The sequence below is a fragment of the Coptis chinensis genome, chromosome 5 (genome assembly GCF_015680905.1).
Source record: "Coptis chinensis isolate HL-2020 chromosome 5, ASM1568090v1, whole genome shotgun sequence".
NCBI classification, from domain to species: Eukaryota; Viridiplantae; Streptophyta; class Magnoliopsida; order Ranunculales; family Ranunculaceae; genus Coptis; species Coptis chinensis.
In genome coordinates, this window is record NC_141460.1 from 7,728,134 (window position 1) to 7,793,014 (window position 64,881).

At 38.9% G+C, this 64,881-nt stretch overlaps 2 protein-coding genes and 1 long non-coding RNA gene across 3 annotated transcripts; 2 read left to right on the forward strand and 1 right to left on the reverse strand.

The window, feature by feature from the left end:
• The first annotated feature begins 19,406 nt into the window (after positions 1-19,406).
• On the forward strand, positions 19,407-35,112 carry LOC147496485 (cytochrome b5 domain-containing protein RLF-like). The gene is made up of 4 exons (XM_086562464.1): positions 19,407-19,558; positions 32,363-32,497; positions 34,215-34,265; positions 34,840-35,112. The coding sequence occupies exons 1-4, from the start codon at positions 19,513-19,515 to the stop codon at positions 34,911-34,913; spliced, it is 306 nt and encodes a 101-aa protein (XP_086418590.1). The 5' UTR covers positions 19,407-19,512; the 3' UTR covers positions 34,914-35,112.
• A 1,886-nt stretch (positions 35,113-36,998) lies between these two features.
• LOC147496486 (uncharacterized) lies at positions 36,999-37,979 on the reverse strand. The gene is made up of 2 exons (XR_015196594.1): positions 37,633-37,979; positions 36,999-37,450 (listed from the first exon to the last, which is right to left on the reverse strand). It is a non-coding gene; the product is annotated as an uncharacterized LOC147496486 (long non-coding RNA).
• A 25,206-nt stretch (positions 37,980-63,185) lies between these two features.
• Positions 63,186-63,863, forward strand: LOC147496487 (uncharacterized). Its single transcript, XM_086562588.1, has one exon. The coding sequence runs from the start codon at positions 63,186-63,188 to the stop codon at positions 63,861-63,863; it is 678 nt and encodes a 225-aa protein (XP_086418714.1).
• Positions 63,864-64,881: the final 1,018 nt, after the last annotated feature.

Consider the following 64,881-nt stretch of genomic DNA (forward strand, 5'->3'; position numbering starts at 1 on the left):
GGCAAACTTACAAGCTTCTATGCCTTTTTCCACCGTACCGCAGCTCGGGGTATTTTAATGGCCGGCTTATCTCCTTTGCGTGTTGGATGTGGGAGACTTGAGATGTCCACTGTTTGTTTCATCCTACCACGAGCTTTATCAGCATACAAGTCTCTGTTAGACGAAACACTATTTCTGAGCTCTCCCTGTCTTGATGTTTCCACTCCATCCGCTTCTGTAGACCTTGTGAACCTTACTTGATGTCGGTCACTATTGAGCCCAAATGGAACCGAAGCCATCAAACTCAAGGTAGCTGCCTTCAAAAGGGGAACTTGATTTATCCAACTACGAACTCCCACTATAACCAGAGGAGGATTTTACCAGTAGATGAAAGAAAAGATGTGAAAGATATATTCTTCCACCGTTGAACTCTCACTGTAGGCAGTGGAGGATTTTACCAAAAGTGGAAAAAAAGGGCGCTAGAACAAGATAAGAAAACTTGGAGAAGGATTTTGTTTACTAAACTTAGTAAGAAAACAGGGTACAGGATCATGATGCTACTTACGTTATCTCACTGCCTGTATCTCCTAAAGCTGTCCCCATTTTTGTACCTGTAAAACTAAATACTTGTTTACGCTAAATCTTGTCTCCTAAATCTTAATCTTATGCTTAATCTTATATTAATGACCAATCAAGTTCATCTCAAATTTCACATATACTACGGTATATATGGTTCCAAAATACCAAGATTTTATGTCCCCCTAAATTTAGCAAATTTTGAAATCCCCCGCCCTAATCCATTTTCTAATCTAGTGATCGGAGCGAACTGGGACTTGGGGGGTATGTTTCAAGGCCTAGAACATACCACCCAAGTTCTCCTCCATTTCTCCTCACTCGGTCTCTCATTTATGCGCAAGAAACTCTTTTCCAAACTCTACCAACTTTCAAAAGGTAACAAGTATTCTCTTTAGTCTCTTAATTATTTTTCACTACTCTTCTTGTTTCTAAACATATATATTTGGAATTAGGGATTTAGAGATATCACCTATGACCATTTCAAACTCCTTTTTTCTTTTCGGTTTTTTTCTTTTGTTGCATTGTTTTTATTAACATATGAGGGCATTAACTTATTAACTTATTTGGTTGATTATTTTTCCTCTTATTTTTGTTTGCCCCTGTTAATGTGTTTTTTGTGTTACATACTTACATATAAGCATCCAAACTGATCGTTCATTTTAAGATAGTTTCATTGGAGTATACTCAATCTTTTAATTATTATTTATTTGAGGTGGTTGCACAGTTTAAACTATGTTTTTATATAAACAGTAAACACCTACATATACGATTATGCATCACAAAATTATTTTAAACATTATAGTGGTCGGAGATGATCCTCACTTGCTTACAACTGACATCTAAATGATTACGTTGCAGCGCTTCTACTAGAACCAAAAGAAGTGGTTTGCACGAAATGGGAACGGTCATACCGACATGGACCAGCAGTCACTTGTATATGCACGATGACCATATATCGTCGTTACTTGTGGAGGGAGTGGTAATTTATTTCGATTTCTACTCTGTTTTAATTTTATTGCACATATCGATTCACAACCAATAACTCGTGTAAATGATAAACAAGATCGTCCAGTGGTTCTTACCCATGAGCACACTAAAAATTTACATGAGTGGAAGTTATCTGGAGACCAAAAGAAGATGGTTTCAGAAATGGGGTTTCAATACCTTAGAAAAATTCAACATTTCCGAGGGGACAGAGAGTTGATATCTGCTTTGATTGACCGATGGAAACCTGAAACCAATTCTTTCCACTTCCCGTCGTTTGAGCTTACAATTACTCTTCAGGATGTAGGTCGTCTATTAGGCTTGAACATCTTTGGGAATGCCATTGTTGACAACTTGGACTGGAGTGTAGAAAAGGTTTGCTCAAAATTTTTGTGCATTTCACCCCTTAAAGACAAAGTAAGAGGGAAAAGCATCAATATCTGATTGTTGATAGATACCTTTTCCAATGTTGGATCTGAACATCAGACAAGAGCCACAATTGCATATGTCCCTGTACCTCATTGGAAGCACCATATTTTCTGAAGGAGGGGGCAACTGTGTCCATACCAAGTACCTATAGTTTCTGAACAATATTGAATCTTGTGCCATGTATGCTTGGGCTAGTGCTGCTTTTGCGAATTTATTTAAGGCCCTAAAGGGAGCATCAATCCGCCGTACACCAAATGAGTACGGGAGAGGAACAAATTCAAATTTTTGACTCAACTTGTATGGTTCTTCTACATTGTTGTTGGTACGTATTGTTGGGTATAGTTGAACTTTTTTGGATTAATTGTATATTGTGGAATTGATGTAACTTTTAAAATTTTGACTGTAAACTTGGTTTTATGAGAGGTGCCGCTTTGTATCCATTGACTCGTGAACCAAAAGTTGTATTCCCTGTGGCTTGCAGATGGAAATATACCAAGGATCGACCTTGCAGAAAACAATCGTATCAAGTTATCAGAGATGAGTTGAACACACTCCGCGAGGATCAGGTTAATGTCTTATCAGTTCAACAATTTATAAAACACATTATGTCTAGCATACTATTACTAATATTAATTTGTTTCTTAGGTTGTCTGGTAGCCATGGGATAAGTGGCTGAATACTCCTGATTTTGCCTTTTTGTCTTCACTCTTGGTCCCGACACCGACATGGCTGATCCACTTCAATTATGTATAGAAGTATATGCCTGATCGTTGTATTAGGCAATTTGGGTTTCAATAACATATACCAGCCCCGCCAGATAGATGGGACCGTGAAGCGAAATTGGAATTCATGGAAAGATGTATTAGGGAGTGGAATGATTGGTGGATGGGTCATTGCAAACACATAGTAGACTACCCTCAAGATACGAGTGAAGTGTATCTGGATTGGTACCTGGATCACTGTTTGACTCGAGTTACACCACTGGCTTCTAGCGAGTTGTTGTTCATGTATAGATGGAATCGAGAGGTGATTTTTTGTGAATCTATTAGTTTGCTCTATACCCCAACTTCTACTATGATGTGACGAATAACTTGAAAAAAAATTAAAATTGGTGTTCAAATAAATAGTGTGATGGTGACCTACCCATGCCCTATTGTTGTCAGTCTATGATGGACTTGTCATTACAATAGTCTCGCTATTTTTGTTTACTTATGGTTAATTCTATAATTGATGTAATCATTAATAGGTTATTATAAGTTTCGTCTTTCTTGCAAAGGGAACGCTCTGTTCAGTTTGCAAAGTTAGTTGAACCAATACTGCTAAATACTCATGATCAAGAAATCCCTCCACAGTTGCGTTTGATGCTTGCGAAGATATTAAAAGATTCCTCAATACAGCAAAACCCACGTACGAGTAGTGAGCAATGTGACCTGACTACAACTGATCCTGGATTGGTATCAACTTATACAAGCTCCGGTAGTGGCAGTGACATGAACGGAGAGGCTGAAGATGACAGTGATGATGATGCTCCAACTGGTGACACTTTAGCCACTCATCTTGATAACAAATCCATTAGGGCCCATTATGGAGGGATTTGGGTTAGTAAAAAGATGAGAGGGATGAAAGTGTGGGCGTACAATGGTGGTAAAGTTGTTGATTCTCCAGAGATGCAGTTTAATGAAATGACAAGAGTGAAGTTATTTAATTGGATTCGAGAAGTTGTTGAATGTCCCTCTGATGAAAATGTTACTGTTTGTTGGCTGGTTAATGGCATGAAAATTACACTAGAGACTGACGACGCGGTGATAGAGTTCTTTGCCAATTCGGCTCCTCACGAAGATGGGCTCGTTCATATTTATGTGGACTTTGTGCAAGATCTGATAGAGATGGTCTTACCAAGAATTCAACCAACCAACCAAGATGGTGTGTATTGCTTTTCCATATTCACTTGTCATTGTCACATGATTTCCCTAAGTTCAGTGGGTGAAACTGAGAAGGACTAAAAGACACTAGGGTACAGACTAGAGAGACAAAGGAAAGGAAGGAAAGAGAAGAAATGGGACCCATGATTGTCCTTAACTCATTACTAATTTTGGTTATTGAGTTCTCGACTCAAGCTCAAAGCCATATTTCTTCTGAACAAAGTACATGGCTGTCCACCTAAGCAAAAAACTGGCCATTAGATTAATTGATCCGACACGTTATTTAGAGTACAAAAGTGAGTAAACTATGGTGAGTAAATCGATTCCTTCCCTATTTTTATATTTCTTCGGCCGTTTGAGAGTCAGTTGATTGTGAATTTGTTCTTTACTTAAATAGTTCAATTTGTTATTTTAGTATATTAGAGAACATCTGATATTATAGTGTTCTTAATTGTATTTTATTTATTTTTTCTATATTGATGTTCTAAGGCATCCAACTCCATTGCCTAATTCCAAAATTGTCAAGGAAACACAAGCAGGTGCACCGACAGTACAAGGGGCATCAGATTTTCGGCAAGAAGGACCTTCGATGCAGCAACTACAAAGAGATGTAGTTGACGTTGGCAAACAAAAGAAAGAGAATAAGTGGAAGCTTGGTGTTGAAGAGTCAAATTCCACTCCTAAAGTTGCCAGGATTACAAGATCGATGAAGCTGGAAGGCTAACATTGGTGGAGTTTTACGCCAAAGCAATGTTACATTGGCATAGTGTTTCTCTTCATAAACTGACTAGTGTTTCTCTTCATCAAGTATTTGGCAATGCAAATAATCAGGTGACAAAGTTACAATATGAGTTTAAAGTGTGTTAGTTGGCAGCCGATGCAAATCCAGAAGATTGAAAGCTTCTTCAAGACTTGGAAACTAAAGAAAGATGTTTAATCAATACAGAATCAAATAGATTCCATGGCAGCTTAAGGCTAGGATAGAATCAAATAGATTCCATGGTAGCTTAAGGATAGAATCAAATAGATTCCATGGCAACTATGTCTCAATCGAAATTTAATTCTGTTACTATTTAGACATCTGCACAGCCTAATCCATGAAAATCCATGAAAACATATAATCAATCAATCAATTAGTATATGACATTTACTTTAACTTAATGCGAAATCCACGACAATCAATCCTCCCTACATCAATTATACCAGTCATTTACCAAAAAACGAAACCCAACAGAGACTCAACTGTATAGAAATGAAAAGAAGCCTTGATTGCATTCATCCATTGAGGGAATCAAGCCATCATCCGCACATTTTTGTTTAACTACGTACAAGGGATTACAAGCCTGCCTAATACATCAGACCTAGTCAATTAAAAGAACACCCTCCCAGCCACCACTACCATCACATCAAAGCCATAAAATTCACTTTAATCTTCTTAGCTTACATGAACCCATACTTCCACCAAATCTTAGTCTCATGTCTATCAAAGACTCATTTTAACACCACAATGATTCATTACATTTCAAAATCTTCATAGCCATCTTTGCACGATGTTTCAACATTTTCTATGGAGTAAAGCTACTCTTATTTAGCTCTTTACAATTGCCAATTTTTTGCATAATCCTGCACACAAATATGCCACAGTCCACCCTGTTACATGGAAAATATTATTAGTATTCTAACTTTATTTGTTGCAATGAAATGAACTAGTTCTTAAACATCTCTAACAACAACAATATAATATATCCATATAAAGCTAAGATGAATATCACCATCCATTCCTTCTAGCTTTCTTGACCAAACCACCATGAATTATACGTACGCATGTATTAAATTGCTTTTCAAATCGAACATGTGTACATTATACTATACGGTCATACATACACCATATATATCATAGCGTCTTCTGATAATTTATTCTGAGAAATACTGAGTATCTTCCGAGAAATACTAAGTATCTTCTAGTAAAAAATTCTCAGAAATCCTTAGAAATTCTCAGAAGATACCAGAAAGAAACCAAAAAAAAGCTTTCTAGTAAAGGATATTTTACTCATGATGGTTATATTATGAGGAAGTTACCCATTCCCCCAAATTGCCTATCGATATCTGAAATTTCTGATGGAATTAGCATTATGCCATCTGTATGTTCATACTTAATGTCACTACCTATAATTTCTCAAGTTATACAACGGTGCGTTCAAGTCTTGGTGGTTCTTAATTCTTGTCGACCAACTCATGTAGGTGAACCTTATTTCGTTCAATTACCTTATCTTCAAGTGTAATCCGTTCGGCAATTTCGAGTGGCAGACCAATTTTATTCTCTTCAACCTTATGAGACTTGAAATTTGGATGGGGCCCAATCTTGAGCTATTTATAATTTCCACTTGTTTAAGAAATTTCTTGAGTATTGATAAAGATCCTGGAAATTGGTTTGCCACTCGAAATTACCCAAATGATTACATTTGAAGAGAAGGTAACCGAACGAAATAAGGTTCACCTATAAGAGTTGGTCGACAACAAGTAAGAACCACCAAGACCTGAAAGCACCGTTCCATAACTTGTGAAATTATAGTCATTGACATTAAGTAAGAACTTACAGATGACATCATGCTAATTCCATCAGAAATTTAGGGTATCGACATGCAATTTGGGGGAACGGGTAACTTCTGAAGAATATAGCCATCCTTAGTAAAATATTCTTGACTAGAAAGCTTCTTTCTGATATCTTCTGAGAATTTTTGAGTAGAAGATACTCAGTATTATTTCTCGGAATAAATTCTCAGAAGATACTTTGTGATACTATAACATATTTCTCAGAATAAAATTTTGATACTATGACGTATACTCTGTGATACTCAGTATTTCTCAGAATAAATTTCTTAGAATTTTTTAGTAGAAGATACTCAGTATTTCTCAGAATATCAAAGATACTCAGTACTTCTCAGAATAAATGCTTAGAAGATACTCTCAGAATATATGACGTGTGTATGTACATACACACATTTGATTTGAAATGCAAGTTAATACATGCGTACGTATAATATAAAGGATATAAGAATTCCCATCTTAAGCATATAAGAATTCCCACCTAAAGCCAATTGAAACACGAAGAATATATATATAAAGACTATCACCATTCATGTTTTCTTCTATCTTGCATGACCAAGCCACCATGGATGAAGCCAAAGTTTCAATAGTCCAAATCGATAACCAAAGAAACTAATATATACCCATAGTGACTCATCAAATGATATATTCTTCTAAAATATGAAAAGAGTTCTTACTTTAGACTCAGAAGAATAATCAAAATCATCTTAACCAATTCGGGTCCCTAAACTGTCGCGCATCTCAAAAGCAATGAATTCAACTCTACCATGTCAACTTTTGATCTACAACTTTGGTGAGCCCATGACATGCCATTCAGGCCCCTAAACTTCAATGGTTTGATCATAAAGTTACCTAGTTGCCCGTTTTCGTGAGAAACTCCACCAACCCTTGAGCAATGGTGTCATTTCACATAGCAGAAGTGAAGAACACTTCAACTAAGTTAAATAAGGTAATTGAATGGGAGAGGGGCACAAAAAATACTATTAATGATCAACAAATTGTGTACATTTTCAAAGCTTAGTCTCCTTTTAATGTGTTGTCTAAGACTTGAATTCAACTAGGTAAACTGGTAGAAAACAATTTCCTACCAACAGTAGAACTCAAAATAACCATTAATTTTCTTTTCTAAATAATTAAATATAAACGATTGAGGGCATAAACTATTAACTACATGACAACTTTAATTAGTAAGAAATTAAAATAAACTAATACTAGAAAAACTAAGGGCGTTGTCATATTTTGACCGTGTTAGTGACACTTAGTTACAGGATCCTTGTATACCACACGTGTTGCACCCACTCCGGAGCCTCAATTCTGCGCTCCCCAATAAGATCCTCCTTCAAACCTCGCTCCCAACTAGGTTACAAAATAGGTTCAATAACTTGCATGATATAACTCGTTATTGAATATTCGCTTATTTACCTTTTTCATTTATGTAGTAATAAGTTAATGAATTCAAACTGTTGTATGTCATACTTTATAGCAGTATAAATTTGGTTTTCTCTATTATAATTGTGATCAGGCTAAGAAATTTAAGAATGGAAAACAATATATGATACGATATATGATTTGATAACTATGAATCTTAATACCTTGTAAGTCCTTACCACAGTATTGTCAGAGTATGCCACTGTTGGCGACATATGTTTGAAATGTTTCTATTTGGCATTACAGAGCTGAACATATCCAAATGAAAAATATGACATCGTTGGCAACATACATGCAGAATTATGTCTATTCGGTGTTTCAATTCCGAATGAGAAAAGTGACCTGCTGAAGTGACATAACATTGAAGTATGGCTTTTATAATGTCATGGTTGACAAAACTTAGACCTACACATGTACCCACACTATATAAGGGAACATTGTTTTTAGTACAACAAGTACCACTAAACTTCCGTTGCATAACAAGTACCACTATACTAAAACATAAACTTTTGTTGCACAACAAGTACCACTAGACTAAAACACAAACAAACCAAATACTAGTAGTATTCAGCACAAAACTTTATATCTTGGGATGAAATGAAATAGTTCTTAGTACTTACGAATCCGAAGGTTGTTGTGGGCAATCAACAATCAATATGGCTTTTCATGGATTCTGATCATAATGTGGAGGTTCCAACTGAGTGTTTGCAAGTTCTTCATGAACCTTTGCCTTTTGTTGAATGAGAAAATACAAGTCTAAATATTAAGCTTAATATTAGATTGAAGGAGATAACTAATAAATTTGGTTATCGAAGACATATTACACGTGTTATTCTATTTTCATTGTTTACCATTTGCAGTGCAGCTTTGTAGTGTGGGCAATTATTTGGATTTTCTCTTGCTTTAATGGAGTTGTAGAATTTCCAATTCATTGCTAGACACAAATCTAGCTCCAATATTGTGAAGTGGCTGTCCACAACGATAGGGAAGAGCACATGCTGCACCTCGTTATTGTCTTTGGTCATCATTTCCAACCTTCTCGTCACCAAGTGCTTAAAACACTTTTCTCTTAACTTCTAATCTGTCATCTCAGGTGATATGTATCTCTATGGGGAAAAAAAACAAAAAAAAAACAAAAAACTGTAATATTAGATGTTAGGTGTTATAGACTATATATTGCCCTCATAAACTATAAGTATGTGGAATTGAGTTTGATGTTCTTAAGTATGCCCAAGAACTAAACACGAGCGATTTGATTTCGGTTATTGGGATATTTCCAACATAACTTCCGAACCAGTCGAAAACAAACAAAAAAAAAAAAAAAAAATAGAAAAAGCTGTGTAGTTAGTAAAATGTTGAATTACAGTAGTGTATGATTGAGAATTTAGGTAATAACTTATGTCGCCTAAGAGCATATTATTATGCAGCAGCCGTTCAAGCTCCACTCCTGCCAAACATCTTTCTCCTTCTTTGTCCTCCCATAATATTATGCTCTTGAAAATGTTTTTATAGCATTGCGTTAATCTTTATCTGTCATCGTCCCTGATATATCTCAAGCATTTTGATCGTTTTAGCTCTTTCAACCTCACTTCTTGTCGACTAACAGAAGTGAAATCATCGAGATCAATAACATTGACCTCTTTCTTATTCTTCTCAGTAGAAATCTTTTTCTTCTTGTTTTTCTCCCTACCATTTCGTTGCCTCCTGTTTCACCTGGATACATGAAGAAACCCTTCTTTGATTTGGTTATTCTGCCAACAGTTGGTGAAGAAGTAGATTGTGTTTCTTCTAAAGCAATAGTACAACGCCGCTTTTTACAACTACTTACTCCGGCTACTGGTGGCTTCAATGTGGGTCCAATTTCAATCTGTAGGTCTGATGGTTGTTGCTATTGCACTACTTCTTGTGAGGATCCTGCAATAGATGAACTTCCGTGAGAAAGACTAATAAAATAAGCTATGAAACGACATACAAAAAAAAACCACAATGACACAATTCTTTATGAGTGAGACTTATAAGAAATTTAACTAACTACATTCTTACTGCATTCAAAGTAAATAGTTCGCCATTTGCTCAATGAGTTGGATCGCCATGCCAAAGAATGGATTGAAGTCATCACACACAACCAACAATAACAAAGAAGAGTATGACAGTTTTCCCAAGTATATACATTGCAAAACTGCAAGAAATAAAACCTCAGGAGTCAGGAGTCGAAACAAAATTGTCGCCATCAAAACAATCTTTTAAGACATTATCTATATATATGATAAGACTATCTATATGACAATCACTCCTTGAAACAGTTTCAGACGATCAGACCTCATCGTGTATGACTCCCTATACCAATAACCAAAACCGACACTCGTACCCGTACGCATACAACAAAAGAGTAAACAATATGTAATTGACAAAGTAAGAATTAGGTAAAAAAAACTTACCTTTAGTACAAGCAGCCGAACTTTGTTTACCAAGCCTTTCATTTCCCTCGACGGTGGCAATCTTTCTTGCATCACCTCTACTTTGGGTTTTTGTAGTTCCTTTCTTTAATGGAACATCTATATAAGAAAAGGGATTGTTATAGACAGACATGTACTATATACACAAGTATTGACAACTGAAAAGGGATACTGACCATTTCCAGCTTCATCAGTGTCTTCTTCTGAGTCTCTCCCACTATATGACCTTCTAGCACCATGCTCACTCAACAAACCCATTCCATTATCCCCTTGAACTGCTTCTCTTGCAATCAATTTGCCTTTATTATTGCTATCTACACAAAAATATCAGATACATTAGAAATGGACAGAATATGTTTAATGCACAACTGCATTTACCTTGCTGAAGATGGTCATGCTCAAATGGTGACCGCATGGAAGTTTTTAGGTGACGGATGGTTTCAGCCTGTCTATCAGTGTCACTACCACTAGTTGGGGAGGAATAAGTGGGTGCCGCATAAGGATCCACTTCCAAATGGTTTGTTTGCAAACCACTTTCTCTAGCCGTCGCGACTTTTGCCGCATCTCTTAATATTTCATTGTGCAAGTCTCGCAACTTTTGAGGGATAATGACACCAGGGATTTGCTGAAAAACAGGTTCAAGCATTCTCGCTAGGCGAAAACAACGATTACTTTATTAGAAAGCATAAGCAGTGTTAGTTACAAAGATATTGGGACTTGACACATATGCAAAGTACAAACCATAGGACAAGAAAAACTCACATAAGTAGTTAAGGTTAACTATAAAAGTGCCAAAGTTCAAGCTTTATAAAGATACAAAATCCAATTTTTTTTTATAAAATCACAAAAGCATGGCATTATGCATTCACATTTACTACATATATAACCTGATTTATGCCATATTATATGGCCTACTGCCTAGGCCCATTGCCTATAATGTGTATGCATGATCAAGTTAATACCATAAGTAAAAATTAAAAATTTAAAAAAAAAATTAAAAATATAAATTAACCCCTCATGACTTAAACCCTGAAGTCATGAATGATCAAGTTTGATTAACTGGTGGTCAGGTCTAAAAGAAATCATGGCATTCAATCAATACAAAATCAATAGACTATGGCAATAAGGCAAATGAATAAATCATGAGGCATTCAATTTGACGATGACCACAAAGTGTAGAGGTTTTAAGAGATTATTTACTATTGCTCACAAAGGCATATATTTCCATAACTTGTACTACTTCTCCAAATTTGAACTCAGCAGAACATGTTATGGATATTTTGCACTAACCACAACATTAAGTACTATTAAGCGCCGATTTTGCATAAGTAATTAGTTATTGAATAAATTAGTAAAGAAGTACCGGAAGCAAACAAACTCGCAAATTTATAAAAGAATTACCTATTTGTTTAGTTTATCATTTAGCAATGACTCACGACTAGACAATGGTCTGATGTGAGTGACACTATGAATCACATACCATTCTAGATACGCTGCCTGTGTTGTCGCGAAATCTTATTTCCGCCTTGACACAGTCCCACAACCGCCACTGATCCCACTCTGTTCATGCAGCTGTCATATAAGCTCTTTTTGCTTTCCGGTTCCATCTAAATGGGGGATGGCATATGTGTTGTTGTAACCCATACTGCCTCAAACATCTCTCAGGCATAGACCTCTCGAGGATGTCAAATTGGATCAACCATGTAGACAAGGGTTGAATACAAGAAGAATCCAGTGCTAAATTAGGAGCATCCCCCCATGAATCGCACGACAGCCAAATTACCTAATGAAATACACGTTAGTTTATATTTAACGTATACATTTATTTCAAATTCAAGAATACCCGACTCATAATCATAAAGGATGGCTTCATGTTAGATATATATAATATGACTGGTATTATTAACTACTTTTTCACATGACCGCTAAAAAGTCGAATTGAGAATCAAACACACAACTAACCTGATCTTCCTGAAGTTTGTCCAACTCCTCACTCAAAAATTTGTATATGTGCTTGCAAGGTCGGTTTAAGGAGTTGTTCCATTGGCAAGCAGCAGGGAATACAATCGCTGGTTGACGCCTCTGTTGCCATTTTTTAAATCTCTTGTAAAACCACGACTACAACCAAATTTTCATTAGGGAACAACAATTCATCAATACACAATTAATAATTAAAACGATTAAATTTGGAACCAAAAATACCTACCGACAACAGAGTAGAAGAGCCACACAGATTTGAAACAATGCAATTACTTCTTCGACCATGCATGTTTGGTTCACATCGAAGTGATGCCCTCCAGAATACTAACCACAGAATAGGAATGCAACAGAATAGGAATGCAAGAACAGCACTGCCCCAAGCATACTAACCACACTTGAGCGTATTTGCAAGGAGAGGTAGGTACTTAGTTTGTACATTATGGCCTCCAGGCTCTGAAAAAATTGTGCTTCCAATTAGGAAGAGCACATACACTATTATGCATTGTCTTTCATCAACATTTAAACCAGCTTGAACTGTGGAAAATATATGTGTCAACCAACATAGTTTAACACTCTTCCCTCTTACTATTGTCTTTGGAGGTCGTACACCCAAATATTTTTTACACGCTTGACTTGCAGACAATTTGGATTTCTTGACCACCGCTTTCCCAAACACATTTAAGCACAGTATATACGCTACATCTTCAAGCGTAATGGTCATCTCGAAAGCAGGAAAATGAAAAGAATTGGTCTCCAGCCTCCAACGATCTACTAAAGCAGATACAAGGTGTTTATCTGCTTGAAAATGCCCATTGTTCCTCAACTGCTTGAAGCCCATATCTTTGATCATCTCCTCTTGGGTCTTCGACAGCTCCCATAGCTTTAGTTTCAAATTGTGGTCGTGTGTGCGCACAATTGGTCTAGGCTGTTAGTAAATTAGAAGAGTTACTGATTCTAAAATAAATTAACAATCTAAAAATACTAAAAAACTAATAATATGAATAATTAATTGAGGATAGTTACCTCTCCAGCCAAGAGTAAGGAAGAGATGTGGTCATCCTGCATATACAAATGTGACCTATTTATTGGCACTCTATCCATGGAGATTTAACAGCACCTACATCAATAGAGATTACAAAATTTAACAAAGTTTTATCTGTTCAAGCACACACACATATTGTATCCATCGACTACAAACCGGGTATGTAACATGGCTCCTACCATACTGCTTGTCTCATGAACGATCAAGATAGTACCAAGAACTTTACTTATTTATTAGGATCACCAATTATTTCAAGGTCAAGTACATACTACATTCCACATGACAGGTGAGCGATGAGAATCTAAAATACTAAGGTATTATACAAAGAAGATAAACCATCACGAGACTCAAAGTATGGCCCCAAGAACCTTTTGAAGGAGAAGGAGACAAAATACATCAAACATCATTTAAGGGTCCCTTAGTTTTGTTTATCTAGTCTCAATGAGGTTAATACTTTAAGGGACCGGGACCCTAAACATTGTCTATAACAACTTAGTGTATAAATCTGTATATATTTCATTGAATTGAATTATAAGTTGGACAGAGTATTGTAAGAAAGTAGTGTGCACCAAGAAACTTCAAATGTATCTAAAGAAAGCAGAAACATTCATTAACCTTGTAGTAAATTATACAATTAGTCACTTGTAGTAAATTATACAATTAGATGAACCATCACGAGACTTAGCTTAATTGTATTTGCGCAACACGTAAATTCAAAACATGCTTGTTTTTAACCATATATTGGGAAATTAATCCATTCAAGTTTTCTTTACCTTTCACATTTGATGACAAACAGATTATTAATTACCGATCCTAGACAAATGACACATCAAAAATGCTAATAATCAAAATTATCTGTACCCATCATCTCAAATCACCAAAAAAATCTAAAAACTAAAACTTTCACTTTAAAATTGCATATATACCTTGGAGAGTTTCAATCCTGGGGTATTCAACCATTTGAGGAGGAACCTCAGGCGCTTCTTCAATAGAAACACTTTTATCTAGTGAGACTGAAGAGAAGAGAGTGAGTGAGAGAGTGAGTGAAGTATGGAGATAAAGAAGTTGTGTTATCAAAATGCACTTCAACTGTGTGTGCGGATCATTATTGAGGAGAACGTGTGAGAACGAGAAAGAATTGTGGGTTACCTTGGAATAGTTTTGGGAGAGAGTAGTTAAGGGAGGAGTTATTGAAACTTGTAAGTTAGTGAGACTAGGGAGAGAGCAGTTAAGGGAGGAGTTACTGGAAAGTTGAGTCAAGCAAGGGGAATTCTGAGTTTGAGAATGCGAGGTTTTTTTTTCCCCAAATAAGCTAGGGTTAGGCAGACCCCCCACCTGTATTAGATCAATTTTTCCTTACATAGATTTTTCCACTTGCATCCTCATTTATAATGTTATGTAAAGAAAAATCTAAAGGATTAACAAAATGTACAATATTCAGCTCATGATTATGGACTAGTCCAGCAAGGTAATCAGCTACCCTATTCACTTCCCTAAAGACATGTGAAAATGTTATGTACCTAAAATTAACCTTTTTCCTTTCAATTGTAGCCACCACATCTCTACAATACCAGGGAGGTTTCTCTATCTTGTTGATTACATTAATAGCTCTCATGGAATCTGATTCCACTTCAACCTCCATAAAACCCTCGAGCAAACATCTCTCCAAGCAAGCATCTACCGCCTTTAGTTCTTGGAATATCACTGATCTATGTCCTCCACCCCTCGTAAAAGCTGCAACAACTAAACCATCTTTGGCTCACATCACACCCCATGGCTTGGCCCATTTTTGTTCAAGGCCCCATCAGCATTCACTTTGATTCTATTGCCCATAGGAGGGGCCCAAGAGCAATTAGATTCCACTTGCTGCTTAAACTGAGTGGTTATGTTAAGCCTGAGGAAAAGGTTTCTAACCATATCGTTGTCTCTGACATTCGGTCTTAGTACTTGGAGATAGTTCCTTAAGTCACAAACCAACTTGTGAAACACTGCCTCCGCTGGTTTAGTAGTTTGGCGAAACTTCCTGTCATTCCTCTCCTTCCATATGAAGTGGACTGAAGCACAAAAGAATACCTTATATATCTCACCCACTTCTGGTACTTTACACAAACTCAACAAAGATTCCCGTTCCCTATTTGCATTACTATTGTCTATATAGATGCCCAGCAGTCCTTTTACTCTTGAGAAGAAATCTTTAGAGTATTGGCACTCAAAGAATAGGTGAGCAGAGAATTCCCTACTGGAGGAACAAAGAAAGCATGCCGACGGAGTGAGAATTTTCTTGCGGACTAACATGTCTTGTGTGGGCATACTGTTCGAAAATAACTGCCAAGTGGTGAAGGAATGTCGTGGCATCACCCATGATCCCCACATCATTTTACACGTACCATCTTTTCTTCTCTCGTTCAAGAGACAAAGCTGCGTAAGCACTGCTAGAGGTAAAAAGTCCACTCTGATGTGGCGTCCAGACTACGAAGTCAGCGTCAAGGTCCTGATTTATCTCCACTGCCATTATGCTTCCCTTCAGTGTAGGAGATTGTATACCTTGTACTAGTACTTCATCATTCCAGCTTACATCAGTCATGAGAATACTCACTTTAGAGTTCAGGGGAAAATTCCAACCAGCTATAGCTTCGACATCTTGGATCAACGGAGATCGAGAATACCATATGTCATGTCATAGGAGAGTGTTTTCCCCATTTGCTATCGAATACTCGATAAACTTCTTTGCAACCACTCTAGTGTTCAACACATTCCTCCAAGTCCATGAGCAGTTTTTTGGTATACTCATGGACCAGAAAAGTTTTTCCTTAATATGTTGCTTCCAAGCCCAATCAACCCAAATGGTATCCTCTCTTGTCACCAGTTTGAAAATTAATCCACAATATGCTCCTACACTCAATAGACTATTCTTCCATGGATATTGCTAGTGCTACACTTCTATCAACCTCATTCTCTTGGCCTCATTGTTATACCCTTTGGTAGACACATGATACATGCATTCTTTTCGGCATGAGCCCTTACCATCCCTAAACAAATTAGTATTTGGGGAAAGAATACAATAAGTACATGGCTGTGAATTTTCATATGCAAATATACATCTGCAAATACAAACTTATTTAAGATACCCCTAGTAATTTAAAAAGGTGAATTTTTATATGCAAATATACATCTGCAAATATAAATTACTTTGTAAATACATATTTTCATAGGTGAATATAAATTGTCATAGTTAAACTACTATATAAATATACAATATTTTTTATACAACAATTCATACAATGGCATTCATCACTCTATAAGTTTATTTACGACTTGATTTTTTTTGTAGATGTTATCTTTTTACCGTAGATAATATTCCTACAAAATTTGAGCTCATTTAAATTTCAAAAAATGTCAAAAAAAAAAGTTGTAGAATTTTAAATCTTGACCGATAAAATAAACTCATGTTTTTAATGTAAATCTTGACCAATTTCTTGTAAACATGAATTTCAAAGAATACCAAAAAAATTTCGCTACTGCCACTTGAAAGAATATGCCACATGACGTAATTCATTCCGCCACTAAAGTTAGACCATCACATTATTCACCTACCAATCCCAACCGGTGTTAACACGCAAATATTTTGGCTTGCTCTACTTTTGTTTCTAATGAAATTACTATCTGCCCATTTATTTATTCATGCAACCTGATTTATTATTATTATTATTATTATTATTATTATAGGTTGATTTGTCTTCTGATCAAGAAAGTTTGGAAGGACAGATTGTGCAAAACATCAGTGGTATAAGTATAATAGATAATTCTACAAATCAGGCTGACACTTTGTTGTGGAAGGGTAAATCGTTAGAGAAAACTTCATATAATGTCATTGATATTTTTTTTTTTTTGAAAAAGTAAGCTGGGGTTAAGGTATACCCCAACCTGATATTATTGCAAAAGGTTAAACCTTACAAGCTAAGCCTCCCTAAGAGTTAGATCATTGAAAGGAGGAGCACAAAGACACTATATCGACAGGCTTCAAACCTAACATACATAAGATAACATATTAGTCATCCTACAATCGAACTTAAAAAAGTAGAGATGATAATCCTACTTTCTAGTCATGATTTCTTTAACAATCTTAGAATGATCCTTTCTAAGATGAGTCTGTGCTTTCTCATAGTTGCAAAAGAAACCTTCGCAAGCACAACACACATAAGTAAGTCCCAAAGTATCATCCCAAAACTCTTTGGTGTAGTCTTCAAGATTTCTCATCTTCTTGTTTTTCATTAGCGACTTTACCTTCTTCATCATAGCAAGCGTAGGCTCTATTTCTCCTGAAGAACGCTCTTGGATCCTTTTGCTTCTTTTTGGCTTCACAGTAGTCCATTGATTTTTATCCTTAGAAGGCACTGAGCTCTTATGCAAGCCAATTGTTGGGGTTACTGTAGCAGCATCCGTAAAAAACTCGGTCTCATTCTCTGAGAGATCATCATCTTCATCCTCATATCCAGCAACTAGCCCTTCATACATGTTTCGTTCTCTACTACTTGGCAGTTGGTTAATTGGAATAACTCTAGGCTGATGACTTTGTGTTGGTGTAACCGTATTACTCTTATCTCTCTGGTTATTTGAAGCTCCTCTTTGCGATTGAGGAGTATCCATAGTTTCACCAATCCTATTTACTATAGGAGTTGTTATCTCAGCAGGCACATAAAGTGCTAATTGAAGTCCAATGGAAGGATCAGCTCCAGTATCATGTCCACTAGTATTGAGCTCTTCAACCACTATTCCATTCCCCTGAGCACCATTACTCTGGCCAGATTCTTCTATTCTAACAGTGGAAGGACCCACACAAACTATTGGTACTGACTCTGCAAGAGGAGAGTTCGGCACCGCTGTAACATTCTCTCAGAATGGTGCGGACCACCACTTGAGTAGGAAACTGACCAATCCTTGTTGTTTTTCTCGAGCACCAAAGATTACTACTCGACCATTTACATTTCTTCGGAATCCAAGTATTAACTTCTGATGCTATTTCATTTGTTTGTCTTGTGTCCAAACTTCATCACAGTGGAGCGGGGAGGAAGGTTTCCATGGATACTTCGACACCAATGCTCATTTCCTCTCACCAACTTCAATACTAACAGATTTTGGGTAGTGAAAGAGTAATGGAATCTCAACACATACCCTCGCAAACGATAGTCTCTGCTTTTTAGCGGTGGCTTCATCCATACACATGGGTTTCGCTACCAAACTTGCAAGAAAAGACAGTCCATTTTTCGTCCACAACTCTTTCGAACATTCGACATCTTAATCCATCTTTGAACAAGTAGAGATTTTGTTTCTCATCCTTTCAGCCTCAACATTCCAAGGTCTAATAATGAAAATTCTCCCAGCAATAAAGATTGGCCCCCCTTCTAGAGCCATCTTCCTATCCTCATCAATAGTAAAGGTAAAATAAAACAAGTCCCTATATGTAGTTAGCTCCATCGAACCCTTCAATTTCCAAGCTTTCTCAAGTGAAGCTTTCACATAAGGAAAAGCTAGTCTTTTTCTAGAAAATACCCTACCAAGGTATCTTTCCACTCCTCAACCCTCATCAATGAGGTCTTGAGGTACTACTCACACCTCCCATCGGTAAGTTCGGTGTATAAATTCTCAAAGGTGTAGTATTTTTAGAAATACAAGAATTACTAAAAAGAGAGCTCCAAGACATAGGTTGTCTTGAAATCGGTTGAGAGGTAGAATCCCCCATGATCAAACATAATATTGGAAGAGAAAATTCGGATCTTCTTCAACCTGCGCGGTCTTGAGAGATACCATAAAAGGAAAAAAGAAGAGCCAAGAAGAAGATACGAGTTTCTTACCTACTAATTTTTGCTAGAAAAGGAAACTTTTAGAGCACTGGATCACAGGTTGCAAGATATCCTATCTAACAGCTAGTCGCCTTAGAATCGCCTCAAAGAGTGACCCCATTAGTAAACAGTTCAGACTCCATACTTTCTAAAGGTTTAATGTCATTGATATTGATACACCCCCTGTATTGTCTAAACAATCAGTACCACCACCTGATAAAGGGCCTAAAGTTCGGGCTAAGGTGTCGTTTGAGAAAGGGTATAGCCAAATGGATTGGTTAAAGCTAACGCGCACTACTCATCCTAACCTTGCAGGTACTTTACTTGTAGTTGGTGATTGATTGCATGGTTGGGTTTCAGAGTGAAACAGAAAGCTACCTATATTTTAGTTTGATGGAACGAACTAGTTTTAATCATTGCTATTTTTAGGTCATCACTGTAGGGGAGCAATATCCCCACTAAGGAACATTGCAGACGAAACACAAGCGACCTCAACGCATCGATCTCCAAGACCTATCTGTGAGCAACTCCTTACAAATAGGTGTGTTTTGCGGGGCGAAGCCTGGCGACCTCAACGCATCGACCTCCAAGACCGATCGTCGAGCGACTCCTTACAAGTAGGTGGTACGAACGAAGATACTTCAGTACGAACACTTGGCCGGAGACAGAACGCGCCCCACCAGATGTAATCATTGCAAAATCTTATTTGCATTTCCCACCACCGGGAAATAGGGACTACCGCGCCAACTCCCAATCAGAGTATGACTCACACCAAAACCACTCCAGCACTCATTCACGATCTCTGCCCTACATTTGTACATAAAGGGTACACGTGTCTGAAGGATCTCCACCCCCAGAATCCTATAAATACCATCTATCGAACTTCGTCCGGACTGATTCTTCTCTCCCCCAACAAAAAAGAAAAACGAGAGAAGATCATTAAAGGCGGTTAAGCTCCACCGACCTCGGTCCCCATCAAAGTCCAAACCCATCTCGTTCTCCTCTACAATGTCGAGAGAAAGCTAAAACGCTCCTTTACATTGGCGCGTCGTGCGTGGGTTCGATTCTTGGAGAGCCACTTTAGATCGGTTCATCCATCTCTAACTCTCCAATACGAAGCATGGTTAGCATAGAAGATCAAGTTGAACCTCGCCCACCGGTTAGGAATAACGAATGAGAGCATTTCCTTGCTTTCGGGGAGGAAAATGCTACTTTACGTGCTTTCGGTGGATAGTTATCAACAACAACAAGTCGGAAACGGGCCGAACCACAAGATCAATGGCGTTAATCGGCCAGACTTTAACGAGTTATCCCAAAGGATTGGCGGACCTCGCGAAGAAGGACTCGACCAGTTATGCACAAGATGCTTAAGACGTATCGCGCATCCCCATTCACCGCAGAGGTCCTCAGTAAATCCTCTCCACCCGACTTTATTCAGCCACGCTTCCCCATGTACGATGGCAGCACATGCCCTGGTCAGCATGTGGCTCGCTATATCCAGAGTTTGGCACTCTATAGCTCACCCGAGTTCGATTATCTCCATTGCAGATTATTTCCGCCAGCCCTCGGATGGGCTCTAGATTGGTTCTTTTCACTGGAGTCTGATTCTATAAACACTTTCGAACAACTTACTGCTTTGTTCGCCAGCCAGTACGTCCACAACAGGCGGAAGAAGGCAGATCTTGATTCTCTGTTTCAATTATCATTCAAGGAGGGCGAAACTATTCGTGAATTCCTAGGACGGTTCAAGGCAGAACTGCTGTGCATGGAAAGTGGCTTGAAAGAATCTTTCGCCACACTGGCCTTTTCCAATGCTTGCCGAGTGCGTAATAGCGACCTAGCTAGGTCGTTGATGAAGGAACGCCCAGAGACACTGTCCGAGCTCTACGCTCGCGTGGATAAGTACATCAAGTTGCAAGAAACTTTAAAACTCCATGGATTAGCGAGGCGAATAGGTCGCCGAAGTCTCGGATCGTTCCCCTCCGGGGCAAGAAGCGCCAGTCGCGCATGCCCCCGGCTTCGTGCACGATCGGATAACAACGAGAGTTCAACGTCGACCGTTCTTCTCCCAGCCACATCTTGGATAAGATTAAAAGCGCGCCTCATTTTTCCGGCCGACAATCGGGCAGCCAGATCGACACGGCAAGCCTTTTTGTGCATTTCATAAAGCAAAGTGCCATGAAACCCGATGCATCTTTGGGGGGCTCAAGCATTATCTCAAGACACGGTGGAAGCGGTCATATCAAACACTACATTAGCATTCCCGATGGCGACTGCGTTACAAGTTCTTTGGCTCGTCGTTAATGCGTAGTCGATCTCCACCTCACCGTCACCGCCAAAGGGATACGGGCTCGTCCTCACGGTCGAGGGCGTTCGCGTGGCGTTCTTCACCCGAAGAAGAAGGCACTTCGTCCGATCGTGACAATGCTCGCACTATTCATGTGATTACCTTTCCGGACGATTCCGTGACTTCTTCCCCGAAAAAGACGCCGGTCGGCTCTCTTCGGGAAGTCTATCATTTTACTTCACAGGCAGCTCAGCCCAGCGTGGTTCAGTCGCAGCCCGGCGATATTACTTTCACGAAGGCCGACTTAAGCAAAGTCGCCTTCCTCATAATGACGCATTGGTCGTTCATGTCAAAATCAGCGGCCGACCGATCAAAGCGTGCCCCGATCGACCAGCGGTTCTGTGACATCTTATTTTACCACACCATGCAAGAAATGAACCTCCCTAAGTCCGTTCTCGTCGACCCAATCGCTCCCCTTTATGGGTTCAATGGCTCCAGAGCCGACCCCGTTGGTGACATTATCTTACCAGTATCGGTGGGCTCTCGAGAGGATAAGATTACCTGCAATACTGGTTTCGTTCTCGACACAAAATTAAGCCATACAATGCCATCCTCGGACGACGCTGGATTCATCAGATCGCGGGTATGCCGTCCACTTTACATCAAGTTCTCCGTTTCCCCGGACCTCGAGGCATGATGGAGCTTAGAAGCAATCAACTTGAAGCGTACCATTGTAACCAGGTCCAATCAACAGATGCACCTGCTCGTGAATTGCTTCCCACCATACAGGAGCCCTCCAGCTACACAATGGCACGTGACTTAGTCGCAGAAGTCCAACCCCGAACTGCCAAGCAGAACGCTGGGGGCTCTTCCAAGCAGAAGTTCTCTCCAATGCCGATACCTGCACTCGCACCCCGAGTCCTCAATGCACCGGCGAAGACCTCTAGCTTTGACCCAGCGACAGTGGCTTCGTCAGTTAAAGTTTCAGAGATCGTCTCAGCCCATGCCGCGTCGCCACAGATGCCAATAGCAGTCGCACCATCAATGTGTTTGCAGCCAGATCCCACTCCCGGTTAGTGGCTACCCACGGCGCGCGCGAACAATTCGCTCCACCATCAGCGACCAGTCAGATCGTCCCACCAGCAGTTCCACCCTTCTCTGGAAGTGAGTCGCCAAGTAGTGCTTCGCCACCAGTTGTAAAACCCCCAGTGGCAGAAAAAGAAAAAGTGAATCTTGGCACAGAAGACGACCCGAAGTTTGTATATGTAGGGGCTAACCTCGACCCTTTCTCGGATCCCAACTTGTAAATTTCTTATCAATGAATAAAGATGTTTTTGCTTGGTCGTATATCGATGTGCCTGGAATCGATCCTAACCTCGCTTGCCACAAATTAAACGTGAACCCCAATGCTAGACCAGTTCGACAACGACCTCGTCGACTATCCCTGCGCTTTCAAAAAGCCATCAATGACGAGGTCGAAAAACTCAAGCAAGTCGGTTTCATCAGAAAGGTAGACTACCCCGAGTGGATTGCCAATATTGTCGCCGTCCCCAAAAAAGAATGGCACGGTTAAACTTATCGCGTCGATTTCACAAATGTCAATCGAGGCACGCCTAAAGATAGCTTTCCCTTGCCTCGCATTGACCAACTGGTCGACCAAACCTGTGGTCATGAACTCCTCTCCTTTATGGATGCGTACAGTGGGTACAACCAAATCCCACTCGCCGAGGAAGATCAAGAGAAGACTTCGTTCATTACGGAGCAAAAGGGATCTATTGTTACAACGCGTCCTCGTTCGGTCTAAAGAACGCCGGAGCGACATACCAACGCCTTAGTCACGGATATGTTCCAAGACATGTTAGGCGACACCATGGAGGAGGTCTACATTGACGACATGGTGGTCAAAAGCAAAAAAGCTGGTGATCACCTCACCCACTTAGAACAAGCGTTCTCCAGACTACGCCGTACGGGCATGAAGTTGAACCCCGAAAAATGCCTCTTTGGGGCGTCCTCCGGCAAGTTTTTAGGGTATCAGGTGTCGCAGCGCGGGATCGAGGCAAATCTGACCCGGATTCGCGTTCCTAGATATGCCCGATCCACGCACAAAGAAACAGATACAGAAGTTGTCGGGAATGGTCGCGGCGCTCAACCGATTCATATCAAGGGCCTCAGATAAATGTCGACCGTTCCTGCAGCTCCTCAAAAAAGGCGAGCCGTTCTCATGGAGCGATCAATGTCATCATGCATTCGCTACTCTCAAAGAGTATCTCACCACGCCTCCCGTCTTAGCCAAACCAGTATATGGAGAGACACTGGGGCTTTATCTGGCCATTTCCGACTTCGCCATCAGCTCAGTTCTCTTTAAAGAGGAGAACAATTCAGAGAAGCCGATCTACTTCACGAGTAAGACACTCACGCCGGCCGAAAAGAATTATTCCTTCCCGAACGAAATCAGTATTTTGCTTTGTTGTATTCCGCACGGAAGTTCAGGCCGTACTTTCAAGCACATCAAATTAAAGTTCTTACCGACCTTCCATTGAAGAAAGTCCTTCACAAAGAAAACAAGACTACTCGAATGGCAGTTTGGGCCGAAGAACTCGGAGAACACCACATAGAGTTCGTCCCCCGCACTTCTCAGAAAGGTCAGGTCGTCGCCGATTTCCTAGCAGATTTCCCAGTCGAGGACCCCAACTGGGAACAAGAAACCGAGCTCCCAGACACAAAACGGAAGTCAAATCGCGTTGTCTCTCTTTGTGGATGGTTCGAATAATCTCGGTGGAAGCGGCATCGGAGTCGTCTTAGTTTCCCCTGACGGAAATATGATTGAAAAGTCAGTCCGCATTGATTTTGCAACATCCAACAATGAAGCGGAGTACGAAGCGCTAATTAGGGGACTACGGATGGCGCTGCAGCTCGGTGTCGAAGAGCTCCAAGTCTTTAGTGACTCGCAACTGGTCGTTCGCCAGGTTGCAAAAGAGTACACTACCCACGGCGTAACCTTTCCAAGTATCTTCAGGTCGTTCATCAGTTATTGCCTTCTTTTAAGCAGGTACACATACATCATTTCTTGCGTGAGGAGAACCGCCACGCAGACAGTTTAGCTTATTTGGCTACCCAGACCCCGAGCTGCGTTCCCCGACAAGTTCTCATAGAAGTCGTCGACCGACACCGCATACCAAATCGACCATACCTTGATGATAAGCGACCTATTTCCTCTCTCTCCGCCCGGTCGGTTAGGCCAAACATGGATGCAGCCCATCATCGATTATATCCAAGAGCGGCACGCCCCCTCGAGGAGCCGCAAAAAGGCCGGCGTCTCTTTATCAAGCTCGGCGTTATTGTTTAGTCCAAAACAAGCTATTCAGGAAATCCGCTGGTGGCCCACACTTACGATGCATTACCCCAGAACAGGGTCGATTGATTTTTGCCGAAATCCACGAAGGCGAATGTGGAAATCACGCCGGCGGCCGCTCATTAGCCCACAAGGCCATCTCTCAAGGATATTTCTGGCCCCGGATGCAGATCGATGCTAAAGCATACGTCCTCAAATGTCTCAAATGCCAAACGTTCGGCCACAATATCATCCAACTGCTCGCTGAACCGACGGCAAGATAGTGAGCCCGCGGCCATTTTTCACATGTGGGGCATGGACATCATGGGACCATTCATTCCACGAAGAGTACCGGCTTCCGCTTTGTCCTTAGCTGCCACCGACTACTTCACCAAAGTGGGTCGAGGCCATTCCTCTCCACGCCAAAGAGTCCCATCACCAAAACTTCATCCGACTCACATTATCACCAGATTTGGTTTACCACATACACTAGTAATGGACAACGGGCCTCAATTCAAAGGCCGAACAGTCAAAGAGTTCCTAGCCAAGTGGAAGATCATTCATGCATTCTCTACTCCGCATACGCTCAGAGTAACGGCCAAGCAGAAGCCAGTAACAAAGCAATCTTGGAAAATTTGAAGAAAAAGATTGAAAAGAATAAGAGCCAATGGCCAAACCAGTTGGAAAACATTCTATGGGCTCACCGCACCACAGCTCGCTCCAGTACCGGCGAGTCGCCATTCTCCTTATGTTATGGCACGGGTTTAATTCCCACCGAAATGACCGTCACCACAACTCGATCGAACTTGTTGAGTCGTGGTATAACGACTCGTGTTGTCCCGGACGCCGACCTTTGGAAGAAAAGCGAGACTTAGCTGCCGCCGAGAGTCGCGATCTTACCAAAGAAACTCAAGAACTCCTACAATAAGCGAAGTTCATCCTAGGTTTTTCAACCCGGAGACCTAGTGCTCAAAAAGACGCAGGATCGATTCCAAGTTAGCCCCCACATGGGAAGGCCCCCTACATCGTGGAACGCCGTTGGCAATGGAGCATACCGATAAGAACCCAAGAGGGGAAGATGTTGCCTCGACCTTGAATACTTATCTACTGAAAATTTTTATCGGTAAGAAATTATTCATGTTGTAAATTTTTGTTTTATTAATGTAAGACAAGTTTTTGTGTTGCGACTAATACTATCTACTCCAGCTTAGTTGTATTGGTACGTACCACGTGCTACATAGCCTCTCCAATTCTTGTAACGTCGAGGACCTATATTTCTAGGATCGACTAAAGAGAGAACGCTCTCAATGAAAGCGATATTTCTACTCGAGAGCTCACAGGCTACATAGCCTCTCAATTCTTGTAACGCCGAGGACCTATATTTCTAGGATCGACTAAAGCGAGTGAACGCCTCGCCGAAAGCGCATTGCTCTCGGGAGCTCACGCTACATAGCCTCTCCAATTCTTGTAACGCCGAGGACCTATATTTCTAGGATCGACTAAAGCGAACGCCACCGGAAAGCGCATACTCGAGGAGCTCACAGGCTACATAGCCTCTCCAATTCTTGTAACGTCGAGGACCTATATTTCTAGGATCGACTAAAGCGAGAACGCTCTCAGCGAGCAGACAGCTCTCAGGAGCTCACAGGCTACATAGCCTCTCCAATTCTTGTAACGTCGAGGACCTATATTTCTAGGATCGACTAAAGCGAACGCCTCGCCGAAAGCGCATGTTCTCTCGAGCTCACAAAGCCTCTCAATTCTTGTAACGTCGAGGACCTATATTTCTAGGATCGACTAAAGCGAAACGCCTTCGGCCGTGCATGTACTCGAGCTCACAGGCTACATAGCCTCTCCAATTCTTGTAACGTCGAGGACCTATATTTCTAGGATCGACTAAAGCGAGAACGCTCTCCACGAGCAAATACTCAGCTATCGCAAGCTACATGCATCATACACATAACACATAACATGCATGCGAAACACAACCAATAACAATATTCGACCAAGCATTGCAATAGATATGCCCACCGACCGCTTCGGACTACCCGTAAAATCCGATCGGGCGCCTCATACAAAATAAACAAAATATAGAACTGCCTTTGAAAACCCAATCCCTCCGAACAAAAGTGAATCGCTTCGGGCAAGCCCGAAAACACGCTTCTATTGTTTGCTCTCCATTATAAGAGAGAGGAATGTAGATTATACTCACAACTTACGACCGACAGTCGATGAAGATCACCTTATCAATTCTCGGTAATGACATGCTTGTCTTCCCGGGTCGCGCTTAGTCGAAGCGGTATGCCGGAAATGACCTCGGTGATGTCATACTTTTCGTCCAGAGCGGCATAGGCGTCTACAGCTTCATTATCGCCTTCTTCGCCTTTCACCACCTTCTAACATTTTTTCGCGATAAGCCTCCACAACCGCCAATTCCTTTCCAAATTACCACATCCGCCACCAAGATAAATAGTTTCTCGGCCAGATTCGCTTACGGTACTTGGTGGACATCACTTCTAGTTTCTTCTTGTCCACCCCCCACGCAGCTCGCATCAACCCCAGCTCCACATGCGGATTCCCATTAGTCTCGAACGCCAGACAAAGATCTTTCAAATTTTTATCATACCCCTCAAGAAACCGCATGAACACGCTTAGACCACCGGACTCCACCGAAAGTCGGTACAACAGCTTAAGCTATCAGGAACTCACCAAACAAGCGGCCATATCCATCGCCCCCGTAGTGTCCCCATGTCCTCGGCCTCAACCTCTGCCTTATCACCATCTAGCACAATCCCCCTTCGAACGCTAGTCGCTATGGGAGCCCGAGTGGAAGCTACAGTCCGAGCGTTTTACCATCCGCTTTCTTCCCGTCTTTCCCCGGTAGTAGAATTCGCTCCCCACATCCTTACATGGCGGGGCCGAACTCTCACCTGTAACTGGGCGACCTTGCCCCAACTCGTTGTGGTTCGACCAAACGACCCGATGGTTTCACCCACTTTGGCGGCTGAATCTGATACAATGCCGCCACCGAAATTTACTATCTCTCCTCGGTTGCTTTATGACCGCCCGGCTCTCCCCTCGCAACCTTTCTCTTCCCCCGATCGCCATGAACATGAGGCTCAAACTCCATCTCCTCCATTGATAGTGGCGACGTTTCTCTCACAAACGCACGACATCTAGCCATCCCAACCTAGCAGCAAAGTTACGGCGGCTTCAGTTAACACTTACTCTAGGTATTACTCAAACAGAATAACATTTACAAAGAAGGAATCACGTACTTGGTGAAGAAGCAAGAAGAGCAGAGCACGGCGGCGGGTAGAGTGAAGATAGAGAGCAAGCAGACTCAACGATGGCCAAATACCGATGGTATGTAAAGAGTCGTTTATATTCCTTAGGAAACGCTTTTTCCTAAGAGCCTCATAATTGCCTTGAGACGCCAAACGCCATCCGCCTCGCCATCATTATGTCCCTCGAACCCTCGCCTCCCTACACGTGTCACGCATCGCGAAGCTACACTTCGGGTTGCCGCGACCGAATAAATCGCCATTGAACAACGTCTCGGGCGGTATAACCCAACAGCGGGGACGCTTCATCCACGCTTACTAATCATCGCCAGCTTAAGTGGTCACCGCGAACGCACCTACCACGCTATTATGCATCCTAATCACAATCAGCTATGATCAAGCAAACGAAGCAAGCACACAAACGAAAACAAATAGCCAAGACCGCGATGAAAACAAGAAACGACCGGTTTACGGTTTTTTCATAAAGATCGTTGTTTAGCCGAAGTTCGAGACTACTCGAAATCCAACCCGCTACACAAATACTAACATCGCATGGTTACCCGAATTGGCACGGGTACCAGCTTTGCTCAAGAGTATAGTATAACAACACAAGAAAACGAATCGCCCGGGTTACCCCAGAAACCAGTTCTATTGTATCCAAAGATATAAGTTTACAAGAAACAAAACAAAATAAATTCACATTCGCCTCCATGGGCACCACGATCGATTCGCCGGGGCTCAAACGCTTCATCAACCTCGGCCAAATTTCCCTCCACTTCGATCGATATCCCGCCCGGTTCTTAAACTCATCATCAAGATCAAAAAGCAACAGTTCCAGCCGGACACCACGGTTTACGGTATGATCAAGGAAGACCCCCCAATCGCCGTCTCCGACGCCTGTTCCAGCGTACTGCCATCGGGCGTCGGCGTGCATGTTCCTCCTTCAAAGCCTTGTACTCCATTTCCAGATCCGTCGTGAGATCCGTGATCGTCGGATCGCCTTTAGTAATTAGTAGCCCCCGAAAGCAATTTTCTTACAAGGTCGCGGGTATAATTGTTCACCTCCCAATTTCCACACGATGGCGAACGCTACGTTACCTTCCTTCTAACTTCGCCCGGATCTTCACCGGTGTCTTTCAAAGATCTTCGACAGAAGTCGAGCTTCATGTGCCTTCCGCGCACCCTCGAGCTCATCATCGGCTCCATCTTGGCCGCGTCCCCGTTTTTTCAGCTCTTGATCAACCCTCAAACGGGACTCCCTATCGTTTTGAAATTAAGCTGCGCAATCTCTTTCAACTTTTGGAACCGGTGACAAAAGCCGCCACAAGGCACACACGCAAAAACGGATCAAAGCAACGAATAGAGGTTAACATGCTATACTAACGGACGATAATTCTATGTTACCCGGACATTGCGCGATTTCCATCCGGCGTATGGTATCCGCTAGCCCCCTTCTCATCAAGTTCCTTGCGGTTCCCATCCGTATGCGATGCGATTCCAAAAACAAAGCCGCTACCTTACTACTCGACTGAAGCCGCGATCGGTGCGCTTTTGATTCGCTGCCCTCCGTGCTCGTCGTATTACACAAATTGAGCCTCCAAATTTCATCGCCACTCACAACCGCTTTTCCACTTTCGCTTTACGGGGAGCCTTCGCTTTCACCGGATCGGGTTCCTCAGATTTGTCGAGGCGGACTAGATCCCGCGACCGGCGTGGCCAAGTCCATGACTTTTCAGACGCCCCCGACCGGCACGCCCACCCAGCACACCACCTCCTCCACTCGAACCCTCCCCAACGATGTCGCATCACTTTTAGCCATTCGAGCTCCTGCGGCGCTCGCCGCGCTTCAGCTCTCCTCTTCTCCGACCTACCCACAGGAGAGGCGAAAACTATATCTCCAACTCCACAGAGCATCAATGGTCACCCCGGATAAAAGCTAGAGCTACCAGCCCCCACGGCCACCACAACAGACGCCGCCGCCTCGAGGCGCCCGCCGCCCGGTCCTCCTCCGTGTTATCGATCACTTGTACGCTTCTCCATCACCCTTCGCCGTCCGACTTAGAGCTCGCTCCTTTTGCACCTTCCTCTTCTCCCGGATCGCAGCACCTCCTTTTTCCTCAAAGAAATGAGCAAACTCCTCGGAAGCTTAGCTCGCTTTTTGTTCCCGACTCAACCGTCGCGAACCTTTCTATCTCCCCACGATCGATTCCGAGTCCGCCCGCAGAATATCCGCGCAAACAAAACAAAGAGATGAACCAATTAGAGGAGCGGTGGCTCACCCACTAACACAACAAGAGGAAGCCAATCCTACCCAATCTAGACTACACATCCTAGTTCGCGAACCTACATCCATCGGCACGTAGTTTGCCCACTAGCAACAAGGGCCTCCTCGTCCGTGCCCTCATTGCTTACACCATCAAGCACGCCAGAACGCGTCGGCATGGTTTTGCAAGCTAAAGTTCAGATTACCGGACATCCTCATTACGTAATGCTCTATTATGTCGGACACACCTATGTGGAATTCCCACTCGCATTTAACAGATTGAACACCCTGAATAGTCGCCAGTGTTGCCAACGAATCCCGACATGGAGACTTCCCACAATAGCTCAAGAAGTCACAAACTAATTTCGAACGGTAGTGCATGAACGCCTCTCGGTGACCTTCACATATGATTACTCCACCATTCGGGGCTTGTACCCCTCACTACTGAACATTTTCACTCAACCTAGGTTCGTATATTTCCGTGTCGGGCACATTAATCCCATACGCCGCTTTCGCATCTCGAACGAACGAAGGCAGCCGGTGATTCTGACTCTTGGGGGGTGGGTCACCACAAGCGCCATCCCTCCTCGACCGGGCGTATTAGCCACCTCATCCTCGACCCGGATCGGCTATTAACCTCCTCTACCCTAACTTCTTCTTCCACTACAACCGATCATCACCGCGCCAACGAATCCTCATCCTCTTCTTCATACTCTCCACAACTCGGTGAAACCTCCCCGCATCTTCTTCCGAACGAGTGTCGCCGAATCCGACATTGTAATATCACCTTATTCTCGAATCACCAAACCCTAAACCCTATAACCTAACACCGACCTACCAACTTAATAAACCCTACCGAACGAAAGAAAGCAAAGCGAAAATGAAAAGCAAACAAAGAATGAAGCACTCACCGCAAATCCTCGCCATGCTTTTTTCGGAGGAAGAAACCTCGGAAATGCCTTTTTGGTTGCCTCGATTTTGATTTTGCACAACCGCCTGTTCAGTTCCCAAGAAGTTATGATTACGGCCTATGATATAGCCCACACACGTGTCCAAGGAACTGTCTTTTCCCTGACTTCCGAATACCGCGGCGACCCGATTCCTTTCCAACCGCTATGATTCTGTCACGTGCCTGCAACACGCAAAAATTTCTTTCCCGCCAGTTTCCAACTCAGCGGCATCCCAAACAGAACGGTCTCCATAGCTCGCTCATGCTTCACCCGAGTGTTGCGTCTTCTCTCAGCAGATCGCCTGCATGAACCCAGCCATTCTACTGAGAGGGTCAGTAGGGAGCAATATCCCCACTAAGGAACATTGCATTTAAACACAAGCGACCTCAACGCATCGATCTCCAAGATCGACCGTGGAGCAACTCCTTACAAATAGGTGTGTTTTGCGTGGCGAAGCACAAAAGCGACCTCAACGATCGACCTCCAAGACCGATCGCCGAAATCACTCCTTACAAGTAGGTGGTAATGAAGCGAAGATCTTCATTTTTAACACTTGGCGAGACGTAACGCCCCACCCGGATGTAATCATTGCAAAATCTTATTTGCATTTCCCACCACCGGAAATAGGGACTACCGCGCCAACTCCCAATCGTAGTATGACTCACACCAAAACCACTCCAAAGACTCATTCACGATCTCTCGCCTCTACATTTGTACATAAAGGGTACACGTGTCCGAAGGATCTCCACCCCGAGAATCCTATAAATACCATCTACCGGAACTACGCCGACTGATTCTTCTCTCCCCAACAAAAGGAAAAACGAGAAGATATCGTGGCGGTTCGCTTCACAAATGACCTCGGTCCCATCCAAAGTCCAAACCCATCTCGTTCTCCTCTACAGTAATCAGGAGAAAGCTAAAACGCTCCTTTACAATCACTATACCTATGTATTCCAACTTTAACCAGTTCATGATTACTACTCAAATATAGTTACTTTGTTCAGGATTAAATGGAGCATCAAGTAAAAGGCTTATATCCATCAATGAAGTTAAACAACACAAAAGAGAAGATTCTATCTGGACTGTTTTGAAAGGTCGTGTGTACAACATAACACCTTACATGAACTTTCATCTTGGAGGTATTAATAACATTGCCTTTCTGTCCAATGCATCATCTAATACCCGTTTTCTTTATTTTGTTAGAGAGGGATTTTTTTTTGGGAATCTCCTTAGGTGACATATGGTTTTAACCTTAACAGTGTAGCTCTACATTCTCTACGTAGTACTTTTATATTGTTTTCTTTTAATCAGTGAAAGTGTGAAACTGTCATAGTGCCATTCTTTTTAGATATAGACAAACAGTAAGGGATGGGATAATCTGGAGAGTCACTATAGCAGTCCTTTGAAAAAAGACCGTCAATCGAATCCTTTCCAAAATACTTGTATGTTGAGGCCCCAATCCATAGGGACATATATTTTTATGGCTAGCCTAGAGCTATTGGACTTTCATTTGGTGATGCAATCTGTTACGCCACTGTTAATAGTTCTCCAGCATCAAAAGCTGGATGCCAGTGGTGCCAAAGCGTATCTGGAAACAGTCTTTGGTAGCATATGTAGCCATGTCGCTGATTAGCTTTTCACTTTGCATAAAAAACTCACAACCTTCATGACACTGGGTATGATACTTCGTTTCATGTTTAGTTCTCTAAATCCCTAGTTCAAACGGAGCTTCTCCCCTCCTTAGTACTATAAGGCTCAACTTAAATATGAGTAAGAGAAGTAACAAAACACAGTAAGTATTACTCGGCAACTCAGACTTTATATGAGAAAGAGATAAACAGTTAATAAAGAGAATCATGCTAAAAGCCAAAACAATAAGTAACAAATTTCTTCTATGACGGAGTTAGGTTATCTAAATATAAGAAACAAGCAACAACATGTTGAGTGCATACACGATCTTCACTCGGGGAATAGGTGGGTTAGGATATAAAGTTGTAGGAAAGTCACCAAGATTATATGAATTAGAAAGGTTCGTCTATATGGAGCATCTTCAGTTGCCATTTTCTCTAGTTAATGCTGTCTCGTATAGATCTTGAAGTCTACATATCTGCCAGTGCTACTACTATTGTCCATGGTTGCCTAAACCGTAAGGTACGTTGGTCAGGAGCGGTGTCAGTGGTCATTTTTCTCAAGTTTGTGCTGCCTTGTACACATCATGAGACTCTAACAGCTGTCAGTATCTGTATTTACTTTACTAGTATCAGAAACATCTAAAACAAGCACTGCTGGTAAAGAATATTATAAGAGATCTTTCCAACTGAACCTTCCCCCTAAAGAGAGTTAGGGTTGAGTAACTAAAGTGCCGAAGACTTTCAAACTATGACGTTAAATATGTAATGTATTTTAAGGCAGTAGGCTAGTGAGATTGGTATCACTCTTTGTGGGAGAACTTTACCTAAAAAGATGCACTCAAATGCTTTGTTATCCAACATAGTGCTATTAAGTACCCACATAGTAAACAGGTAAACACTTTCCAAATATCATGGGAAAAATGATTACCTGGTTATAGAAATATATCTAACAGTAGCGTGAGGGATTGAATCTTATTAATTAATTAATTTAGGTAATGATTTTGATGTTTCATTCTATATCAAATTCTGTTCACAGAAAGAAGGGTGGATGGAATGATTTTTACCCTGTTATCTATTACTAATTTAAAATCTTCAAAAATATATCTATTACATCAAAGGACAAGGTGTCATCTTTCTTGGAGTTGCTAAATGATGTTTTCATGGGTTTAATAGTGTTGATCACATGCATGTATATTTTTGCAAACTGAATCCCCTCTTGTGTCAGGTGTCGATATGCTAAGGAAGGCGGCCGGCAAAGATTGCACATTTCTATTCAGTATCCTTTAATGGACTTGTTTATTTGTCATTGTTTTTTTTTATCCTCAAACCACATAACACTCTAAACAAAAAATCAACTATATGAAACAAAACCTTGTATAACAGTATCTCCTATTTCGCTTTATGTCTGAAGATATTTCTATATTAAAATGATGGTACTTGTATAACCATGAGTACACTCTTGCTTTTGAGAGTTCGATTAGAAATTTGTATTATAATACTTTGTCTAAATTTTTTAAAATCTCAGAATGACTATCCATGAATTGTCTACAATTTCTAGTTTAATACTAGTAATTGTTCTATTGAAAATTTGCTAAGCAATTTGTATTAACAATTTTGTCAAAGTTTTGCCAATAGCTCGCTCGGTATGATTATCCATGAATTGTCTGCAATAAGAACATATTCTCTATGAACGTTTTGAGAAAAACTCTTGAGTGATATCTATCTTTAGCTATTTGTATTTTACACATTACATTTATGTAAAATCCTATCATAGCCATAATTATTTGCCATTTACATTTGATGAGAAAAAAATGAAGTAGTTGCTTCGTGTAATCGTTAAATCATGAAAGATAAGTATCATGCTTGGGTGAATGATGAATTCTTACTGGAAAAGTGCTTGGTGTTCACTTTAGATGAGAGCTGATGAGGAACTTTTGCAGCTATCATCAACTCATTTCTCTTCATCCGGACTGTACTGGACAGGGTGCACTCAGCAGAGTGGTAAATCTTATTCAAATGATTTATTTGCTTTATGCAACATGTGTACTTTGGAATGACTAGATCAATATACCCTTCGAGACGTGTAACCTTTTTGTCCAAATTGTACCGTTTTGATTACACATTCAAACATACAATTTAGGAACTGTAATATTTTGTTTTTGTCTCATAGATTAGACGTGTATCAGAAATTCACACTAATAATGTTTGACCTTTATCGAATAAACAAAATAAATAATACTACGAATTTTTTATCTCTATATTGTTGAAAATCGTGCATTAACTTTTAATGAATAGGATTGTACCATTATGGTGGACCTCCTATTGTATATAAAATGAGAAGTTTTAGACTTGACTAGTGACTTATGTGACCGAGTCACCGGGTCTTCTTACTCAGTTTGTATTTTACCCGATTTCCATATTCTTCATCATCTGCTATTGATTCTCTTTTCCCCTCTAAGTACTTGTGTTTTGCCATTGTTGTTAACATACAATATTTATGAGTATCTGAGGTCATAGGAGCCGGAAACAACTTTGGCTATTGGGATGTGTTCTTTCAATGGTTTTTACTTGGAGACAATCGTTTGTGTAATTGTTTTGTTTGTTTGTTTGTTTGTTTTGTTATTGGGAAGTGAGATGTAACATTACTACTAGAAAGTAGGCACGTCCATACGCACCAGCTCTTTTGAAACTTGTTCAATAATCATAAATTTACATATATAATTTTTTTGAGTACGGATTCAAAGAGGGTACTCGGACAAGGCAACTTGTGTGGACGCACCCAGTCTCATTAGATTATCTTAGTGATTAAGATTATTTAACGTGTGATTAACTCCGTCTTCTTATTGTGTTACTAAGAATAGCTATCAAAATCTTTTAATTAGGTATCTAAATCTAAACAAATATGAAAGAGAGAGAAGGTGCTAATTTAGCCGTGAACTCATCTTCTTCCGTCCAATTTTTTTTTACATCTATTCTCCAATTTCTCTTTCAATCTTTGTTATTTTATTAATACTCAGTTAAAATATGGACAAAAAGATGGCGAATGAATTACTTAATGACTAATAAGGTTCATTGAGTGTTGTTAGAATTTTGAAATAAACGATTCATCACGAATTTGAAAATTGAATTTCTTGTTAGTTGTTGTCAGAGCATATATGTTCTTTGTTGGTTACTTTGAGGTTATAGTTGATAGCCAACTCTATTTTCCAGATCGAAGGGCATGTATAAATTCATTATCTAGTCTCTTGTCGTGTTTGGATTCAAACTTAACCAAATAATGTTTAGTTTTTAGAAGAGAAAATTCAGATTCTCAATGAGGATTTTGTGTTGTTGTCTATGTTAGGTCTTCAGCCAAAGCACACCAAGTTGTTGTCTAGCTTCAGGTCTTACACTCAATAGACTATTCTTCCATGGATATTGTTAGTGCTACACTGCTGCCAACCTCAGTCTCTTGGCCTCATTGTTATACCCTTTGGTAGGCACATGATAAATGCATTCTTTTCGGCATGAGCCCTTACCATCCCTAAACAAATTAGTATTAGCGGGAAAGAATACAATAAGTACATGGCTGTGAATTTTCATATGCAAATATACATATGCAAATACAAACTTATTTGAGATACCCCTAGTAATTTAAAAAAGTGAATTTTCATATGCAAATATACATTTGCAAATATAAATTACTTTATAAATACATATTTTCATAACTCAATAGGCGAATATAAATTGTCATAGTTAAACTACTTTATAAATATACAATATTTTTTATACAACATTTCATACAATGGCATTTATCTCTCTACAAGTTTATTTACAACTTGATTTTTTTTTTGTAGATGTCATCTTTTTACCCTATATAATACTAGCTAATCTGCCTGTCCTATGGCCAGGCTTACTACTATAGAGATTAGACCACATTAGTAAATACATATTTTGGGTATGTTTGTTATTAAGCTCATAAGTTTGTGTTGAAGAAAGATGTTACGGTACTCAATACCACATTAGTAAATACATCTTGAAGGATTTGAAGCAAAAAATAAAATAAAATAAAATAGTTATAGATTCTAAGTAAGAAAGAGCAGCGTTTCTAGTTTCTGAAGAAGAACTCCAATCCATCATTGCAGCTATCGCACGTGCAACATTACTTGTAGTACTCTTCTCCTCCTCCATAACCTTTTTTTGATGAGGTTTGCTTTTTGCAAGGCTTCTAAACAAAAATTTGTTGGTACATTTGGATTAATAGAAGTAGTGAGGCCGTGAGGGTGGGGTCCTTATCTCTTGAGATCTCCATCTCTTTTCTTATTGGTTTCTGACACTTTGAGCTTCAATTATTTGTCACCTGATAGTCTCTAAGTCTCTATACACCATGAAAAACGCCCAAGATATTTCTTGTGTGGCTTTTCCACCTTTCATTACTTCCCACCCTTCATGTCCACACATATTATCCATAAGAGTCCACATCTATAATAATTCAGAGAGAACATCCAAGAAATATGCAATGACATTTGATATAGCTGCTATAAAAACAAACATCAATGGAGTGGAACCAGCTAACAGATGCTTCTAAGTGAGACGGCTTCTATAGCTACAAACGAAAAAATTCTAAAAGCTACACAACATCGTAATCTTTACTATAGACTTACCTTTCTACACTCGTTTAGGGAGTACTGCTTTACGATCGTCTTCTGTCGCAAACTGAAAAGTAAACATGGTGTCCCCATACGGTTTCATTGTGAAATTCTTGAGCCCCCATGTTCTGCTGACAACCTCCTTAACATACTTATAATTTAGTCTCCTCCCCACGAAAGAACCAATCACCAAGTTTTCGAACTTTTTGTTATAAGCTGTGAATTGCGAGCTTTTTACATGTATAATTGGCTTACCGTTCACTATAGTTGGTGGTACATAACTCAGCTTTTCTCTTCCAGCTACTGTTTTTCCAATCACTTCAGCCCATGAACTTTTTGGTGCTCGTGCTCTCAACCCGCGAACTTGGGCTGATCTTTATTCTTTATTCTTGCAGCAGTGTCTCCTTTTATGCTTTCCATATTGGTTTCCTTTTCGATTCATGAAAAAAGGACATAACTCAGCTCTCTTCTCTTCCAACTATTGTTTTTCCAATCACTTCAGCCATGAACATTTGGTGCTCGCGGCTCTCAACCCACGAACTTGGTCGGTCTTTATTCTTGACGATGAAGCATGGCAGTGTCTCCCTTTATCCTTTCCATATTGGTTTCCTTCGGATTCATGAAAAGAATCCTTTTTTCTCTTGTGTTTCCCACAAAGAGCCAGGACAGGTTGCCCTAATCCTTCATATATGCAAGACGATATCGTTGCCACCTCGATTTTGCACAACCCGATATTCAAAGGATGAACCTAGCCTTTCATACCTTTTTCATTAGGCTTCATGGCTGGTGGTAGGTTTGCTAGTTCCCTCGTCTTCTCGTCTATCTCGATAACTTCAGCAGTCATTATTCCCTTTGCTTCAGGAAAGTATGGGATCTTCTAAATAAGTACTGGCCTTCTGACATTATTCCGAAGATCCTTGTGGTTCCTTTGAGTTTAAATGAGCATCCAGACAAATATATTTGGGCACATCATCAATCTGGTTCTTATACTATTCAAACAACTTATTCGGATATTTGGCATCGGGTTTTTCTAGATAGAGCAGTAACAACACTCCTTACTTCACATATATGGAAATCTAATTTTCCTTTTAAAATTAGATATTTCTTGTGGCAATGTTATTATGGTCTGATTCCTACATCTGAATTCCTAGCTTCTCATGGGTTCGTTGTTGATTCAAAATGTTTAAGAACATGTGTTTCTGAAATATAATGTTCTTTTGCTCGTTCGTAAGTTTGGATAGCTTCTCACTCACATGGACATCTTTTGAATGTTTAAGCGGAGTTCAAATATTGGTTAAATCACACTCTTAGGGTGCTCATCACAACTACTCATATTGATGATACTTCATTACTCCAGTTTGGTCTTTCTCTGTGGAATATATGGCTAAGTCGTAATGCTGCTTGTTTCAACAATGTGATTACTCATACAGTTCAAGTGAAGGTAAGAATTGCAAATTTTCAAATTTCAGTAAATAAACAAACACCGAAAAAGAAAGAAAGAAACCAAACGAAGATGCAACAACAACATGGTAATCATAAACCAAACAGAAATCTAAGTTTAAAATTGAAAATCCTTACTTGTTCGATTCAAAAACTTTCAATGTTGTAATCGATTGTTATCAAACTCGTTTGCATGCGGAAATGAATCTCCAATTTAAGTTCAATCCTCCAAATTTTTTAATCCTCAGAAATTATCCAAAGTTAGCGGACTTCTTGTAATAAGCAACTCTTTCCTTCGTTGTAGAGACATATGAATTTGGGTTTTTTTTTTTTTTATTTGATAATTACTAAAATAGCCTTTAGCCCATGCTTAGAATTGAAATAAGCGAGTAGAAATGGAAATAACGGACGTCCAAATTTTTTCCACACATGTAAAAAGACAATTTTGATTTTTATTAAATTGAGAAGACACCAAATTCGTTTTATTTTAGTAAGAAGGCAAGTAATTATTTTTTTAAAGTAAGGACTATTTTAAAAAATTTGATGGCGTGGCTCATTGTGAGCATCTTGAAGAACCCGATATTAATTAGGTAGGATTTTTAAAAAAAAAAAAAAAAAAAAAAACAAAAAAAACATTAGGGACACATGTAATCTCTTGCAAAAGAGTAGAAAACCCTCTCTGCGGGGGGAAAGCGTTATCTTTATCAAATCCCTTTTCCTCTTTTAGTAGCTTATCTCTTCCACACCATGAAGAAAAAAGAAAAAAAAATCACTCCTTTAAGTGTTCTTGCAACACATAGGATGATCACATCCGGTTATCTTTGGATTTTTGGTTCTCTCCTTTGGAGAAGCCTTCTTTCCCAATTTTGCAGATTGTTTCTACTTTGAAGACCTTAAATAAGTTAGATCTAGGTCTCGAGGGTTATATTTTTCGGGAGTTTACTTGCTAAGCCGGTTCCTTTGGATCTTATAGCTCACTATCGTAAAAGCCATGGGTTCACCCTCTCATGCAATTTCTGGTTTGGCTCTATATCTTATTGGGCTGACCAAGGCTCTCTCCTTTATCTATTCTCTCTCGGATTCTTTGGTTTGGGTAGTGATTTGAGTAGTAAGAAGGCTATTGGTGGGGCATTCTTTTTTGCTAAAGTAAGGACTATTTTAAAAAGATCCAACATGGTTTTTGGTTGGCTGGTTGTAAATGTTTGAGCATCTTGGGGTTTCCAAGAACCGATTTTATGGATGTTCAATTGTTGTGGTTCTCTTGTATTGTTTTCATCTATTTTTTCTTGGATTCCATCTTTTGATTAATATAATCAAAAATGAGCTCATTTAAATTTCTAAAAATGCCAAAAAAAAAATGCAGAATTTTAAATCTTGACCGATAAAATAAACTCATATTTTTAATGTAAATCTTGACCAATTTCTTGTAAACATAAATTCCAAAGAATACCGAAAAAAACTTGCTACTGCCACTTGAAAGAATATGCCACGTGACGTAATTCATTCCGCCACTAAAGTTGGACCATCACATTATTCACCTACCAAGCCCAACCGGTGTTCCCACGCAAATATTTTGGCTTGCTCCACTTTTTGTTCGAAACATATTTCTCTCCCACAATTATAATTTTATTTTTAAATGGACAATGACAATGACTTCACATTTTATAACGTGAGCTCCTCTACTTTTGTTTCTAATGAAATTACTCTCTGCCCATTTATTTATTCATGCCAACTGATTTATTATAATAGGTTGATTTGCCTTCTGATCAAGAAAGTTTGGAAGGAAAGATTGTGCAAAACATCAGTGGTGTATGTATAACAGATAATTCTACAAATCAAGCTTACACTTTGTTGTGGAAGGGTAAATCGTTATAGAAAACTTCATATAATGTTATTGATATTGATACACCCCCTGTATTGTCTAAACAAGCAATACCACCACCTGATAAAGGGCCTAAAGTTCGAGCTAAGGTACCGTTTCAGAAAGGGTATAGCCAAATGGACTGGTTAAAGCTAACGCGCACTCATCCTAACCTTGCAGGTCTTTTACCTGTAGTTGGTGATTAATTGGTTGGTTTTCAGAGTGAAACAGAAAGCTACCTGTATTTAATTTGATGGAACCAATTAGTTTTAATCATTGCTATTTTTAGGTCATCACTATACCTATGTATTCCAGCTTAAACCAGTTAATGTTTGCTACTCAAATAAAGTTACTTTGTTCAGGATTAAAGGGAGCATCAAGTAAAAGGCTTATTTCCATCGATGAAGTTAAACAACATAAAAGAGAAGATTCTATCAGGACTGTTTTGAAAAGTCGTGTGTACAACATAACACCTTACATGATATTTCATCCTGGGAGGTATTAATAACTTTGCCTTTTTGTCCTATGCATCATCTCATACCCGTTTTCTTTATTTTGTTAGAGAGGGCCTTGATTTATTTTAACCTTAACAGTGTAGCTCTACATTCTCCACGTAGTACTTTTATATTGTTTTCTTTTAATCAGTGAATGTGTGAAACTGTCATAGTGCCATTCATTTAGATATAGACAAATTGTATAGGATGAGATAATCTGGAGATTCACTGTAGCAGTCATATGAAAAAAGACAGTCAATCGAATCCTTTCCGAAGTACTTGTATGTTGAGGCCCCAATCTATAGGGACATATATTTTTATGGCTAGCCTAGAGTTCTTGGACTTTCATTTGGTGATGCAATCTGTTACTCCACTGTTAACAGTTCTCCAGCATCCAAAGCTGGATGCCAGTGGTGCCAAAGCGTATCTGGAAACAGTCTTTGGTAGTATATGTAGCCATGTCACTAATTAGCTTTTCACTTTGTATAAAAAACTCACAACCTTCATGACACTGGGTATGACACTTCGTTTCATGTTTACTTCTCTAAATCCCTAGTTCGAACAGAGCTTCTCCCCTCCTTGGTACTATAAGGCTCGACTTAAATATGAGTAAGAGAAGCAACAAAACACAGAAGTTAACCAATGACTATGTATGTGTGTGCGTGATGTGTATTACTCGGCAACTCAGAGATTATACGAGAAAGAGACAAACAGTTAATAGAGAGAATCATGCTGAAAGACAGAACAGTAAGTAACAAATTTCTTCTATGACGTAGTTGGGTTAACAAAATATAAGAAAACAAGTAACAACATGATGAGTACATACACGATTTTCGCTCGGGGAATAGGTGGGTTAAGATATAAAGTTGTAGGAAGGTCACTGATAAGAGCCCAAAACTATAGTTTTAACCCCTTAATAATATTACATTTAAACTATATATGTTTATAATAAATAAGAGTTAGTACTGTTTATATACTTTTGTGTATTTTAGGTCTTGGAGTTAACTATGTGAAGAAATATCTCACTTTTGCAAGAGAAAAGAGAAAATGTTGGTTGCTTTATGAAGTTATCGTTAAAGTCCAAGTTTAAAGGAGAAAAAGCCTTTTTAAAAGCCCGAAAAGAAAATTTGAAAAGTCAAAGTCATCGCGAAAATAAAGATAAAAGTCAATGACGCTCACGCACCGTATATTTGGACTCAGACCTCGGAATTGGGCCAATTATATATCAAAACGACCGGCTCGGAAATAACTTTCTAACAGTTTAAGCGTTGATCCAATAAATTAGTAAAAGTGGCCAAAAAGGCTATTTCAGTAATTTCTATTAGAGAAACCCTTTTTGGACCCGTACTTAAGTAATTAGGTTTTGGGCTTGATTTAATGACCCAAAACATAGCTCCAAAGCCCATGCACGAAATTGTAAACCTAGCCCTCTCATATATAAAGAGTACTAAGACAAAACTCTAACTCTCTCTCCCTCCCATTAGTTCAAATAATTTAGCTCTCTCTCTGGCCCATTAGTTAGAAAGTTAATCAAATGGCGCAATTTGATAAACCATAAAATGACAACTACTTTTCTCTTACTTATTCTTATATTATCAATTATTTATTTCCTACTCACACATATATATTCATACAATATATAGAGTACGAAATCATTCCACTCTCTCTCTAGACTTAACGAATTCAACTAATCAAACAAAATGAAACAATGATGAGAACAATATTTATGGATCTGAATTTATACTACAATACTAAATATATGAATTTAACTTATACTAATTTAATTAAAGGAATTGAATATGACTTGAATAAAATATGGAGAAGAATAGAGAGATTTGAAATCCACCTTGATTAATCCCTAACATGCTAGTATGGAGTTTGTTGCAACCCTAATCTTTATGTTTTCTCTCAAGATTTAACATAAAGGTAAGGTCTTTTTATCCCTAATTATAAATGACATCTTTAACCAACTAATAATTAGCATGAGAGGAAGTTGAAACCCATTCTCATGGTGAATGAATTAACTACCCTATAGAATTGAAGCTGTTTAATACAACTATTATTTACTAACACATCAAGTCTTCATCAAAGCTTCAATCAAACCCCTCTAATGGAGGTTTAGCTATGTCTGCTTAGTTCGAGATCAACAGAAGCCTTGAGATATACAAGACATTCTTCAATAGGTGGGTCAGAAGAATCACTAGGGTAGAGGGTGGAATTTTTTTATTCCTTCATGGTGTCAAAGGATGAATGGATGTCAATAGGAGGGGACTCATGAAAGGCGTTGACTTCCTCTATGTAAGAGTCATCGTCAAAGTTGGAACTTCCAAAGGAAAAGAATTAGTGTATCTGATTCTCTAGAAACATGTTGTTGAAATAATCTTTAGCTAAGTTCTTGATCATGCTAACTTCTCCATCGATAGTCGTATCGGGTAACTGTTGCATCATTTTGAAAACATTTACCTCAACAGAAAGGTGTCCAAAGGACATGGACAGCGAACCATCACGACAGTTTATGAGCGCGTGGCGGTTGCCAAGAAGGGGCGCCCCCAAGATGATAGGAACAGTGGTTAGCGACTTACGTGTCGAGGATAACGGTCGGGCCGGGTAGTAAAAATCTTAAACTTTAACAAGCACGCCAAAGACACACCCTTATGATACTTAATAGAACGGTCAGCTAATTGCAATGTCATTTTAGTTGGTTGCATCTCTTGTAGACCTATTTGTTTATATAGCTAATAAGAGAGTAAGTTAACCCTTGCCCCCAGGTCTAATAGATCAGTTGTCGTGTGAGTATCCCCTAAGGTGCTTTGTACAGTAGGACAACCAGGGTCCTTGTACTTAACAATTCCATTATGTTTAGATAGAGTGGGAAACTATTCAGTTAAATAGGCGTCTTTTGGAATGTTTGTTTTCCGCCTAGTAGTGCACAACTCGTTTTGAAACTTAGCATGTTGTGGTAATTTTTTAATAGCTTCAAGAAAAGGTAGGTTTATCGTTAGATTTTTAAAAACTTTCTTAATCTTATCGAAATTTGTATCTTTTTTTTAACATGGCTAGTCTCTGGGGAAACGGTGGTTTCTCTCTATATTAAGCATATGGGTCAATATGATTTTTATCCTTGGCCGTTTTTCTCTTATGTTGTGGTTTAACTGGTACATTTACATGGATAGGATCTTCAGTTTCTATTTCGGTATCTAGTAAAGTTTCATTTGTAATGACCACTGGTGGTGTATCAACGGGCATAGTTACGACGTTTCTAGCATGGGGTAAAGGATAAAAATTTAGCTATTTTATTTCTTAGTTGTTGAGTAAAGAGATATCGTAGTCACCACATAGGAATCTTAGCTTGGTGGGATCGGTACGTTGATAACGGAGACAGTGTTGGAAGGACGAACACAATGCGAGCTAGGATTGTAACGTCCTTCCAACCCTATCTCCATCATCAACGTACCGATTCCACCAAGCTGAGATTCGTGCGAGGTGACTGCGATATCTCGTTGCTCAATGCCAGTAACATCAGCCAACACTGCTGTAGTCAACTCTTTCCGACTACCATTCACATCTACAAAAATCCTACGACCATTAATCATCCTTTTCTTGTAAAAAGAGAACACCAAATCCGGATAATAAAAATCATCCGTAGAACACCACAACCCTTCCCACTTCCTAATACGCATTTCGGTATCGAAGAAGGGTGCAAACTGTGCACTGGAAAAAACTTATTCAGGAAGAATTTTAGTTAGGAGCCATTGAGATCTGGATTTGAAATTTGTGGTGAAAGTAAGGTGTGGGATAGTGAATAAATCACTCGGTTGAAATTGGACCTGGAGGTGTGTGGAGGTAAAGCGCCAGCGCTCAAGTTGGTTTGGCCCAAAGGGTGTGTGGCTAAAAGTTTTTCTTTGGTCAGGCGGTGTTCTGTAATGGAGGCGAGGAAGAGAAGAAGAAAATGGTTTTTAAAATAGGAAGTCACGTGCCAGGCACGTGACCGCGTAGGGTTTTAAAATTTTGGGCCCAAGCCCAAAACAAATCTGTAATGCCCATCCTGTCCTATGCCTCGCATAACTTAAAACTAAAATTCCCTATTCGTTAACAGTCCGATATTTGTGAATGAGTTATGAAAATGATCAACAGAGAAATTACAATCCAATGATCTATAAAAAAAAACTCAAATCTAACTGTGGTTGACATATAAGAAGATAGAAAATACCTCAAAACACATGAATGACATACGTTATGTGATCAAAAGAAATCTAAATTCATTGATAATGTCAACCCGAATCAAAGTACGACTAAACGACATAAACAACAAGAATAGGAAGTTGAGCAATTAAGAATGGAAATACCAAACACCCCACCCATTACTTTCAACTCCCATTAGTTTCAGCTCCCATATTTAGTTTAGTAGTAAATTAAGGTTCTATCTCTCTCTCCTATTAGTTAGAATAATTTAGCTTTCTCTCTCCTCTTTCTTTAGTTTAATATAGTTTAAGTAATTAGGGTTTATAATTGTAGCATCCATAAAACCTCTATTAAAATACCTTCAAGTATTATTATTCAATTCAATTGCTTCTCTTTCTATTATGTCTTCTTCTCATTCTTTTATTCATGATAGTCCCATTAATCAAAGCTAAACTCCCATTAGATGGAGTTTGAATGAAATTTTGAGATAACTTGATTTGTTAGTATAGATTGTTGATTAGGGTTTCAAGTTTAGGTTTTTTTTTACTTAGAGATAAGAAGAGTTTAACCTAAACTAGATAATAGTGAGTTTACCATGAAAATGGGAACAAGTTTTGTCTCATGCCAATTAGTTTATGACTAGAGATAGTATAAAGTAATTAGGGATCATTAAAGGTTTAGTCTTTATATTTTAACCTTGTTTGAGAATATCTAGACTAGGGTTTTCTATACAAATCTATGCTAGCATGTTAAGAAATTAAAAAAATAGATTTTAATCTCTCTCTATTCTTCTCCATATTTTATTCAAGTCCTATTCAATTGCTTTAATTAAATTAATATAAGTTAAATTCATATATTTAGTTTCGTAGTATAAATTCACATCCATAAATATTACTCTCACTATTGTTTCCTTTTGTTTGATTAGTTGAATTCGTTAAGTCTAGAGAGTTAAGAGTGGAACGATTCCGTACTCTATATATTGGATGAATATATATGTGAGAGTATGAAATAAATAATTGATAACGTAAGAATAAGTAAGAGAAAAGTAGTTGTGATTTTACGGTTTATCAAAATTTGATATACGTAAAAAAACACACTACTAGATTTTCTATAACTTGATATTTACGTTATCAATTATTTATTTTCTACTCTCACATATATATTCATGCAATATATAGAGTACAAAATCGTTTCACTCCTAACTCTCTAGACTAAACGAATTCAACTAATCAAACAAAAGGAAACAATGGTGAGAGCAATATTTATGGATGTGAATTTATACTACGAAACTAAATATATGAATTTAACTTATACTAATTTAATTAAAGCAATTGAATATGACTTAAATAAAATATGGAGAATATAGAGAGATTGAAATCCACTTTTTAATTTATTAACATGCTAGCATAGATTTGTATAGAAAACCTCATTCTAGATATTCTCACACAAGGTTAAAATATACATACGTACTAGACCTTTAATGACCCCTAATTACTTTATACTATCTCTAGTCATAAACTAATTAGCATGAGAGAAAGTTTGTTCCCATTCTCATGGCAAACTCACTATTATCTAGTTTAGGTTAAACTCTTCTTATCTCTAAGTCAAGAAAAACCTAAACTTGAAACCCTAAAAAACAATCTATACTAACAAATCAAGTCCTCTTAAAGCTTCATTCAAACTCCCTCTAATGGGAGTTTAGCTTTAATTCATAGGACTATCATGAATAAAAGAATGAGAAGAAAACATAATAGAAAGATAAGAAATTGAATTGAATAATAATAATAACTTGAATATATTTTAATGGAGGTTTTATGGAGGCTACAATTGTAAACCCTAATTACTTAAGTCCAAAAAAGGTTTCTCTACTGAAACTTACTGCAACAACCTTTTCATCTACTTTTACTCCTCGGATTGGATCAAGGCTAGAACCATTAGAAATCCCTTTCTGAGCTGGTCGTTTTGACATATAATATGCCTAATTCTGAGGTCTGAGTCCAAAGATACAACCTGCAGAAGTTCTGTTGACTTTTATGCTCTATTTCTGCCCGCGTTGACTTTGACTTTTCAAATTTTTGACTGGTAGGCTTTAAAAAGGTTTTTTCTCCTTAAAACTTGGGCTTTAACCATAGAACTTCTTAGCAACCAATTTTTGCACCTTTCTCTTACAAAAGTGACATATTTCTTCACATAGTTGACTCAAAGTCATATAATACACAAAAATACGTAAACAATACTAACTCTTATTTATTATAAACATAATTGGTCTAAAAGTAATATTATTAAGGGGTTAAAACTACAGTTTTGGGCTCTTATCAAACCACCCCCAAATAGTATTTTGCTTATCCGCAAGCAAAGATGAGAAATTAAAATAAGTGACCAAAAATGGAGTTCTAACTAATCTCATTTCACGAAAGTCTGCGACAGATTGACCATATCAATAAGGCCTTAAACCACTAAGAATTCCTAGTGGACGAGTTATAGCCTCGTGAGAGTTTTCTAGAGAAGGTACTCACAAACTTCATTTATACTACAACAACTAAGAAATAAAAGTAACTATCCCCTAATTTATCTCGGATATCTATACATCTAGCTAGCATTTAAACAAGGATCATCAATCTAACTCCTAAATTAATACATGCATAATAATCAAATCATCTTAAGATAAACAACTATACAATGAACTATGCTATGAAATGCAAAGGCAGTCTTTTTTCTCTGAAACTTTTGGGTAGCGTGCCTAAGTAGGCTCTCACAAGGAATGTGTCAAGACACATAATACTCTGATTTTTCCACTCAAGTTTGCTAACTCTAGTGTGTAGTGGGCACACGTTTCCTCACAATCTCAATGATAATCCAAGGAAGCCGAGGTCGATCAAACACATCTACCACTTACTATCACATTAACCTATTCCTAATTGAGCTAGAGGTCTTTATTAGGTGATATGGGGCATATGTATTGGTTAAAGAATGAAGGAAATGGATATTCAAAAAGACAAGTCTGAGAAAATAGGGTATTTATATTACGTAACTAGAGAAAACCTTGTTCTTATTTTGCTTCTACACTTTGTTTCCATCCTTAGCCATTTTGTTTTGGCTTTTGACTCATTTTTATTATATTTTTGGAGTTTTAAATTTTTTTTTATTATTATTATTTCTATTTTTTTTTCTTTTCTTTAGATGGAAACTTTATTTTCTTTTTCTTTTGAAGCAACTAACTAATTTTTGTTTGCATAGGTTTTTCTCTTATCTTTTATTCACTCATACTATTTCTCAAACTTATCCAAATAGGTAGGCTGATTTTATTTTTTATTTTATTTTATTGGGTAAATGATTTGTGGTTTGTGAAAAGGCTAACGAAAGGCTTAGTGAGGAGACTAGCGGAAAATATACTTAGGGTCGAATTTACGGCTATATCGATCAAAAGATGGCCTAAATTCTCACTTAGGATATGGTATGGTGATCAAGCAAGTGGATGTGTGATTTATCTACTCGGATTTTACTTCTCCCTTGTGTCATCACTCAGATATTTCACTTATATTAGGCTTTTGGCTAGATTCTCACAGGATATGTATTAAGTACTCTAACCTAGGTCTCAGAAAAATACTGTCAAGTACAATTATAGATGCTCATGCAAGATGTTCATGAAAAGATGTAATGACTATTACTTACATATTAATCTAAGTTTAAAAAATTAAATCCTAATTCAAATACTACGTGAGATTTCTAGAATAATATCATCATGGAGAGGGGAACAATACCATTATCACTAAGTGTATAGTATAAACTATTTTTATGAATTTTATATTTTCTAATTTTTATACGACAATTAATACGTAATATACAACCTAATATGTGCTTAAACATTTACAACATGTTTCTATACCACCCCAAACAGAATCAGGCTTTGTCAGTATGGAATGAAAATAAAGGATAGAGAGTTCCATAGAAACGTGCTTGTAAATGGGAGCACCTGAAATGGGAGCACCCACCCTTTTAATTTTTCATTCTTATTTCTCATATTTTCATTACTGTTCAAACTTGATATTCAATGTTTTAAACTAAGAGCGCGCCCACCCTCCCTTTTTTGCCTTGCCAAAGCGTCCGCCTCTCCCTTTAAGTCTCATGGACTCACAATGAAGAATATTTTTGGTAAAGGTATTTTCAAATTTCCGAAAATTTTGAAAATTTTTAGGCATAATACCTAAGGTGTTGTTGATTTACTGGAATGTTTTCAGAATTTTACTAGTTGTTTTACCTAGTGAACTAATACCAACTTTACACTGCTGTATTTCAGCTTTCACACCATAAGTTTCTAGAAAAACAAACGAGTAAGGTTGCTTAGGCAGTTCTAAAAATTCTAACATTTTTATAGGAGTATCTATCATAAGTCAGAAGTTTGTAGTAAAAATTTGAAGAGTTTTTTTTATTTGTTTTGACCATCTAAATAGTTGATTGTTTCCAGTGTGTTTTTGTAGTTTTGTAACACTTAATATCTGGAACAACAGCTGATAAGGAAGGTTTGTAGAATTCCAATTGCTCTAAACTTTTTATGGAACACAAAAGATATGTCAGGAGTCTCCAGTAAACTTTGGCAATTTTTGGCTCTATTTTGATTGGATAACCATTCGGTTGTTTGTATTGTATCTGAAAACTATTTCACGAAATTTGCAGGGTAGTAGAAGGAATTTCATAATTCTGATTATTCTGAAATTTTACAAGCTACTTTCTGGACGTCTTAGAAAACTACTACAAAAATTTCAAATTTTTTAGAGCGCGTATGTGCCCTATTATACCTATATTGGAGAGCGCCCGTGCCCTTTGAAGTAAGCCCGATTTCCAGGTTAGTTACAGGTCATATTTTAGTTCAAAATTTTTACTAGTTCGGTGTTCCAAGCTTCTATATAGACACCGATTAAGTATTAAATATGCTATTCATAAGTGTAGCAAAGAGGCATTCAGGCTCTCCTTCTTTTCACTCATTGTCTCTTACATGCCGAGGAGGAGTTTAATTCTAGTATAATCAAGCTTGTTTGTCTGTTGTTATTATTCTTTCATATTAGACTTAGCCTTGCATGAGATTAGGGTCTGGTAAGAAGAAACCATCTAACATTATCTATCGTAAACGTCAATGCACACGCCTATCTAGAATATCACACACCACACCTGCAATAATGGCTAAAGAACTAGAGACTCCTCTCTCTAATTTTTATAAAGCCTTGATCGATGGACCTAAGTCATGCATCGTTCTGGCAGACCCAGTAGGGGATTTTTGAATTCCCCCAAATATATTTAACTTGTTACATATTTTCCATGGTTTATACCACGGGAAACCTTATCAACACGTGTAGGATAAAACAAGTTCTCACTACATTACATCATCGTAGCGTAAGTCTAGATCAAGTTAAACTTAGGGTGTTTCCATTCACCCTAGCCGACAAGGCGGCGTCTTGGTTAACTGCCCAAATGCCAAACTCCACGAACTCATGGGCTAAACTTGTTCAATTGTTCATGAAATAGTTTTACACACCACTGAAGACAGATGAAATGCTTCAAAAGATTCATTTCTTCCACTAGAACCCCCATAAATCCTATTAAGAGGCCTGGAATCGTTTCACCGATCTTCTCATTGAATGCCTCGCCTCACAATCTTACTTAAGGACACGCTTGTGGTAAGATTTTCAAGGGCCTTTCACACCATCATAAAGAAGTTCTAGATATCATCAATGGGGGTAGTTTTTCTTAGTAAAGGAGCCTTGGAGGCTTAAAAATTCTTATTAGAAGATCAATCTAAGAGAAACAACAATTGGGGAGGTAACGATGTCCCCCGCTGCACTCCTTCTTCCTTCGAGGTTAAACCTGATCCCGAGCTTAGAACTCTTATTGATGCCCTCACTAAAAAGGTAGATGTCATCTCTGTTAAAAAGAAACCCACTTCTGTCATGAACATAAACTCTACTCGTTGTAATGTCTATTTTAGTCTTGAACATTCCGACTTCTATTGTCCTCTTGTCTATGAATATCCACCACCACAGCCATAAAATGTCTGCGCTTTTAATAACAACCTTAACACACAATGGAAGAAAAACACTAATTATAATCCACAACAACAAGCTACACCTCCAGGTTTTAATAATCAAAATGATAGGCCCACTACAAACTTCAACCAATTTATTCCGTATCAAGGACAATGAATATTAGCTGACCAGAACAGTGGTTTAGTGCCCATGAACCAGAACTATGAACATCAAGACATGACCATGCAACAAGCCTTAGTTTTGGTCACTCCTCCTATGGCCACTCAACCCGTCAAACTATCTACAGACGAAGTAGTAATGACCTTGCTGCAAAATCAGAATCAAATTATGCAACAAACATTTCAAATGATGCAGTCTTTGTGCCAAAAGGTTATTGACATGTCTCCTAACCAAAATAATAACCAAACACGCGTACTTCCAGGGTCAAGCAGTGCCTAATCCTATATCGCCAAACATAGCCTTTGAAGTAACCAGTAATACTAGTAACAAGCATTCAAACGTAGGTGAGTTAAATGCCATCACCACTCTCTGTTCTAACAAAGTGGTTGATAACGTCATAACTATGCTCGTTGATATACTACCAGTGGTCATTACAAATGAAACTTTACTAGATACCAAAATAGAAACTGAAGATCCTATCCATGTAGAGGTACCAGTTAAACCACAACCTAAGAGGAAAGTGGCCAAGGATAAAAATCATATTGACCCATATGCTAAATATAGAGAGAAACCACCATTTCCCCAAAGACTAGCCATGTTAAAAAAGGATACAAATTTCGATGAGATTAGGAAAGTTTTTAAAAATCTAACGATAAACCTACCTTTTCTTGAAGCTATTAAAAAATTACAACATGCTAAGTTTCTAATATAGTTGTGCACTATGATAAGAGCCCAAAACTGTAGTTTTAACCCCTTAATAATACTACTTTTAGACCAATTATGCGAGTAATAAATAAGAATTAATGCTAATTACATGCTTTTATATATTTCAGGCATGGAACTCAATTATGTGCAGAAACGTGCCACTTTGGCGATATAAAGGAGCAAAGGGTTGGTTGCTAAGAAGTTCTGTGATAAAGGCCAAGGTTCAAGGAGACAAAGCCTTTATGAAGCCCAGTCAAAAGCTGAAAAGTCAACACGGGCAAAAACAGTGCACAAGTCAGCAGAACTTCCGAAGACCATATCTTTGGACTTAAGCCTTGGATTTGGGCCTACCTTACGTCAAAACGATCGACTCGGAAAGAGCTTTCCAATGGTCCAAACCTTGACCCAATCAGAGGAGCAAAAGTGGACGAAAAGTTTTCTGAAGTCAAAGCTAGCTGAAATGGGCTCTATAGACTGAAGAAATTGGGCTTTGGGCTCGATTTTCCGGCCCAAAACATGGCTCCTCAGCCCATGCACGAAATTGTGGATCTGGTCTCCTCCTTTACATAAAACAAGACTTAGCTCTGAAGAAAAGGATAGTTAGATAATCTAGAATAGAAAGTAGCCATTAAAATAGCTTGTAGATCTAGATTTGAATTTCAATTAGTTAAATTAATTAGTTTCATACATTGTTTTAGATTAATTCTTTGAATCATAGTTCTTCATTGCTTAGATAAATAAAATGGTTATTTCTTGTTCATTTCGATTTGTCATTTAAATTTGTTAGATCTAAATTCAATTATTGTTATTCAATTCTTAGTTATTAATTTAGGTTTCAATTATTGCTTAGTTAAATTGAATAAAGTTATAATCTTTATATTACGTCTAGTTTTAATTCACATCGTAGTATAAATTCCCACCATTGCTCTCATTAGACTTTGGATTTACTAGTCAATTGTAGAAAACTTGAATGCTAAAGAACTAGGAGTGGAACAAACTTTTTACTCCACTCTATTTCGATAGAATTGAGAGTATAGAAATCTTTGATAGCAACGCGTAATTAAGTTTAGTTTCACTTGCGTTTTGAGTTTCATCGTTCATTTCGTAGGTAAATTATTCAAATTTTATGTTTATCAAATGACACCGCTGCCATCTTAGTACTCTTTAGTATTGTTTTCTGTAGACTTGATAGTTTTTCAAAGTCCCATAACCCACCCACCCTTATTTGGATTCTCACTGTGATTGTTTGTTTCAGCTTTGCAAGTTTCCACGAAAAATTACTTTCGGGCGCACTGCGCATTGGCAAGCCAAAGTAAAGAGCGCCCCCGCACCCACACGCTGGAATCCCACCCTTTTGCACGAAGCCCTCCCTTCTACCAAGGCCTTGGAAGGAGCCACTTGCCCTGCGCTGGAATCCTACCTTTTGCTTTGTAGCGACTGCGCCACTGCCTAGGCATATTCCGACCGCATACCCTCTGCTGAAAGCCCCGATTTCCACAGGTTTGTTTCAAACTTCCATTTCTTCAAAGTTTTCAGTGTTCTAACTTGTTGTATACACCGGGCATCGTTACCGCAAGACACTATTCATAAACGAAGAAAAGAAGGCTTTTTCGGTACTCTTTTTTCTTCCGCCTCGCCATCTTACATTTAGAGGTTCATACTAGCATATCGAGGATTGTTTGGAGTGTTGTTGTTTTGCATTAAGATTGGTCTTAGCCTTGCATGAGATTAAAGGTCGAGCCGAAGAAAAACACCTAATATAATTAACCGACAAACGTCAACAAACACACCTTTCTAGTATACCACTCCATTTCCTCTAGCTAGCACACCACACACCACACGAGATTATGGGTCAAGAAAGAGAGTCTCCTCTCGGACTTTTACAAAGCCTTGGCGATAGCCGAAATCTTGCATCATTCTATCAAACCCAGTCGAGGATTTCCAAATCCCCCCCAATATATTTAATTTGTTACCCGTTTTTCATGGGTTAGACCATGAAAAACCTTATCGGCTACACGCGTAGGATTGACCTAGTCCTTACTACTTTCCACCATCCTTCCCGGTTGGTCTTTGAACAAATTAAAGCGAGGTATTTCCCTTCACCTTAGCTGATAAAGCAAATTCTTGGTTAACTTCCCAAAGCCTAATTCTATGGACTCGTGGGCTAAACTTGTTCAACTGTTTATGGAACATTTTTACCCACCACTGAAGACCGATGAAATGCTTTCCAAGTTCATTTTATTTCACCGAGAATCCTCATGAATCATTTTTCAGAGGCTTGGAATCATTTCAGCGACCTACTTATAGAATTAATCCACACCATAACCTCGCGAAAGACATGTTAGTTCGTGCCTTTTTTCAAAGGACTTCTACACCACCATAAAGAAGTCCTTGACATAATGAATGGAGTTTGTTAAGTAATGGAGCCTCGAGAGGCTTATAAATTTTTAGAAGATCGGACTCAAAGCGAGAATAATAATGGGGTGAGTGATGATATCTCCACGTTCGCTTAGCTCTTCTACAACATTCTAAAGCGGTATATGTTTGAGATGAAACCCTGATCGAACTTAAAAATTTAATCGAATCTCTAACTAAAAGGTAGAGGCTATTTACGTCAACAAAACCTATCCCCGTCATGAATGTCAACTCCAACCCATGTAATTTCTATTTGAGTCCAGAGCACCCCGACTCCTATTGTCCTTTCGTTTAAGAACAACAAACATTACAACAAGATAACGTTTGCTCAATTAATAGTTATCCTATTCCTAACGCCCCTTGGAGACAACACCCCAACTTCAGTTGGAGAAATAATCAACAAGTAACAACTCCAAGATGTAATAATCAAAATGTTAGGCAATCAAACAATTATAACCAACCTCCACCACGACAAGGACAAGGTCAAGGTAATTATAATAATTATAACAACCAAGCGCAACTACGACAAGGTCAAGCACAAGGTCAGGGTAATTATCATAATTCTAACAATAATAATTATAATGCAAATCGAGGTATCGTTCCGGTTAATAATAATAACTATCACAACCCACCCATAAATAATCAACGTGACATAGTTCTTGTCACACAACCTATAGCTAACACTCTTCCACAACCGGATCGTTTCAATACCTCTATGCAATCTCAACAACAAATTTTGCAAGCCATCTAACTTTCCTTACAGTAGCTAGCTCAAGAGAAAGTATAACCCAAAGGTGTGTTTCGGGACAAAGCGATACCTAATCCTAAAAACACCAAACCAGACCTTTGGGGAAACGGTAATACTAGTACGGAAAATGTAAGCGTAGGTGAGCTAAATGCCATCACCACTTTCTGTTCTAGTAGAGTGGTTGACAACAATGTAACTATGCCTATAGTTACCCCACAAATAGTCCTACCGCGGGAGATTGAACTAGATACGAAATGGAAACTTAAGAGCCTACCCCCGTAGAGGTACGGTTAAACCACAACCTAAGAAACAAAAAGCAAAGGCTAGACATCGGTTGAACCATCGTTAAGCATAGAGACACCACCGTTTCCCCAGAAATTAGCTATGTTAAAACGGGAGATACAAACTTTGGCGAGATTAGGGAAGTATTCAAGAATCTAACGATTAACCTATCCTTTCTCGAAAGCAATTAAAAAAATTACCTCACCACGCTAAGTTTCTTAAGGAGTTGTGCACTACTAGGCGTGGGACAAATATTCCTAAAGATGCCTTTCTAACTGAACAATTTCCAACTTTAATGAACATAATGGAATTGTGAAGTACAAGGACCCAATTAGATCCTACTATCTGATTCACTTTAGGAGATTCTCACCACGACCACGCTTTATTAGACACGGGAAAGTGTCAACTTACTCCCGTATTATTTATACAAACAAATAGGTCTACAAGAGATGCAACCTACTCAAATGGCGTTGCAATTTGCGGATAGGTCTATTAAGTATCCTAAGGGTGTGGTTGAAAACGTGCTAGTTAAGGTCCGAGGATTTTTTACTATCCCGCTGATTTTGTTATCCTCGATCACGAGGAAGTCGTTAATGACTTTGTTCCAGATCATCTTAGAAAATCCATTTTTGGCAACGCCAACGCGGCTTATAAATTTGCCGAAATGGTTCGATGTCCTTGTCTTTTGGCCATCTTTCGGTTGGGTAAATGTTTTTAAAATGATGAAACAGTTACTAGATTCATCTATAGATGGAGATATTAGCATGATCAAGAGCTTAGCGTAAGATTACTTTAATAACACGTTTCTAGAAAGCCATATGCATAAATTCATTTCTTTTGGAAGTTCAGATTTTGTCGATGACTCCTACGTCTAAAAGTCAACACCATCTTGAAGTCTACACAAATCGTTAGAACCTTCCGGTTGCTCCATATATAGAGTTTGAAGACCTGCTGCCTAAGCAAGTATTCATTACTCAAGATGAGGACACCCCAGAAGCTTTTATCGACATACCAACCACCCCAGTACTTAAACCTCTTCCTCCTGAGTTAAAATATATTCAACTTGATCCGGATGGTAGCCATCCGGTAATTATATCTTCTCTATTATCTAAGGAGGAAGAGACCGCGTTTAATCGGGGTGATTAAGGAACATCGTTACTGCGATTGGTTGGTCCCTAGCCGATATTAAAGGAATTGACCCTAATGTGTGCACTCACACGTATCCATTTGGAGGATAACGAAAGAATTATCGCGAACCTCGGTGTCGTTTGAACTGGCCATGAAAAGAAGTGGTCGGGAAGAAGTCTTCATGACTACTTGATCACGGGTATCATATACCCAATCTCGATAGCGAATGGGTCATCCCATTCATGTAGTTCCAAAAAATCAAGGATTACAATGGTGCGTAATGCCAAGGGTGAATATGTTGCCACACATGGTCCTATAAAATGGAGGATCTGTATTGATTCTGAGGCGTTTAAATGCCATGACACGAAGGATCATTTTCCATTACCGCTTTATAGATCGATGCTAGAGCGTCTAGCTAGTCATGCTTTTACTGTTTTTGCATGGCTACTCGGGCTATTTCCAAATTATTATTGATATTGATGACCAAGAAAAGACTACCTTTACATGTCCTTTTTGGAACATATGCCTATAAACGAATGCCTTTTGGCCTTTGCAATGCTCCCCCGTACCTTCCAAATTGTATGCTTCATATATTTAGTGACATGGTAGAGCATTTCATGGAAGTATTCATGGATGATTTTTCCATCTATAGAGACTCTTTCACTGACTGCCTGTCTAACCTATCTAAGGTTTTGACACGGTGTGAAGAGAAGAGTCTAGTTTTAAATTGGGAAAAATGTCATTTAATGGTAAAAAAAAAGGGCATAATACTAGGTCACATTGTATCTAGTGATGGCATAGAAGTTGATAAGGCCAAACTAGATAAGATAGCAAATCTACCTATACCACGGAGTGTCCGTGATATTAGAGACCTTCTATGCCATGCAGGTTTTTATAGGCGCTTTATCAAAGATTTTTCAAAATAGCTAGGCGGCTAACTAATATTCTTTTAAAGGATGCCATCTTTGATTTTAATTTTAGCGTAAATGGAAGCTTTTTAAAACTTTAAAAGCCGCCTTAACTCTCTGCACCCATTATACACCTCGATTGGTCTAAACCTTTTGAACTCGTAGTGTGTGGCTAGTGATTATCGCGGTTGAATCTTGTCTTGGGAATGAGAAACTTGATAATAAATCCATTGTTATTTATTATGCTAGTAAAACTCTAAAACGATGCTCAAAGGAATTATACAACTCTTGAAAAGAATTCTTAAAATGGTTTATGCTTTAGATAAGTTTAGATCCTTATTTGGTTGGTTCTAAGACCACTAGTTTACACCGACCATGCGACCATTTGTGTACCTTCTACCGCCAAAGAAGAATGCTAAGCGAGATTAATCGATGGATTCTCCTCCTGCGAGAGTTCACCTTAGAAATAAAGGACAAAGAGGGTCGAAAATGTAGTTGCCGACCACTTATCTAAATGACAAACGACGCGATGATAGTGATTCCTGAGTCCATACCCGACTTTTTTTCTGATGAGTATTTGTATGCTATTTTTTCTACACCATGGTATGCTAACATCATTGAATTATTTAGCGGCTGATGTTATTCCTTATGATTGGTCAAGAAATGAGCGTAAAAGTTCTTGGCGGAGTTAAAAACTATACTCTTTGGGAAGAGCCTACCTTTTAAGTATTATGCGGATCAGTTATTAGTTGTTGTATTCCCGATTGGGAATATAATGAGGTTACGTCGATTCTGCCCGCCATGAAAAAAGTGTGGTGGTCATTTTTAAGGGTATAAAAATAAACTGCTAAAATTCTACAATGTGGGTTTTATTGGCTACTCTCTTTAAAGATGCCCAAGTGCATTGCAAAGTGCATTAGGTGCCAACAACTTGAAGAATCATAAAAGCGTAATATGATGCCATTGAATCAATCATGGTGGTAGAAATTTTGGGCGTATGGGACATTGATTTTATGGGTCCCTTTCCAGTTTCCACGGCTTCATCTATATTCTAGTTGTGGGTGGATTACGTGTCTCTCAAATGGATAGAGGCCATGGCTTGCCGTAGTAATGACCATAAAGCAGGTTGTGTTTTTTGTTAAATAGCATATTTTCTATCGATTTGGCATTCCTAAGGCCATCATTAGTGATGGTAGAACACATTTTTTTAACTTGAGTTGTTGCATCTTTGAAAGAAATATGGAGTTACACATAAGATAGCAACTCCGTATCATCCACAAACTAAGCGGACAAGTAGAAGTTTCTAATAGAAATCAAAAAGATCTTAAAAACAATCAAATCCTGATAGGAAAGACCGGTCAAAGCGTCTCTCACGATGCCTTATGGGCATATAGGACTGCTTTCAAAACTCTATTGGTATGTCTCCCTTTAGACTTGTATTTGGAAATCTTGTCATTTTCCCGTTGAATTGGAGCATTAGTGCTATGTGGGCTATAAAAAGCCTTAACTCAATTTTGATGAGGCGGGTGTCAAGCAAGTTGCAATTGAATGAGCTTGAAGAAATCCGTAGCGATTCTTATGACCTCCACAAAAGGATTATAAAGCTAACATGAAACATGTTCATGATAAGCAAATTTTGTGCAAAAAAGAGTTTGTGGTAGGTCAAAAGGTCTTACTTTTACAATTCCGTCTATATATTTTTCTAGGGAAATTAAAACACCCGTTGGATTTGGTCTTTTCTCGTTCTTGAAGTCACACTTTAGGGCAATCACCTTGTAAATCCTAAGGACAACAAAACCTTTCAAGTAAATGGCAAACGGTTGAAACATTTTCACGAGCTATTGTCCCCTGATGTAGAGGAAGTCCTTTTACGGGATCCCGTCTATGAGGGTTACGACCTTTTTCATTAGTGTACTTTCTTTCATTTCCATATATTGGTAAGTGCACCATTAAGGGTAACGGGCCCTCCCTATGGAGTGTGGTGGGGTAGAAGTACTGGATCCTAAGTCTACGTTTAACATAATTCCGCGTTTTCCATTCTTGCATGTTTTCGGTTTTGAGTCATGTCCTCTATAGTGTGAATTATGCATTTAATGCTTTCTTGTTTTCTTATATTAAATTTTATTCATAAAAAATAAAAAATATTTTAAAATCACACACATAGTAAGTTAAGAAGTCTCGAATCGACTTTAAAAGACCGGCTTTTAAAACAAATTTTCTCAACTCGTGGCTAAAATTTGTTTGGGGGTGGGGTGTTCATTCCATCCTGGATTATTCAACTCTCTAGTTATGTTGGTTAGACCGTTTAATTGTATTACGATTCGGGTTGACATTATCTATGAAATTAGATTTCATTCGTTCGCATAACTTACGTCATGCACGCACTTTGAGGCATTTTCAATCTTCTTATAATTCACTAACGGTCAGACTAGAGCATTTTATGGATCATTGGATTGGAAATTCTCTCCTGATCATTCCATACCTCATTCAAGCAAAAAATCGCCCGTAACGAAGAGGCAAATTAAGTTTGAAGTTGTCGCGAAATATCGAAAAATCAAAATCAAAATCAAATCGAGTTGATAAGTGCTCAAAAAGTGCTATTTAACCCTCGATTATGCCTATTGTTTAGCCATCTTAGTGAACTAATAGTGTTTATAAGTTGTGTTTTAAGATTGTATAGGTGAAAAGAGAGTTTTGTAGAATATTAAGAAAAAAGGGGTAAAAAAGAAATTCCGAGACATTAAGGATCATATAAGAACCCGTGGACAATCATGGAAGCCAAAAGGAATGGAGCTATTAAAGATGCGACTTGGACCTATTTTAAAGCCTATTTGGAAGCCCAAGGCCAAAAGGATTCCTTGCTTGGACCAAAGCCCGCAAAAGAGGATAGAAGGATAGAAGCGAAAGAGACAAAATCGGTTAATGCGTGGCCAGACGATGGATCGGCATCCGAACAACATTGCTTGTGTGCGAGATGCATGAATAGATGCATCGAGGGCATGAATGGTCGACATAGCCAATTCCTTCTCCGTTTGGAGGCGAAGTTGGACTCTGAAAGAAGTCCCCATTTGTATTAGGAAACAAATGGCGATTTGGAATGCTTAGAGCTCATTGTAACCTCTATAAATAGAGGACCTAAGTGCCTCATGTAATTGGACAATTCACTTATACTCTTGTCTCAGAACTTGAGAGAGATTAATAATAAAAGATCGGTTTTAACTATTTGAGTCTTAATAAATTAGTCTTTCTAGTCTTGTGTTCTTTGACTCTTTTCTTCTTAAGTTCTTAAGTGTTCTTCTTTCTTTATGGAAGGCTAATCTTCTCCTTCAAAGGAGAAGATGAAACCCGATCTTAAGGTTTAATGATTCTTACGGTTCATGGTGTTCTTCAATCAAAGTTAGTTCTTTATGTTTTAGTTATTAGTTCCATTGCCCGGACCGAGGGGGATGGAAGTATAGATTAAGGTTTTATTTATTGCAATCGAATATCATGCTAGTTTAGGGTTGTATTATTTATTACTTGATTGAATATTATTAGTAACTATGCTTTTATTTATTCTTGATTGAATACAATGCTAGAATAGGGTTTATTTATTGTAATTGAATATTATACTATTATTCCTCTTTTTTTCTAGTTGTGTAGTGTTTTAGAGTAAGGGAAATATTCATTTGTGTTTGCCTTAGATGGTGATTCATTAAATAGGCCCAAGTTCACATAAAAGGAAAGAAGATACTAGTAACATGAACAAAGGAACAACCTTAAAAGTAAAGTTATTTGTTAGCGATGTTTATTCCAAGAGGGAGCATCGGTACTCGTTGATTACCTAATTGTAGTTTACTTGTGAAATAACCATGAATCAAAATGTCATTGAATTAAAAAAGTATTGGTGGATTCTAATCTCTTGAATTCCCTCTTTATAAATTCTTAATATTTTAGTTTAGTTTAGTTTAGTTTAATTTAATTTAGCATTAGAATCTACAATATCTATAATAATAGTTTTTAATCCCTCAAACCCACTTTCTAGTCTTGTCCTTCCCATATAAACATACACTTAAAATTGGGAGCGATACCACTATTCATCCTTTACTTATTGAGGGATAAAATGGTTTTGATACAACTTCTATTTTGTTCAGCGACCATACACCATCTGCATCATCTATCCATATCCATCTAAATACAAAAGAGGCAAGGTCAAATGATAAACTTTGCCCGTTTTAAGTTATTTATGTTTAACTTTTCTTTCAAGATTAAATTTTTGGATCTTAGAGGTAATTTTAACCGCATCATCCATCCTTTTAAGAAGGCAATGAAGCTTGAAGGACATCTCGAGAGACAAGATCTACCATCTAGGTTAGTGAATCTTCATTCTATTTATTTTTCTTAGTATAGTTGCATCGTACTTTAGTTTTATTGCTTTCTTAGTATTTTTGCATCATAGTTTAGTTTTATTGCTTTCTAGTATAATTGTATTTAGGACCTTTTCAACAATTGAAGTTGTAAGCTAACCTGTGAAACATCCAACTCTAGTGTTTCTTGTCTGAATCTTGGCGGAATTATCGTGCGTGGGCGTGTTATTTAAGCAATCCAAGTGACTCACCATAACCACTAGAGGAGACAACTTTAGAATGATAGGCGAGATACTGGCTGCGAAGCCCAAACCCAGTTGAAGGAAAGTAGTTTTTGCATATTAGTATAATTTAGAATAGTTGCATATTAGTTTAATTGCATTCGAAGCATAGTAGGATAGTTTCATCATCTTAGCATAGCAAGAATACTAAGAGCAGGATTGATACAATGGCATACGCATTGATGGAGGTGTTATGGACACCAATAATTATGAAGCTATCCCGCTTCATTACAAGCCTTGAGGAAGGGGAAAGGCGATTTTTATTAGCCAATCATTGGGAGACCCTTGTGATATTGTTTTCGAGGAGATAGAAGCTAACCGTTTGAACTTAGAGGCATCAGTAATCTCTATGCTTCAAAGTTCAATGGACAAACAATGTTGACCATATGTTCCACATAGACAAATTTCTATCGATCCAAGAACTTTCAAGAACGAGAATATCCAATGCTGGAATTGAAAGTTATGCCTTGGCGTTGATCTTCTCAGCTCTAAAGCTGAAGCCCTACTTTGAGTCACACTCAGTAGTGGTGGTGACAAACTTGCCACTCAAATAGGCATTAAGGACAGAAAAGTCAGGGAGAATGTTGAAATGGGTCGTGATGCTTAGTGCGTACGAGATACAATATCAGGTAAGGACAGCGGAGAAAGCGCAGGCGGTGGCGAAGTTTCTAGCGGAGTTCCCCGCGGAGGATCCCACTTGGGGAGAAGAGATGGTCATGGAACCGGAGGGGGACGAGGAGCCCGACTTACTAGACCCTTGGGATAAGAAGAATGGATGGAGAGTCTTCTCAGATAGATCTTCCACTGACGCATGCAGCGGCATACGAGTTATGTTGGTTACGCCTGTTAATAATAGAATAGAACAGACCATGAAACTGTGGTTCGAGACATCCAATAACGAAGCCGAGTATGAGGCGGTGATAGCAGGATTGAGAATGGCCGAGGATTTGGGAGTAAAGGAACTGACTATGTATTCAGACTCAAATCTAGTGGTGTGTCAGACTAATGGAGGGTTCACAACTCGATGTCTACGAATGGCTAAGTATTTAAAGGTGGTGCGTGAAAGGTCCAGCAAGTTTGGGAAGCTTCAATATGTACATCTGGGTCGGGGTGAGAATAGGCATGCGGACGCCCTGGCGTACGTGGCTATAGCCATACCTAGGTCAGAAGAAAGAACGATACGTGTAGGAAGATTAGAGAAGCCAAGCACTGAGGAGTTGGTGGAGGTGTGCCAGGTTATGGAAGAAGAGGGGGGATAGATGAATCCCATTAGATATTTCTTGAAGGGAAATGAGGTGACAGACAAGAACGAAAAAAGAAGATTGGAACAGGTGTCTCAGAGATATGTTTTGTTGGAAGGGGAATTGTACCTGAAGAACTTCAATGGGCCATTGTTGAAATGCCTAGGGCCGCGGCTAGCATCAGAGGTACTAGCAGAACTGCATGAAGGGGATTGTGGGAGCCATTTCGTGGGAAGGACTACTGCACACCGACTCTTGACTTAGGGATACTTCTGGCCCCATATAAAGAAGGATGCGGTGGAATTAGTTAAGAAATGTGATAAGTGCCAAAGATTTTCACAGCTGATCTTCACCCCGGTGGAACCCCTGCATAACGTCTCAAGTCCATGGCCTTTTGCTATGTGGGCGATAGATATCGTGGGACCATTGCCCATGGCTAGCGGCAAGAGGAGGTACATGTTGGCAGCCACAGAATACTTCACTAAATAGATAGAAGCCATCTCTTTGCAATAGGTAAAAGAGACGCAAGTGATTAAGTTTCTATGGGAGAACATCATATGTCGGTTTGGGCTACTGTATGCCATCATTGCGGACAATGGGACACATTTCACGGGATCTAAGGTGGCGGCATTTTTGTAGGCGTACAAGGTGAAACAAGGGTTCTTGGCTCCCTACAACCCCGATGGTAACGAACAGGCTGAATCTTCTAACAAAATGATACTGAACAACCTGAAGAGGAAGTTGGAAGATAAGAAGGGAGCGTGGGCCGACGAGTTGAACCATGTTCTTTGGGCTTATCTAACCACACTGCGGACAACCACCAATTAGACCCCCTTCGCCTTAGCATACGGCATCGAGGCTGTGATTCCTTCAGAAATGGTAGCGACTACTATGAGAACCAAGGCTGTGGAGGAGGGATCGAATTGGGGCATCTTGGCGGGGGACTTGAATTTGGCAGAGGAAAAAAGAGACTCAGCTAGCATTCGGTTGGAAGAGTATCATAGGAGGTTACAGAGGCAGTACAACAGGCGGGTCA

Excerpts from the sequence above, each read along its gene's own strand:
- LOC147496487 (XM_086562588.1), top strand. The coding sequence starts at position 63,186 with ATGTTGAAATGGGTCGTGATGCTTAGTGCGTACGAGATACAATATCAG.
- LOC147496485 (XM_086562464.1), top strand. The coding sequence starts at position 19,513 with ATGGATTGGTTAAAGCTAACGCGCACTACTCATCCTAACCTTGCAG. Across the intron at positions 19,559-32,362 it reads TACTCATCCTAACCTTGCAG|GATTAAATGGAGCATCAAGT; the intron begins GTACTTTACTTG and ends TACTTTGTTCAG. Across the intron at positions 32,498-34,214 it reads CATGAACTTTCATCTTGGAG|GTGTCGATATGCTAAGGAAG; the intron begins GTATTAATAACA and ends CTCTTGTGTCAG.